Raw genomic sequence first — 58204 nt, forward strand, 5'->3', positions numbered from 1 at the left:
CTGAAGAATCACAGAAGAGGAAGACACCGTCACCACACCAACACCGGACCTCAGCAACTGCAAACAAAAAACAGTTAACCAATATAACAATCTTAAACCTGATTAAAAAAAAAAAAAAAAAGAATATCAGCCCGACTAAATAAAGAGCAAAAAGGGCTGTATACAAAATAAGAAATAGAAAAACATAGAAAATACAAGTTAACAGCAGGACCAGGCATGGCCCTCTTGCCACGCCACAGCAGGAGGTGAAATTGGCGCCCCAATGCCAACCCCCCGCTTCAGTGAAGGCGGAAAACGCCGCCGCAGTCCAACTTTAAAACGAATATGCAGAAATCAGGAGACCAATGCAGACAGAGCAGAGCAGCAATGGTCCAACTGTGGGGGACCTTGAAAATTAATTAATCATTTTAAATAAAACTGGAGCTTAGATGAGTGTTAGTTTCTTACCTGCCAATCCACAAACACGCACACACACACACACACACACACACACACACACACTCGCAGAACGAGGAAGAGGAGGAGCGCAGCGCAGTGGCGTTTTACCTAAGATCACACTTCAATTTAGATTTTCTGACCAAGATCAGCTAAAGTGCAGGGAGAGAGAACACCTACCACCAGGATATCAGCGCAACATGCACCAGCCGGCGATTTGTTGTCTTTCGCTGCCAGAGCAGGACGCGAACCGCACAGTGGGAGAACAAAGACCACATGCCTGAATGAACGCAGCAGCTCCTTATATATACCAAGCCCACTTTAAGAACCGGGACTTCTCACCTGGAAACTATTTGTGTAGAATTTTGTATGTTTCTATACCACTACATAACCAAATCACGTTATTTGTCAAGGTAATTTACACTATGGGGTTCTGGTCGGGTCCTGAAACTGGTTAACAAACCTGGGAGGTGCACAAAGATAAAAATGAATGAACTCCAACATGTGTACACCAACTACATCAGAAACATTCACACAATGGGAGTTGACACATTGTCAGATCTGTACTCTCCCATCTCCACCAAATACAGGTCAGTTAGTTTGCCTTAACTGAGCATGGGTAGAGTTACTAACTGGGCAAGACAGTTGAACATCACCAGGGGCAAACAAAGTCTGACATCAAGACAGTTGAACGTCAACTGTCCTGATGTCAGACTTTGTTTTGCTGGCAAACAAAGTCTGACAGACAAACAGTGAGACATTGTAGTGTGGCCTGGTTCATTGCAAACTCTACAAGCAGACTCCTTGGGACACCTGTGACACGGAGACTACTGAAATCTCCCTCTCCTCACAGGCTGTGTGGCATGTTGCTGGACCTTCTTCATCTTATTCTGAAACATATCAACCATGCGGCTGAGAAGTCTCTCTTCTGATTGTTGAATATTCTACAGGTGACTGTGATAAGATGGAGCTGTGGACTGCAGGCTGTGGTTGGATGGGTTGGAACCATTCTGTGGCTGCGAAGCAGTAGGCAGACTTTGGGCATGATATTCTCCAGACACTGAAAAGGCTGATGTGTGACCTGGTTGCTCTGTGGTGATGGCTGTATTATTAAATTTCAACTGAGCAGTACCACTGACTCCGTTTGCAGCCCTCAGCTCTCTCTGATACTCATCAATGATCAGAGAGATAATTAGCTGTAGGAAGTCGACTCATGGATGGGTTTGCACTTCAGGGCGTAAGACAACTCTGGATCAGGGCAATGCTTCACGTACATGACAGCAACTTTGTTATTTAATGTGTTATTTTTCCCTGTCTGTGCAACCCTTCAAGAGCTAACTCAGCTGCTCTATTAAGTCTGATCCAGTAATCAAAACTAAATGAAGTTATGGTGTGGTTTAGGAGAAGTCTGAACTAAATTCTAATTTAGATATTGTCTTAATAAATCACTTTTCAGGTTACCTGTCTGTCGTTCCGTTACTTGTACTCTTATCGCGCTTCTAAATAAAGTTTCTTTTAAAAAAACATATATCTGCAGTCACCTGACAGCCTCAGGACTACACAGGAAGAGGGTTCGCGACAATATGGCCGCCGCCTGCTAGTTTTCACCAGATATCCCAAGCGTTTAGATAGGTTGTTATTAAGCGAACCACCGGTTTAGTTTGTAAAAAAAAAAAAAAAAAAGTTGTTTGTTATTCTAGTACGACATGGCTCAGTGTGTTCTCTCCGTACACGAATTCATTCAGGATTCGTTTGTCCCCATGATAGCCGTGTTATGTAGCGGTGAAGCGGAAAGAGTCACTCGAAAGAACAACCTAAATTTTGTAGAGCTGTTGAGGCCATTCTGTCGATTGACATCCGAAGGTATGAGTCTTAAATCCTCTTCTTAGCTGTTACACAAGCTGCTTTAGTGGAAAATTGTTTCCAAAGCGTAACACGATGCTAGCAACGGTAGCTGTACGCTAACATTGCACTAGCTTACCTGATTAACGAAGCCCGAGTTAGACAGGCAGGAGGGGTCTGCTGTGTGCACTTTTTTGATCTGTAATGACACTAAATATGTTAGTAGGACTAACACCAACGCTGCACATGTGCTGTATAATTGTATAATAGCGTGTTCACTAAAAGGGAGTTCACAGCACTGTGTGTATGGAACTGATTTCATTAGATTCCACCTGATAAATGTGTTTATAACAAACCTTGTGGTTAAATTAGCAGTTAGTTCTGAGAATGACCTGAAATTCTATAGAAATGGGGTTTTATCAGTAAAACGTGAAAATCAATGCGAGTTACTTGCTGCTGTGGCCAGTTACCAGGTTAACCACTATGAAGAATACTAAGTATTTATCTGAATTCCTCAAGCTGCACTTTGCAATCAGTTTTCTCTGCAGGTACTGCATTGTGACATTAAATCAGCTGTCTGGTCAGTCTGATGGCATCAGACATTTAAAATAGTGTTCAGCAAATCAATGGGAGCGTCTGTTGAAAATATGTGCAAGCCATTAAATATCTTCTGGAAACATTTTGAATTTAAAATAATTCTGTGAGGCTTCAGTTATGCTTTGTCAGAATATTCTTCATCTGTTCTTTACAGCAGTGCTAACTTGTTTTCATCTAGTCATAAACCTGCAATTTTTGTAAATTTATTGTACTCTTTTGTGCTGGGATAGGCAGGTTATGTGTGTAAGTGCTGGAACCGTCTGTCAGGCTAATGTTGTATAGGCCTCCAGAACCCTGGGGCTCATCCCATGCCTAGTTCCAGTTTAGGCCACTGGGGGAGCAATGGGCTTCCACAGTGCAATATTGTTGAAGCTGTGTCAAGATAAGAGCTGTGAAAGAAAGAATGAACCAACCAACTGTGGATGAGTTTTAGCAGGAGCCTCAAGTCACTTAAAGAGGCCGAGGGAATCAGCAGCAGTGACTCATGATCTTGGCAGATCAGAATGAAAGTGTTCTCTTCTTCAGGTCACATCCGGGATCCAAACAACCAGCTCCAGACTGTGAAGAACTTACGGATCTGTGTCAGCAATGTGGTGACCAGTCCCAGTCCATCTGCTTCCCTTGGAGCCTCCCAGAACCGTCTTCTCAGTGAAGTGGTGTTTTCCTGTCAGCCACAGGAGGCTGCACAGACCACTGCTATGAGGACAGGAGACTATCATTTAAATTTAAATGGTAAGTTCAACATATACTGGTTAGTCTTTTTGGAGTTTCAGGTTACAGATACATGATTATTTAAATATTCTAAAAATACACAAACAAATCTTTCAGATGACCACAACAGTCTATATCTAAGCTCTTCCTCACCATCTACATCCAGGGGCCTCATGTATAAAGCAGCGTACACACAAAAAATGTGCGACGCCATATTTTACGAACAAATCAACATGTATAAAAATTAAATTTGCATCAGAGTTTGGATAAATATACCACACTTTTTCCCCTGGCATGAGAATAATGTGCGATAGCCAGGCAAACTTTTTCTTTGAACAATAAACTACAAAGCATCAAAACTCACCTAAATACACTGAAATCTGACTACATTCACTGTTATTTAGACCAAGAAGCATCAAACCCGATGTTTTTTTCATGATTTTAATATTTTATTGTTTAAACGTAAATGAGGAAACTGAACCATATTTGTCCTCGGACAGTGAGCTAACACACACACACAAAATAAAGAAATCGAAAATAGAAGGATGTGAAAACCTCACTTGAATGTAAATAACACTTTTACTCAGTTTTTGTCTCATAAAGATGTAACACATTGGTCTGTGAGCCGAAGACGCAATGACCCCATAGATTTCATGCATCTATGGGGTCATTTCATTCTCACTAGAAAAGAAAACAGGGTTGGATCAGCAGATTAACTCCAAACAGTTCAGGTTTGATTATTTTTAAGGTGATCAAGGTGTGTAGACAATCACACATATATAAGTAGCTGCACAAAGGTGAGCCGGGTAATTGAGGAGCGCTTTGGCTCTGATGGAGAACATCACCAATGGAAGGATTCAGATGGAGCAATTGATCAGAGATATTGATCTGCTGGGAAATGATGGTGATTGTTTACTACAGTTTAGATTAATCCAGACTCATCATCTTGGAGCTCTTGAGCAAAACTTAAGGAGCCGTGTGGTACCGGTACCAGTCCAGCTGCAGTCATCCTTCAGTCGAGCCAGGTCCGCTTTGTAAATGCGCCTGTATGGACAGAAAGCATCTCTACTCTGTAAATGTGCAACTTATGCACATGATTCCACTATTTAGAATAAACATCCACATTCCCACTCTAAGGACTTTCTGACATGCTGCCTGTCTTTAAATCCCGGCTGAACGCTCTACTGTTCAGACAGGCATTTGAACAATCTCTTTATTTATTTATTTATTTTTTAATTTGGATTTTTTTTTTCTTTTAAATGTATTTTTAATTTTGTAAGGTGACCTGAAAGCACCTTTTAAATAAAATATATAATTATTATTATTATAAATACTTATACTGCCACAAACAAGGACGTTGCCATGGTTATTGCTTCTTGTGGTGTCAGACTTCCGGGTATTTATACTAATTCACATATTTATTTATGGGTGGCGACAGATCGGACCAGCAGCTGCTCTATTCCCTGCAAATTTGGGATTTCTAAAGGAAAGGTGCACACGGCTTTATACATCTGGATTTTTTTGTGCAACGCACTTTTCTAAATTTGTCCATATGCCGAGTTTTAATGTGAAAACTGCTCACTCTTTTATACATAAGGCCCCTGATGTTACGGTAAATATAAAAAAATATTACACTGAAGTGTGGCTACTGGATGATTTGTGTTTTCTTTTTTTGTTTTTTCTGAAACTGTTTGTGGTTTAGTTACGACACCCTGGTTTGAAGCCTACAGGGAAAACTTCCTGCAGTCCATGCCTGCCTCTGACCATGAGTTCCTGAATCACTACCTGGCGTGTATCCTTTCTGCTTAACACTTTGTGCCTGTCTATGTCTGTGTTGTCATAGTTTTCCAGCTCTAATATTATTCACCAATTAGATCACTTTCTGATTTCCCATGTTTGTGCCACTAGTGTGGGCCACAGGGTGAAATCTTATTTATTCCTAATGATCTACAGATTCACAGTAGTTATTTGTTTTAAAAAAGCAATTATAAAGACATATTGATAATAGGGGAAAGTAAAAAGTAAGGTATAAATTTGTAAAGCAAACCAATGTTTTATGTCCTTGACAAACTCCAGGCTTGCTGGTGGTGTCATCCACTGAGGCTGTTCCGGTGGAGCAGTTCCTCAAGCTTTCCCAGGAGCAGCACAAGATTCAGCACAGTGGAGAATACACTAACCCAAAGTGGTTTATCCCCAACACACTCAAGTATTATGTGTTGCTGCATGACATGAACGAGGGAGATGAACAAAGGTACAATTTAATTACTGCTGACACAGAAAGAGTTTGGTATTGTGATGAAAACGCATTTATGTTTACAAACATGTATTATCTGAATGTTGCTACATGACATACTTCCCTCATGTCTTTTCCTCTCGTCCTTGCACTGTCTAGTTTATTTAATTACTTTTAGAAGTTATGGAGTACTCACTATTTAGACCAATATTATATTTTTTAGATTATTATGCAGAGAAACTCCTTCTAGAATATAAATTATGGAGTACTTATGGCAGTACTTGCAACCCAGAAAAGGAATTAAAACAAACTTAAAATCCAGAGAAACTAATCTAGAGAAACTACTCACTACCTTAGAGTAACAGTTAGGACCACCTACTTTATGAAATCAAACATGGAGAACCAAAACTTTTATCACTTTAGACCAGTGGTTTCCAAACATTTTCTGCGCCCCCACTATGGATTATAAATGGCTGTCTGGTTGAAACGACGCGTGTGACAGGGGGAGGGGGGGGGGCATCGACTATTTTGGGGGCAAAATGAATGTACGTAGCTGAAAATAGACACCAACATCGGTACCCCACAAGGTACTTGTTAAGCTTAAGGTTCTGTATTGATATCAGCTAGTCATCTTTTAGCTAACATTACCTGCATCCAACAGCAGATTTCTCAGTCGGTTAGTTTGGAGGGAAAAACTGTGAAAAGTTCTTTGTGTTTTGCTGGTTTGCTGCCATGATTCTAACACACCTGTAGCTCCGCCCAGCAGCAGGTGGAAACCCAGCGCGAGCGTCGTAGCGCTCATGTTGCGTTTAAAGGCGGCTCTGAAAAACAGGTTACCACATGTTAACAACGGATTAAACAGTTTTAACTGTTGATAAAAGTGACAGAGGACACAAATATGGGAAGTGTGGAAGCCTCTACTGTATCAAATTGACAGAGGAATAACAGAGAGTTGGCCGTTCTAAGGTAAAAACCCACCGCATACAGTGTTCATGTTCTTTTTTTTTTCATCCAGACGGCTTCCTGCGCCCCCCCTGCAATGACATGGCGCCCCCCCCCAGGGGGTGCGCCCCACAGTTTGGGAACCTCTGCTTTAGACCAATATTTAGCTTATTATTATCCAGAGAAACTCCTTCTGGCTTATAGATTATGGAGTATTTATAACAGGAGCTCAGGGGTCATCAACAGGGTGACCGCGGGCCCCCAGTCACCTGAGTGGACCTTGTCAGTCACCCGCGGAGCAAGTTCTAAAAATAGCCATTGTCATTGGGGAGCACTCCCCAAAAAAATTATTCAATTAAATGTGTTTACCTTGAAACAATAACATTTGTTTATTTTTAGAATAGTTTTTTTTTAAAAAGTGAATTATAAAATCGTTTAAAATAATTTGCTGCTTTTCTGGGGTTAAAGTTCAGAATTATGTGCAGACGCCTGTAGGATGTTGTCAGAGGGCAGCAGCGCCTGCAACTGGACGGCTGGACCCACAGCAAACAAACTAATTCCTAATGTTACTGGTCAGTTTACTTTTGTTTAATTGGCGGCTTGGCGCTTTTTCTGTAAGCTAAACATTAATGAGCGAAGTTTGATCCCACTTGTAGTTCTAACAACGATCGTTTGGATCCTGGCTGAGCTCCTACTGAGCATCTCAGACTGCGGCTTAAACAATTTAATCTAGTCGAAGCGTTTCCTAAAAGAGTAGAAATTAAGCAAAAAATGTTCCATCACCTTCTCCTCTGGAGATCTGACACCACCTGAACCTGGGAATCAACATCCCCGTCTTTCCGTGGATCACTTCGCTTTCATGTCTTTATTATTTAAAAAAACGGGAAAAAAAAGTCAGCTGCTTTTGTGGTTTAGTGATAGTTTTGTGCTACTCTCCGATCTAACTTTTTTTTTTGACAGGTGACCCGTCAGCTTTTCAGTTTGCGGAACCACCAAAAGGCTAATAAACTGGCGACCGCGTCAGAACCGCGCACGGTAAAAAGCTCTTAGAACAACGGAGGAGCTCATTCAGTTTTAGCTACAAAAAAAGCACCAAGCCTCCAAATTAACAAAAGTAAACTGACCAATAAGATTTAGCCTTTTGTGTGACCATCCCCACAGACTCACACTGATGTGCGCTACGTACAAGATGTTTTGACACAAAATCTTTTTTTGTGTCAAAACATCTTGACACAAAGAGGGTTATTATCTTTAGATATTGCTGCTGTAATAATCCATCTTGTCAGTCACTTGGGGGCAATTTAGAATCACAAAGAAAAGCTCCAAAAGGGAATCAAACTTAAACTCTGAACTAAGAACTTCTGATCACATAATAGCAATTAACCATATCTGCCATGGTAAAACATTACTGATAACTATTTGGAGTAGACTGCATGTAATCATATATACATATATGTATTATTGTTGTAAAGGCTGAGCCAAGAAAATGTATGTTTTTATCAAACAAGTAGCCCTTCGTGTTACTCTGTACCCGTGAAGTAGCTCCCACTCTCAAAAAGGTTGGTGACCCCTGATCTAGTTTATATATTCAAGAATATATAAACCCAGAGAAACTCCTACTAGCTGATAATGTTGATCTAAGGATCAACATTATCAGAATAATAATCTAGAGAAACCTCTACTAGCTTAGATATCATGGAGTACTTATTCTTAAACATGGGGTTATACTTTTTTGTTTTCCTTTTTTTTCTCTTTGGTTTGTTGTTTTGTTGTATTTCCTTCTAACTCATGTAAAGCACTTTGAATTCCCTTGTTGCTGAAAATGTGCTATATAAATAAAATGACCTTACATGATTAATGGAACAAATGATAATCCATGTTTGTATGGCACTTGCATCCAACAATGGAAAAGTTTCCTGCTGGAACATTTTTTCCATGTTGAAACTGATTTGGTAATTCTTAATTCTGAACATCACTTATGATATATAACTTAATTAGAGACTGGATATTTAGCTGTTTCATTTTATTTCAGGGCTGAAATGGTTTATGAAGATATGAAGCAAAGGTATGGACCTCAGGGATGTTATCTGTTAAAGATCAACTCTCGTGCCTCTTCACCGGAGGAGGAGGAGCAGATCCCAGACCCCTGGAGTCAGTACCTGCATAAGCAAAATCTGCGGAACCAGGTTAGCAGGCTGGTGCTTAATTTGCTTATTCTACTTCAACCCACAATGCAACACAAACCTGTCGAATGGAACGCGTTTGGCTCAGGTTTGCATTGTTCACCTAATAGCTGTGTTGGATTATGTTCCTCCTAAACTATCTAATTCAGCTTTTTCATCCGTAGAGTGTCTACTTAGGATGGGATGTGATTCATACCACAGAATGAGCCACAAACACAGAAAGAATTCTCACAAGTTAACATTTAAAAATATGGTAACAGTTATGCGGCCATAGAGGACAGCAGATGTAGAAATCCAGGTAGTAAAGACAGATCATATCATATCTTAATCTACAAGTTATTAAACTATGTACACACACACAAGGTTTTTTCTCAACATATGTGATCTTGGTCACAAATTCCTTGAAACATCACTCAGAAATAAATTTGTGTAGTGATGAGCACGTTATTGTTTCAAACCTAGGAGTTAAACTTGAACTAGCCTACTATCAAACTGAGATGTTTCAAATCTTCAAAATAAATTGTAATTTTTGACAGAAGAGTTTAGGGCTGTTGTAAACGAATATTTTAGTAATCGAGTAATCTATCGATTATTCTTACGATTAATCGAGTAATCGGATAAAAAAAAATTATAAAATGAAATATTGGTAAATCTGGCATAATACCGGTGTTACTATCAGATTTCAATATCAGTCCAATTTTTCATATTTGAGCATCCCTAACAGTTGCTTTTTTGTAGTTTAGAAAACTAACCTGTAACAATAATAGCTCACTTTCTAAGTTAACCAGAAGAAAAGTTATAGAAAAATCTGAAATTATATTGAATTTAATAACAAAGAGGCAGGCTCACAAATATGCTTATAAAAAATGTCTACAATCCAGCTTTTAGTTTATGTATTCATCTTCAGTGAGTTTAATAGATTAATTAAACTCACCTTGCCACCTAACCTGTCACGCTTTGGGTTTGAAAATACGGGAAATGCCGCCTGGAGTGGGAGGAGAGGGCGAATGAACGAACGTTAAGATGGGATGGAGGGGAGGAAATAGACCAGCGGACTGACGAACCGTTAGACCGGGGGACGAACACGGGGGGGAAGCAATACGGGATATTTACACACCTTCACTGGTCACACTCAGAAACTCATCTACCAGCCATGTACGATGCGCTCCGCCACCCGTTTCTTCAGACCGGGATATGAAATTTATTGTGCGGTTCGTCGGTAAAGCTACATTTACACGGTAAGCATCAGCTACTCAGCCGCCCGCCCTGTTCAGGCTATCCGCTCACCTCAGCGCTCTTCCCGCCGTTCGCTTTCAACCAGCAGCCCCGGAGGAGAAATGCTGCCGTACTCCAGGCATCCCCCAGTCATTTTAAGGATGCTTATTGGTTCCCCCAAAACGATAAAAAGTCGGGCATTATCATCAATCAATAAAATCCCCACGGGCCAATCTTGAAGATTGGACTTTTTGCCTCTGAGACTTAGCTTTTGTCAACAACTCAGAGGCGGAAGTGAGAGCTCCGCGCAACGCAAATGAAGTCCCGGCCGGAACACGGTGCGCTAACTAATAAAACATAAATTAACGAAGCTTCGAGGCAGGTAAATTTTCCTCGAGGAATTTTAGTAATCGAGGTACTCGAACCATTCGAGGAATCGTTTCAGCCCTAGAAGAGTTTAACATTTTTGCAGGTTTTTTACTAAAAGGTGCCCTGCTGGACTGCCAGTTAAAGAGGTTCTCCCCAGACAACCTCTCCCTGGATTTTCTGGGGAAAGGATTAATTTGTACCGGGTTGCCAAATATTTTGTGTAAATTCATCTTGTGATGCGTTTTACAGGAGGTGTTGCAACTTGCACCGGCTGCTAGTGTGGCTTCTGCTCAGGACGGTGTTGTTGCACCTGAGGCTGATTCAGGTGACTCAACAGAAAAAGGTCAGTTCAATCACACCTGGTTCTTTCACAGATGTTCTTCATTGCTTTCTTTGTTCTTTGTTTCAAAGGTTTTTGAAATTAGATTTGTTTTTTCAAATTTTTCCACTTTTTTCTGGCTTTCTGCTTTAAAACTCTGGAGTTTCTCCTTGTTTCCTTCTGACTGTGGTACACACTGAATTCCATTCAGTGACAAAAAATAATGCATTACCCTTATACATTTTCACTTTGTCGTGTTACACCAATAAACGTCAAAGTAATTTGGAAGCATTTTATATCAAATCAAGATAATGTAGCCCATAGTTTAAAAATATCAGACATTTTCAAAATGTTCTACAAATACAAACCAGAAAAATGTTAACTCCATAATTCAATGTGCATTTGCCATTTCAAGATATGAAGAAAAAAAAACTTAATTTGCTTTTAATGTTTATGTATTTTATTGTGAAGACAATAAACTTTAATAAGTCAGTCATTGTCAAACATTAGCTTTGTATTTTTCTTCCATTTTTCAGGAAAACAATATTTGAGTATATGTCAACTCTGCTATGGAAAGAATAGACAATGTGTGAAAAAAACTAATTCTAACAGGCTAAATAATTTTATTTAATTAAATAAAATGTCTTGATATACTAATATTTTATTTAAAAATACATAAGTGACAGAAAAGACTTAACTTAAAAGAAACATTTCTTCAGAAAACTAATTGAAAACTATTGTTTTAGGTATAAAGTGTGCCAATAAAATTATTACAATGCAAAGTAATTTAGTTAGTAAATACTTTAACATGTATGTGTTTGTTTATTCTTTATCAGTAAGAGGAAGTGACACCATCCCAGGTGTCGCATTGTATTTTAAATGTGCTTACTGCAATATTATTAGACTGACTACTTAGGCATGTTGAAAAAATAACGATGAGTCACCAAAGTAAAAGTAATGAAAAATATGTTTTTAAATTATAATCCATGCTGGGGGGAAAATCAGTAACCAACTCAGAATAAGTAATTTTTTGTCAACACCCCAAAATCAGATGGCAGAAGATGAACTGAAACTGGCTGGATCATGGGGTGTGTAAAACACACACATTCACTGAAATCATGAGGAAATCTGAAAGAAGGGACAGTTTTATAGTTAAGTCTGAATTTTGTCTAAATTTGTATTTCAATTGTACATTACAATACAGATTTATTTATATCATACTGGCAACACAGGCAGAGTTCAGTCTGTTGGTCAAACTGGGAGCAGGCTAAAGGCAAAACTTATATAATTATGGACAATACACTTATACATATGTTCTTTTTCATTCATACCTGTGAAAGGTAATGCCAGTTTGTACTATAAAATTTTATACTTTCCTAATCCCCAAAGGAGAGATGGATTTTGTTTGAGATTTAAAAATAATTATAATAAAGAATAATAATAAACATACAACAATAAATAACATTGAGTAATTATAGTTTTAAGGGCACACACATATCTCTCAGTATATTGTTAAATATATATTTAACATTTAAAACGCACAGCTCTAGAGACGATGTATGCATTATAAAGTTTGATAGCCTCGGGCAGAAAGGACTTGCTGTCGCGTTCTTTAGCACATCTGGACTGCAATAATCTTTGGTATGTCTGCTCCTCACACTGTTCACCAGGCTGTATAGAGGATGAAAGGCATTGTCCTTGATAGCTCAGATCTTCTTCAGCATCGTCCAGTGGAGCCAGCTTGATCCTCACAACTGACTCAGCCTTTCTTGTCAGTCTAAGACTTAGACTCCAAGTCTTTCACCTTCATTGCAGAACCCCAGCACACCACCGCATTGAAGATGGAACTAGCCACTGATAGAACATGAATAGCTTCCTTCTGCAGGTGTTAAACAACCTGAGCTTCTGTAGAAAATAGTCAGCTCATGGGCTTTTTGTAGAACACCTCAGTGTTTGTAGTCCACTGTAGCTTCCAGTCTAGTGTAACCCCAAGGTGCTTGCAGGATTAAACCTGCTCCGCATCTGGCTCTGAGATGGAGATTGGGAGCAAATGTGTTTTCTTGTTGCAAAAACTGACAACCATTTTCTTGGTCTTCTTTACATTAATCAGGAGTTGGTTCTTTTCGCACACATCACAAAATTGTCCACCGATTGGTGGACAATTTGTGTACGCCACAGAAATCAGGACATTTCCTGTACGCCACCTCCTGTCCCCCTTCCACACATCCCAGGATACCCATGTCATCAGCCTTTTGCAGATGGCACAGTTTGGAACAGTACTTAAAGTCTGCAGTGTAGTGATTAAAAAGGGAGACGGCACAGTTCCCTGGGGAGCTCCAATGTTACATATTCTTCTCAAGTAATTATCCTGGCTGGATGGTGTTGAAGGTTGATGAAAAGTCAAAGAAAAGGATGCTGACAATGGTGACAGGTCTGTCAAGGGAGGAATAGGCCCTCTGCAGCAGGTGTATAATTGCGTCATCCTCTCCTAAGTGGGGCTGGTATGCAAATCGCAGAGGGTCCTGGGTTACATCTGCCTGAGTCCTCAGATGTACCAGAACCAGCTTCTCCGTAAGCTTCATAATGTGTGAGGTCAGAGCAATGGGTAACAGTTGAAACAAGTTAATGCAGCACATGTATTAACAACCTCCGATCACTCCAAGCCCACATTCAAAATGGCGGCGATGTAACGTAGGACTCTGTGTTCAAAGGGGGGTATTCAAGTCTGTGTGGATGCCCACCAGGCTGGGTAAGCAGAGGTAACTCTACGGCACTGGAGCCGCTGTCACAGAAAGATCCAATATGACAACTGCTAATGTATGGCCTCTTTATAGCTGCATGATAAAGGCACTGGAGAACTTCTGGCAAGGTGGTGCAAAATAAGCAGATTAAAATGTGAGCCTGTATGTCTTTGTACCCATGAAGGAGCTGGAGGATCCGGTTGCTTGGATACCCACCCCCTTCAACTGGACACAGACAGCTGCACAGCCAGCCTCCTAACACTCAGCCCTGTCGACGCTGATGGGAAGAAGAACACAGGAGACACAGACAGCCTGGCTGCAGCTACAGGGAACCATGGCACCTGTCTCACCCTCAATGACCATGACCGCATCAGACAGTTTGTCCAAGAATTCACTTTCAGAGGCTTGCTGCCGCATATAGAAAAAAACATCAGACAACTGAATGACCAGGTAAACCTTTGGGGTTGGGTTAAGGAAAATGTTAGGAAATTTCACATTAGGAATATTTCACTCTGTGAAGGTTATACTTTTCATTATTGCTATAAATCTTGAATTTCTTAAATGAAAATTAGGTGTCAGTCCTCATCTGCAGTGTAAATTATAATCATTACAAATACTACATGTTTTTTATGTTATCTTTTTTCTGAATTCTCCATCATCATTGTAGCAGCTCTTACCCTCACTTTATGTTCTTAGCTGGTTTCTAGGAAAGGACTGAGCCGATCTTTGTTCACGGCCACCAAGAAGTTTTTTGGTGGAGGTAAAGTTCCAGAGAAGAGTATTAATGAACCAAAGAGCACTTATGGCCTTCAGTAAGCTCCCTTCCTCTACTTTATCACCATTCACCATGGGAGGCCAGCATTGTGTACTAAACTAGTCCTGATTCTTTCTTTCTGATTCCAGATACCCCCCTGAAGCTCCTGAGCTGCAGATCAGAAAGATGGCTGACCTCTGCTTCCTGGTTCAGCACTATGAACTGGCCTATAGTTGTTACCACACCGCCAAGAAGGATTTTCTGTCAGACCAGGCTATGTTGTACGCTGCAGGGGCTCTGGTAAGGTCACCTCTCCTGTCAGTCTGGACATGTTGCATATTGGAGCACAGTTCGTCATCCCAGATCAGTGTGACGCTTTCCATGTTGTTTCACTCTGTGCTCAATACTTTAAGCTAGTCGTGGGACTTGATTCAAATTTTTAAAAGTTAATTGCAGGGTCTATAATTAATTAATTGCAAAGAATTGCGTTTTAATTGCATTTAATTTCCCTTTGGGATTAATAAAGTATTTTTGAATTTGAATTAAAATTTAAACAAAAATGATACAGACAAAATAAGCAACAACTTTGATTTGAAATCTTTGTTTCTGAATGATAGAATAAATAGGCGTATGAGCTCAACAACAAAGATTTTTATTGTTTTAATCTTATTCAAGTTCTTCAACCATCAGATTGGAGCTAAGTGCTGTTCTACCCGTTCAGCTTTCCAGTGTTTCATTCATGGAACTTCTTTAAGAAAATCCTCCGTTATGGGCGTGACGGAGGTGCAGGGGGAAAGCTTTACCCTATAGAGGCCTTATTCCTCCACGTGGCTGTCACAGGTTCGAGTCCCGTGCCCTTGACCTTTAGCACGTCTTCACCCTCTCTCACAATCCTGTTTCCCGTCGATGCACTGTCAAATAAAAGGCCAGTAGGGTAAAAAAAGTCCTTTAAAAAGATAAAAGAAAATCCTTTAGAAATATGGACTGTAGACACTGACATTAAGCGATGGGGATGTCTCTGCTGCTGGAACATGCTTAGCATTGAGATCCTATTTCCAGGACTTAAAGTAAAAAAAAATCCTGAGCCTGAAACTTAGTTATAATAGAAATTAACTATAGCGTTGCTATTGCCACAGTTTAATAAAAACTGTCTTTGAATAGTGCAAACAATTGCTTCTAACAATACAATTAACAAGCTAAACACTCAAACTTAAATGAGACTTCAGTTCATTTCAACTCAAAACAAAATGTAAAATGTTTTTTACAGGCAAAACTCCCTCAACATTAAATAAGAGTCCTTTCAGTCGATGCTTTTGCAAGTAATTTAGAACATACAACATTACCAACGAAATCAGTTTCTCAACCTTTTATGGGCTAGCACCCCCCTAGCTTTTATCCAGGTCCCTCCCCCCCCAACAAAGAATTTGCAGGCTACTTTGCACTGACTATTATTTTAATATTAATATTACTATCACTATTGTAGATGTTTTGATTTTTATGCTTGTTTCTGTATTTATCATCAAAAATAATTTCCCAGAGAACAAAAAAGCCATGGGAATAGAAATTATTTTCACAGGTATCTAAGAAAAATGCAATGAACATTCAACTTAAAATTGGTAGGCCTAACAGCAGCCAGTCAGAGTGGAAAAATATTCTTCTTTGCCATTTTCTAGTTGTTAAATATTACACAAAATGAGCAGATAAAAGATGAACAACATGCCAGTTTAAACTTTGATCTATTTTCAAAACGACTGAGCTCTGCAGCATTAAAACATGGATAGAACTGTAACTACATTAATCATAGCTCTTCTTCTCTTCAGTGTTTCTGTCGGTTTCTGGTGGTGCAGCTCTGTGCTGCCTTCAGGAGAATGGGACATCAGAGCATCATCCATAAAACTTCACCCACATGGCATTTATTGTGCAAACCAGAGCTTTCAGTGGAAAAACTAAAGTTCCAGGTCCTTTTAATGCCATAGAAATATGAGACAGAAACATGTATTATATCTTTATATAGACCTGTCTATTGATTATATAGTTTTACTGGACAGAAATGACAAAGAACAAATCTGGTTCTTAATCAAATCCTAATGAATCAAATTGAAAGTGTCATGGAATCATCAGCCTCATGACATTAACACTGACATGAAAAATAATACTGAAGAAATAAATACGTCAAATCTAATTAAAAACATAAATAAGTGATCAGTTCTTTACTGTTATGGTCTGTAAGATATATTTATTCTCAGTATTAGATGTGGTCTCAACAAACCCATGGCACTTCAACAATATTATTTTACCTTTTATCTGGAAATAGTGTCCGTTTATTCTAGCCATACAATCTCTGTATTAATTATTGATTGAAAGGTCTTGCCATACCAGTTTATTCCTCCGTATTTACTTTAGTTTCTTAGTTTATTCTTGCATTTTATTATTCATTCATTTCCATTTAGTTTCCTTTTATTAGTATTATCCTCTCTTGGTTTATTGCTATGTCCACTTTAGTTTCTTTCCTGTTGCTAGATTTATTTTATCATTTATTGACCATCAGTAATCTTCACTCATCACCTGCTGCGCCTCCTAATCATCATGTGTTTCACATCATGTGTTGATTTTTCACTGTTCAGCATCAGATTCTCTGTTTTTTTTTCACATCTAGTTCGTCGCTCCGTTTTATGTCCCGCTTCTCCTGTTTCAGAGTTTTCTGCGATGTGCGCGTCTTTTTTTTTTTTTTTTTTTTACCCCATAGGTGCAGGGCGGTCGGGAAAAGGCAGACTGACATAAACCTTTTAAAACAACGGAAACAATTTCGGTATCCTGATTATTGAAATTTAAAAGTGCTGTGTTGTTCTGTCACACCCGTTTCATACCGGACCACTTACAGCTCCGGTGTTAACGCTATAAAATGAAAGCTCTCTATCGTGGTGTCACCATGAAGGTATTTCTTTATTTATATGGGTTCATTTTTCAGAGGGATACAAAGTCAGGTTATCATGACTTTAGTAATTACATGTTTATAAGAGTGATTTTCTGTTGTCATTCCATGGAAGCGGGCAGCATCCAGACAGACAATAAAACACTTTTTAATATAAGTTGCTGCTTTGACATGATCACAGAACTACCAAAACATATGTACAAAAATCCTCAATAAAACATAAAATATTAGAAAATCAGACACCAGACAAAATGAATCACAGCAACGTCATCAGCCGGTGTAACGCTGAACTGATGCGGTGAAGCTACTAGTAGCAGGAGCGGAGCTGTGCCAAGAAGCTAACAGAAGCTAACAAATACTTAAGAGAAGAAGAGCTGCCATCGATACAGTTGCAGCCAGGCATGATTTAATGTTGCACAATACAGTTTTAGGAAGTTGCTCAAAGTCTAAACTGGTATTGTTGGTGTAAAGTTTACCTTCGACCAAACGCCCCCCAAAGAAATCCCAGCGCCCCCCTTTTGTAAAAATGTCCGCCAACTTCCCGTTTTGACCCCTTTACTCTATGCCCAGAGCCACTTGTTTTTAATTCCTTTCTCAAGTAAACGTGTTTCTTTACCGGGTGAGACAAACTCCATCTTCTTTCATATCGCATTTGATTTAACCGCCTAACCGAACGCATCCACTTCTTTTCTACAAAACGTTTTACAGTCATTGGTCAAGAACACGGGAGCTAGAATTCTGATTGGCAGACATCTTTGTCTATTATCTACAGTTTAGTTGAGGTGGACCGTTTGGTCAAAAGCCGGAAATCCGGCCCCGGCCGGAGCTTTCAGGCTTGAGTAGCTTCACTGATAGGTTCCTTTTTGCTCAACTTGAACACAATAGCCTTTTCCAGCATCCCATCAGATTGGGTTTGAAGTAGAAATTAACCCCCATTGAGCTGAGGGAAGCGGCTTTGTCATTCATTGCTTGTGTGTCAGATTTGCAGTCGTGTCAGAAATGCCTTTGTATGTAGTTAAAAGAAGAGATTATTCAGCTTACAATTTTTAACATGTTAAAGTCTGTACAGTTAATTAATCAAAATTAACAAATTAAAGTTCTGGTTCTACTTTAAACAAGTAACTACTTCACTGCTGCATTTAGTTGTTTTCCCTGTACTTAATCAGCACAAGTCAATCTTTCAAAATTCTATATTAATGTTTCTCTTATTTTAATCTTTTAATGAAATAATGCCAAAGGTTTACTTTCTTCTCAGCTTGGTGATTAGTCATGCAAAAATATTTTAAATATTAACCAAATTAATTGATTTTTTTTTCTTCATAGTTGTGTAGCTTTAGGTCTAATAATTATGAGTTGTTTTCTAGGAAATGGCTGCAGTGTCCGCCTTTCTGCAGGGCGGAGCCTCGAGACCATATCCAAGCCACTATATGGACACAGCAATCCAGACGTACAGAGATGTTTGCAAGTATGATCCTCAGCCTCCTTACATCATCACATCATAAGCTGCTACATGGGAGCTTATCCTGATATATTAGTTGTTAAATATCAGATACCGGTAGTTTGACCATAAAACTTTTTGTCAAATAAAGAATAACTGACAGTAAATACTCCTTTATTACCTTTGTGGCTACATATTTTCTTCATCTCCTCCACAGAAACATGATGCTGGCTGAACGCTGCGCATTACTCAGCGCTGAAATACTGAAAAGTCAAGCAAAATACTCTGAGGCTGCAACTCTTCTTATTAAGATGACCAGTGAGGTGAAAAATCATTCCTTACTTGTATATCTGTGGTTCCAGTTGAAGTGCTTCAGTCCTGCAGCTCACTGAGCTCTTCTGTGAAGCTGCTGTGTTTGTGTTTGTAGGACTCTGACCTTCGCAGCGCTCTGCTGTTGGAGCAGGCAGCCCATTGCTTCATTAACATGCGTAACCCTATGGTGCGCAAGTTTGCTTTCCATATGATCCTGGCTGGTCATCGCTTCAGCAAAGCAGGACAGGTACCCCTAATGCACCTGACCTTGATTAACACTGGACATTAATATGTAGATGCTTATTAAAAAACTGTTCAGAAATCAAATCAGAAATTATTCTAAGCATTTTTTTCATAACTATCTGCATATTAAAGCATTCCTTTATAGTCTACAGTTAATGTCTCTCTCAGTACCAAGAGAAATAGTCAATATCAATTTGGTTACTGTAGCAACTTTATAAAGAAGAGAAAAATGTGACAATATTTCTACTGTACTCTTTTCGCTCCCTCACTTTATTTCTTCATGTAGAGGAGGCACGCACTGCGCTGTTACAGTCAAGCCATGCAGGTCTACAAGGACCGAGGCTGGTCTTTGGCAGAGGATCATATCAACTTTACAATTGGTCGTCAGTCCTTTACATTGGGGCAACCTGAGAACGCTTTACAGGCCTTCAGACAGATTCTGATTAATGATAGCCGACAGACAGCCACACAGCAGGCTGCCTTTCTCAGAGAATACCTCTACGTTGTCAAGGTAAGATTAAAAAGAATCTTCTGTTTTTCCGAACCTTATTCATAGATGTGAACAACACATTAAAAACATTTTTAAAGAGGTTTCTACAAATGCCTTCATTTTTGTAATTTGTTCTTGAATCAAATTGAAATTAAGAGTAGTAATTTTTTTAGCTAGCAAATTTATTCAGTGTCGGTGTGAAGATTAAATGTAAATTAAGGTAACGTAAAAGAAAAATGCACAATATACTCCATTAAACTGAATTTAAAGTCGGTGATTCTTGTTTAAACATTAGAATGATGTAATGAAAATTAAAAGTACAGTTGTCAGCTGGCAGCTGTTTTACAGCTCAGAAGACTCAGCTGATATCCTTGGAAAAAAATGTAGTACCTATTAAACTGAGATCCTAATGACCATACAACAGCAACCAATCAGAGTGAGGAAGAGGGTCTTAGCGCCATTTTCCTTTCTGCTGTGCTGCACCTCCTCCCTGCAGCAGGGCCTCTGTCAGAGATTGAGCAGCAAAAATCTTTCCTCTGCCTACATCCCCCAGAATGCTGTACGGTGCTGGATCAGGGAAATTATTGGATGTTCTGTCAGACACACATATTTTCTATTGCTACTGATCTTACTGTAGCATTTGAAGCTTACTGTAGCTTCAAATCTTATTGATTTTTTTCCCCAGCAATAACTAGAAGTTTTTATAATCGGATGTGTAGAAAGGCCCAGCCAGAATCTGTGGAAGGAGATAAAGATTATGTAGCATATTTAAAAATGTAATGTACTGCAACTTAAATGGTTTGGGAATAAATGGATCAAATGGGCTGGTTTCTCAGAAAAACATTGTTCGACTCATGGAGACACGGAGACTGAAGATTTGCAATTTGCGAGTGCCTTATATTCACAGTGAAAGAAGAAATAATTATACATATTTACAAATTCAGTGAAAAAAACAAACATCTAAATGGCCATGTAAAAATATGTGCAATAAGAGAAAAAATAAATAAACTAATTAATTCCACCATTAATTAACTATTAGACCCACACCCTTCAGTCCGTTCACCCCAAGCTGGGGTAGATGAATCCCAAGCAGGCTGGTCTTGGGTAAAGTGCTTGGTGCAGTATAGATCTGAGATGGGAAGTCAAGGATCAGAGTGGGACAAAAATTTCACAGGCTACAAGGAGCCTCCTACCATCCTGGCAGGAGAGCAGAAATCTTCACGCACACAGGTGCAATCCTTTTCTATGGCTCTAGGCCTGGACATTTAGCTCGCCATCACCTGGCCTGCATAATAAAACAGGACCAGTTTACAAACATTTAAATGCAAGTCAATTATTCTAATGTGTACACAAATTCAATCAGTGCACTCTGTACAATAAATTCTAAATCATGTTCAATAAATATCAGATTCAATATCAATTCAAACATCCATGAAGAAGTCAATTATTTACCATATAAACTACTGAACATGCAATGTAAGAAAATTAAACAAACAACATTTAATAAATATTTAAAACACTTCATTATTCAAACCAGTATGGGCGTCTGGGATTTCATTGCAATCCTACACAAACAAGGATATTTCTAAGCTAACCACTACATCAAAAAACAAACACTCACCTTTATTTTACACACAACCTGCCTGGCTGGTGGTAATCGACTCCTACAGTTTCATTATGGTTAGGTGAGTTTTGTACAGAAATAAAATGAAGAAAATAAGCATCTAATGATTTACTTTTTTTTTTTTTTTTTTTTTGCTTAGAGTGTTCTTGGAGAAAACGAAAGCTGCCTCCCCCAGCTGCCGCTGCCTCACATCCATAGCTCTGCTACCAGAGTTTACTTTGGACATGAACGCCGCCTTGCAGAAGGTAACCCTCTGGCAGCTCTTTAAAACATCAGCCAGCGATCTTGTGTTTTTTAGTCGGGTGTTCTATCAGTTCATTTATTGAATATTCAGGTATGTGTACCGTACTATAAAAGCTGCACATTTCTCTCCTGTACACCAGAATTTTGTGCACTAGTGCTCTACGAAGGAACTACACAGTAATTCATTACGTTTTATTGAAAATAATGTTCTAGAACATTTGTTTCACAAAGAAGCTAAGACTGATGGTCATCTTGTGTTTGTCTGTTAGAGATGTGAGTTGCAGCTGGTTTCAGACTTGTTTTTATGATTGTAAGATGCTGAAGGCTCTGACAGGTTTGTAAAGCTGAAGTGTCAGTGTGGTCCGTGATGTTCCAAAACCTTCTTTATTCTACAAGGAATATTTCCATGACATTCAGTCAGTTTGGAAATATAATTTTCTATGCTGGAATTGGAATGATCTCACAGCTTTAGCTTCCTTTTCACATGCATCAATAATTTAAGATTTAATCTTAATTATGAATTTTATTATTGTATTTAACACAACAAATGATTAATTCAAAGTATTTTTTTGAAGGGGATAAGCAGGCAGCTACTCACGTTTCCTTGGATCAGGAGTATGACCAGGATTTGTCAGTCCTGTGGTGCCAACTTGAGGAGCAGCTTGCAGCATCTGCAAATCGAGGGATTCTTCCAAGTAACTTCCAAGCTACTCAGTGCTGTCTGAACAGTCAGACGAACAACCTCCATCACCCGCTGGCTGTGATTGAGGGTAAGAGTTAACGTGACTAAGTCTAAATATTGCTATTGCATGTTTTCATTTTTTAACTGAATATAAAGCTTTATTTATTTTGTTAGGGGAAATAATATTGCTCCATTAAGAATAATTCTCCAGTGAAGTAAAAAACACCGCATCATTGTATTTGGTTATGTTGCAGCCCTTTCTTTAACACTGACAAATGTTTGTCATGTTGTGCAGAGGTTTAAGTCTTCTGTGTGTGGAACTCCATCCACCATCTTCAGTTCTCCGTTATCCATGATGAGATCAACCCAAAAATCTATTTCCCTAGTGGAGGTCTCCAGCTTATGTTCTCAAAGTATTCATAGACCAGAAGGAACACATGCTCTGGGTCTGCCCCAGACTCTTCTTTCAGTAGAACAAGCCAAGAACACCATGATTCTCAACCTCCCTGATTGACTCCTTTCACTGTGAAGGATCAGCAACTCTGCGTCAAGCAAAGAGCTCTCCCTGTTGCTAAGACTTGCCCCAGCCTCTTTTTGAAGGAAGCCCATACAGCCACTAGTATTTAGCATCTAATTCTTTAAGCCACGATCTCATGACCATAGGTGAGTCTGAACGTATAGGGGCCAGTAACTCAACTTTTATTTGGTTCAGCTCTTTCTTCACTGCAGTCCGCATTACAGCAGACAGGCTAGGGTGTTTATTCAACTCCTTCCCTAACCTACTACAACTTACAGAATATACACCAAGACACTTGAACTAGTCCATCTGTGGCATGGACTAACTCCTGACCTGAAGGGAGTCCACTTTTTTCTGAGGTAGAACTATGCCTTCAGACTTGGAGGAATCCACTCTCATCCCTCCTCACACAATGCCTCTTGAACACAATCGTAGACTTCTGCAAAACAAATTTGGACCGCACACCTAATCTTCCAGGACTCAATCAACTGCCTTGCAAAGGTAAAGTTCTGGTGTTTTGACCAATATCCTGGACAAATACTACACTGCTCCTACTCTAAGCAAGTCTCAGCCTTCTTTCCAACACCGTAGACCAGAGGTGCTTTGGAGCAGTCCTCAAGAGCAAGCATCCTGCAACTTTTAGATGCTTTACTTCTCCTACACCTCAGTCAAAAGGCTGAATTCCCTCAACAGCAGTAATTCAGCTCTGCAGAAGCCAGGTAATGTGTCATTCATTTAATTCAGGTGTGTTGGACAAGTTATCTAAAGGTTGCAGGTTGTCAACTCTCGAGGACTGAACCTGGGCACTCAAGTTCTTGAACATTCATTCATCATGCAGGCTTATCCCTGGTGGAGTTGTGAGGGGTGCTGCTCCCCATCTCCAGCAGTCAACAGGCGAGAAGCAGGATCATCCTGGACAGGTCACCAGTCCATCGCAAGCTGTTCTAGAACGACCCTGCCATTCTGCCCTGTATATTTTAGATATGTCTCTGTTCCAGAACACCTGATTCAAATGATTGCAGGACAACCCTTACTATAACTCTCAATGGTGTCTTTAGTTAGAGGCTTCTTCAAATTTGCTGTAATACAGACCACTACTGTAGATACTTTCTGCCCACAGCCATCACCACCTACAATAACTGGAATATTTTGAATTAATAAGAGTTGCAGCAACATTTAATTTCCCTTATGGTCTATGAAGGATTTTTGAATTGGATTGAGCTGAAAACCTACAGAACAGGGGTCCCTGATGACTGGAATTGAGAAACACTGTTCTAGAGTAAACTAGTTTGAGAACACCCTCAATAGATGGAACACATTAAAAATTGTTCATGGATTTGTCAAAATTTGAAAAAACTTCCTGAATTTCACAAAAATGTTTTCACGCTCTCTTGAGGTGGTTTTTGGCTTTTCTGAGAGACTTGGTGCTCGGAAAGGGAGTTGGAAAAACATTTGCAGAAAGAGTTCTGATGTAGTGGATGCTCCCATTCACACCTGTTCACTTTTTACCCACCTCAGTGGCCTATGCCAAGGTAATAAACTTGTTTTCAAACTGCTAAATTCATGCTGGACATGGAGAGCAGATAAAGATAATCCTCAAAGTGCTTCATTCCCTTCCAAAACCCTTCCAAGAACAAAAAATTGGTCTTTGATGATTAGACTGTCGGTGTCTCATGTAATATGAATTGTACCTGTACTCTGTCTTCCTCAACAGAACCAATAATTGTGGAGGTCACATTCAGAAACCCTTTGAAGGTTTCTTTGCTTTTGTCCAACCTCTCTCTCCTATGGAGGTTTTCTGCTGGCACACCCTTAGGGGGAAAGGAATCGAGTGAGCAGATAGCTGAAGAAATGATCACTAATGAAGACACTTCAGCAGGCGAGGTGAGCATTCTGACCAAACCCAGCTCAACTATCTACATTTTTCTAGACTGGTGTTTAGATCCATCATTGAAACTCTCTATTATCCCTTCAATATGTTTCATGTTGCTATTGTCACAGAAAGAAGAAATTGTCACAACAGAGATCATCAAAGAGTTCTACCTGGGATCAGAAGAGACCAAAACTGTGAGTAACTGTGGGATCAAACATTTAATCTTGAAGCAGTCCTGGTGCTGAGTTTATGATCTACCATCAACCTCTAGAAACAGTCATGTTAGGGTTGTACAATGCACCACTTCTGTATGTAGTTATCAAGAGTTTGTTCATAGTCTTATTAGACGTATTAAAATAGACATCATCAGATCTTTGACATTTCAAAATATCAACTCTCAAACTGGAACCCGGCTGTTTTGACACTGAGCATGTGCGAGTGTCTGACCTCTGGACAAAGGACAGGCTGAAGTGTTCTGCCATTTATATCACTGAACACAGTGTTGCCTGTAAATATTTTGTAGTTAGGTTATGATTGATGATAAGATTGATATGATTCAATTAGTAGCTCATTGCAGTGCACCAGTCTAACCTGCTCTGTTCAGAGGTGAGGACCAACTTCTATTGTTTATATCACACATTGTTTTGTTTTTTATTGTAAACAATTTGGTCCTGTCAGGCCCGACTGAAGCTGCTGCCGCACAGAACTGGTCAGCTGAACATTGTAGGAGTGATCTACAACTTGACTTCATCTCACCTTGGGGAAGCCTCTTCAAACACTGAAGGTATGTTTCCACGTATTTCCACCTGTTGGTTGATTTAATACACAGCAATGTATTCTGGAACAGACTAGACATGATAATGATCTGATGTTGAATAATTACATTATACTTCCAAAAATATGTTGTGTGTTTACTTTCTCCTGCATCAGGGCAGCAGATGTTAGACTCCATGATCATTCGTGGCAGACAGGACCTGAAGATCCAGGGCCCACGGCTTAACCTGACAAAGGAAGACAAGATGCAAGTTCGATATGGTACGGATCGACGTTTGGAGCCCATCATTACCCCACCTATGCCCCTAATGGAGGTAACTGACACTCTCATGTCTTCCTCTATGCCTAGCATGGTCAGGTGAACTTAAAGTCAAAATAGTTCATTGGTTTTACTTTTTGAATGAATTATCCTGAAAGATGAGCTGGTTTATGTGAAGCTTGTGACTGAACATCTTGCCTTTGGCTTATTATTGAGATTATAGATTCATTTTGGAACAAACACACACCAAACAGGCCTGCAAAGATAAAAATAACCTTGTCTGGTGGAGGTTGTCTAGGATTTAAATTAAACAGACTTGGGTTGAATGGATTCCTTTAATATGGTATTTTAGTCCATTGTTAGGGCTTTTCTATTCCTTTTTTTTCTTGTTGTAATTAAGTCACTTGTGTTTGTAATGCTCAACTTGAAAAATATTTTTTGCAGTACTTAATTTTTTATGAGTCTAGAATGATTGTTACTTCTGGCAGATTTAGATGTACAATCATTTTTCTTCAGCTGAGTTGGTTTCTGGAAGGTAATGAGACAGGTTTCTCTCAAAAGAAAAGAAAATGATGTAAGAATCAGTTTTAAACATACAGTATATCTCTGTGGATTTGTGTTTTGTCAAGTAGTTTGAATGTACTATAATTTATCTAATTGTTTAAAATCACTGCAAGCTGCTGAATTGTTTCGTACAAACAATTGTTTTGTACTAACAAAACAACCTTAATGTGTGTGTGTGTGTGTGTGTGTGTGTCCACAGGTTTTCTTCCTGCAGTTTCCCACTGCCCTGCTGTGCGGCGAGATCAGGAAAGCTTATGTGGAGTTCTGTAATGTCAGTGCAGTTGCTCTGTGTGGCCTTCGGGTGGCGTCCACGCACCCTGATTTCTTCACGTTTGGCAGCCAGAGCACAGCACCCTTCACACCTCCCAGCCCAGGCTCAGCAGAGAACTGCTCAGCCTATGTGACGTTTCCTACCCCCCTCCATCCAGGCTCCATGTCCTCTGAGACGCTGGTTTCTGCTCCTGCATGCAGTCAGCCCTCCAGGGTGACAGAGATCCCAATACATGGTGGCACACTGCAGCCAGGACAGTCGGTCCGGCTACCCCTCTGGCTCCGAGGACCAGACCAGGAAGGAGTTCACGAAATCAACTTCCTGTTCTACTATGAGAACACAGAGAAAGGACTCAAAATCAGGTGAAAGATGATTTCACCTGATTTTCACAAGGTGCAGCATTCTACAGTGATCTGTAGAATGCTGCATCTGGTCGTGCACTTATCTTAAAATCAGCTCTGCTGAAAGTGTTTTTGGCAAGTTTGGTGATTGGATAAAATATGTGGAATAGTAATTCTGAAAAATTGTCTATGTTCAACAAAAATAATGTGTACACCCAGAAACTCAAGTACTGATGGAAATATGGCCTGTCCCCACCTTACCTTATAAACTGATCAGAAAAGTTTTAGCTTCCCAAGATATTATGCAGATTAAATGCTTGGCATACAGTGGAAAGATGGATGTATTCAAACTGAGTTTAACGGTCTGTCATCTCCTCCTCATGAAGTCACCGGGTGTTGCGTCACACGGTGTTTATCTGCGCCAGTCGGTCTCTGAGTGTCCAGGCCTCCGCCTGCCGCAGCAGTGCTTCCCCACATCACTCTCTAGATGACAAAGGCAGCGGGGGAACTCTTGTTTTTATTGATGTGGAGAACGTAAATGCAGTAAGTTGAACCACACTTTGACTTATAAAGTTTCTTTGTTCTCACATCATGTTGAGAAACTTGGTTTAAATTTCTTTCAATTGTTCCAGAGTGAAAGTGGCGTTCGTGAGTTCCACATTGTCCAGGTGTCTAGCAGTAGTCAGCACTGGCGCCTCCACAAGTATATTAATCCATGCAACAATTATGGTAAGTCCATTTTAAAAGGGACAGTCTCCCTTTTAAAATGTTTTATTTTTTTTATCATTGTCATTTTTTTCTGCATACTTTTTAGTACTTAAAGGTTCTACCAAGGTTTTACAATTTAATTCAAATTATTATAAACACAATACTTCTTATTGCATGGATCATGGACTTTTTTTCAACCACAAACATAATAGTGAACACACCAGGAATGATGGAAGGTTGAATGGTCTCCTAGTTTTTGATCAGTCATCTCTGTTAAAAGAAAGTTGCTTCTAGGCCTGTCATGATAACACATTTTGCTGGGCAGTTAATTGTCCCAGAAAATATTGTGATAAACTGTAATATTGTCATTTTGAGACCATTATTAATTAATATTAAAAAAATGGCATAATAATGCAAGTACACCTTCTCCAAGAAGAACATTTAGCACTATAACTGAAAGACATTTTAAATAGACAAACCAAAAATGGACAATAAACTTTCTCTTCAAAATATATTAATCATTAGGCTCAGAAAGGGAAAACAGGCAATACTGCTAATTAAGAACTTTGTGAAAAATTAAGTATAAACATAGTACTGTGTACTGGGTTTTAATGTTTCCAGTATTTTTTTATTTATATATTTTTTTAAAATACTGGCTGTTCTATGAAATCATAGGGCAGCTAATCAGTTGCTACTATTTTTAATTTATCATTTATTGCCTTTTATGTCAGGCCTAGTTGTTTCATAAGATGAATGGAAAACTGTGAGCTTCCTCTTCATCAGACCACCATGCCACTGTCTTCAGTCAGAGGCGTCTTCAGAACCTCTGTAATACTTACCTCTACAGGAAACAATGTGTGCCTTTAAATCAAGGCCAAAAAGCCTCTTGTTTTGAGTTGCTTTTGAACCACAATAAATGGAACATTGACCAACATATATGATGTGTATTAATTTTTTTGATGATGGCACTCATCAAAATGTGTGATGTTTTTATGATGTAAAGCACTTTGAACTGCCTTGTTGATGAAACGTGCGACACAAATAAACTTGATCGATTGCTTTTGAGCCAGAAAAGGGTAGAGAGCCTTCTCCGGGTCGGGGGGCCGCCCTGCCCCAAGTGGAGGAGTTTTAAGTATCTGGGGATCTTGTTCACGAATGAGGGAAGAAGGAAGCGGGAAATCGACAGGCAGATTGGCGCAGCGTCTGCTGTAAAGCGGGCGCTGTACCAATCAGAGTAGAGCCGCTGCTCCTTCACGTCAAGAGGAGCCAGTTGAGGTGGCTCGTGCCTCTGGGATGCCTTCTTGGTGAGGTGTTCCGGGCACGTCCCACCAGGAGGAGGCCTCGGGGAAGACCCAGGACACGCTGGAGGGACTATGTCTCTCAGCTGGCCTGGGAACGCCTTGGGGTTCCCCGGAGGAGCTGGAAGAAGTGGCTGGGGAGAGGGAAGTCTGGGCCTCCCTTCTGAAGCTGTTGCCCCTGCTATCCGACCCCGGATGAAGCGGAAGAAGATGGATAGATGGATGGATGGATGGATGGATGGATGGATGGATGGACAGACAATTGCTTTTCACTGCTTTCAATTTCTCTCTCCAGATTGCAGACTCAGCAGTCGAGAAAGAGCTAAGCTTTGTTTTAAAGCCATGAGATGCAAACCCCATGAAGGTATTTTTCCTTCTCAATCACACATGCCATCTTGGATGTTCTGTTTTGAAAGCACAGATTTAACTTTGTTCTTAGGCTCTGATGGTGTAAAAGAATACACATTTGCAGACCTGAATCTTGGAAATGAACGGGTAAGATTAATTGACTGCTTTATTTTTGATGTAGACTCAGAATCTTGTATGCATGAACCCAGGACGGTAATGTGACAGTATAATGATACTATGTTACAAACTGAAAATATCAACTTAAGGTGAGGAAAATGTGGTAAACAAAGGCTCCTTATTTGGCTGGATAATTTGGTGGGAGAATAGCCACAGATCAGAAACTTTCATCCTTTAAGCACAACAGTTCAGATAAAGAAGAACACAAAAAAACTGGTCACATTAAATGGTCACATCATTTAATGTGACCAAAACTAACACAATTAAATAAGTATCTTTCATATTTTTGTTTCAAAGAATTGTTGGTAAAGCTGACATTGGAAGCTGTTTCTAGAAGGATTTTCTAACGTCTTGTCTTCCTCCTTTATTTTCGAAAACACCAAAAGTGGCTAATAATGATGAAGTTGGGAATACCCAGGACCACCAATGTGGGAACAACTGGGTCTGTTGTCGCCAGTCCTGTCAAGTTCCAGTCAAGAATATTGTTTTCCAAATAGATATGCTGGTGCAGGACAGGCCAAATTTTAAAGTTGCATACATTTTTTTCTTCTATTTTTCTTTCAAATTGTCCTTGCAGTATGGGTGAATGACTCCACACTCCCACCCCAATCACAGAATGATTTGGTCGCCAAAGCAACGAAGAGTTCACGAAGCTGTTTTAGAAGAGAGAGAAATGTACAGGCAGAGAGGAAGATATGGAGCCTCAAGCTATTTCTACACAAACTAGTCTTAAAATATTTAAAGGGACGTAAATAAATATTCTGACTGCTGTAATCTTAATTATTGTGCATAACTTTGCATTAGCTATCTGGTCTGCCCAGTAAACATGAACACATTTACAGTAATTATAACAGGAAATACTGTAACTGACCAGAGCTAACAGATTGGAACAAATTCATCTTTTAGGGTTTGTAACCTTACCTCCAGTTGGATTTCCAGTTTATTTTTATTTTTCACTGTGTGGTGCACAGCTACAGGGTTTTAATTTAAGCTATATGATGGTCCAGACTTGAATAGCAGATTTTGAATTTGAAATAATTTTTAATATGTTCCTCATTTCCTCATTCAATCAAACTTTTGAATGATCCTGCTGACAAAGTAACTAGCTTCCAGAAGATGATTATTTTCTGTTTTTATTTTTAAAATCATATGAATGAATATTCTAGATAACCAAAGAGATATTTCCCATGAAGCGTGCTTTATTGTTGTATTAAGCCAGTAGTGGCTAGGAGTGGCTGCACCTGGCAGTGACTCATAGTCGCTGGTGAATTGACCACCCATCACCAAACTCTTTAATGTAACAAGAACAGTTTGGTGCTCCTGCAGACAGATGTCTCTCCTACTCTGGACTTTCTGTGTGCAGATCATGAGTTCCTCTACACCATGTGGAGATTTCTTCTTCAGCTGCCGTCAGAGCTCGGTGTTGGAACAAGTGAATTCAGCTCCCAGGAACAGCAGAAGTCAGGGCTCTGGCCACAGTGACAACACAGCCTCTGACATTACAAATATCGCCAAGAAGTGTAATGAGCTAGACCTAAACATCATCGTTATCTGGAAGGTAAGTGTATTTGATGATCTTAATAAGTGTTTTATGATATTTTACTCTCATCATCAGCAGCCCTTTTTTAACGTCATATAAATAAATTCTAGATGTTTACTTCTTGGTTCCTGTATTGAATCTGTCACATTGTCCCACTTTACAGTGTTGTAAGATTTATTGTATTTGTAATCTTAATCAATAAAAGGTAGAGGTTGATGCTTTGTGCTTGAGTTGAATGTGTTTTATGTGACCAGGCTTACGTTGTTGAGGACAACAAACAGTTGATCTTAGAAGGCCAGCTTCATGTGGCCCTGCAGACATTCGGCAAAGAGGCCAGTTCTCTGATTCCCAAAGAGGTACGACCTCAATCCTCCTGCTTGTCCACAGCTCAGTGGATTCTACCAGACATCAGTGATATTCTGTTTCATTGACTTTGTGTGTGGTGTTTTACCTCACACCTTATGTTACACACTCACTCATTTACTGGATGCTGTTTTGCCAAGCATTTGTCCTTCTGTTTGTTTTTGTGTCTCCAGGAAACCCAGGAGATGATGCTCCTCAGGTTTAAGTCGGAGTTGCCTCCTCCAGTCATTCTGCCTTACCCAGAGCTGTCCCAGCTCATCAGAACAAACCTCTGCTACCCTGAAACCTTTACTCATCATTTTGTCAAAGAAAGGTAAGACAGCTGTAGTAACCAGGCATTACAATACCACAGTATTAGATTGCAGAAATTGAGAAAAACAGACCTCCTACAATTACTAGGGCCCATTATTTAATTTTCTGAGGTTTTTTTATATATATAAATGCATGTGGGCGAATATTTCTTGTTCTTTAGAGCATTTCAGGTTAATATTATAATTCCACACATAATAATATAATAATAATAATTCCACACTATAAGCATTGTTGCTATTTTGTGTGAACATAACCTTTCTATGTGTCTAGATGTAAAGGGATATTTAAGCATGTGCTTATGCCATAAGCACATGCTTAATTTAATTGTTTTACACTGCGATATGGGAATTCATATATACATGAGAATAAACAGAAAGATTACTGGACCCACAGCTTTTAGTTGTTAAACCAACAGCTTTATTTTAAACAGGTCATATATGGAGTTTTTACTCATCATGTTTTGGCCGCTCTTATTGGTGATTGGACAGAAAACAGCTAGATGGCAAACTGAGGCTTCAGTATGATGAGACGATCGAGAGACGTTTGAGTTGTTTAACCACACTCAGGTGTTAATCAGGTCAAAGCAGCACCACTTTCCAGATACAACTGTATTACTGTAGGGTTGTGTAAAAGTGTGTTTGTTTGTCTCTTTCTGCCCTTAGCCTTTGCTTAGTCCCAGTAACTCTGACTCTGTCCAACTGCTCCTTGGTTCAGATAGATGTCATCATTGACCTGCGACACAAAAGCAGCAGGTATGTTTCCAACACATAAAAGCCAGCTTGAATCAAGTTCAATGGAATATACAGTTGTGTTCAAAATAATGGCAAGATTTAAAAAAGTGAATAATGCTCACAATCTTTTAATAGTTTGTATTTCCGTTCACATGTTTTCACTCTACAGATAATGAGATTTACTATAGATCCAGGTTCTCAGTGATGGCACTAATGTGGTATTATGCATTTCAAGGATCTGCTTATAGAATATTCTATGGCATCATTGGCGCAGATAAAAGAAAAATCTGACCTTTTAAGTTATGATTTTTTTTCCGATATTTGTAAGTAAGGCATTTCTTTACTGCACAACTGCCTAAATTTACTGTCACCGCAGAGACTTAATGACGTAAATCCATATTTAAATATGGATTTAAATATTTTTAAATATTTAAAAATATTTAAATCCATTATTTTTAAATCCATTAAAAATAATGCATTTAAATAACATAAATCCATTATTTTTATGACCAGTAAAGAATTACCATTTTTTATTAGTCATTAAATGTGACCAATAAAGAATGGTCAAATTTCTGCATATTTCCTGTTAGGTCTTTAAAAACCCCTTGGTGGGTACATTTAAAATGACTTGGTTGGGAAGACATAGGCCGTCCTACTTCTGATGACTCCAGGATCCTGACTTTGAAACTGGTCATCTCATCCCATCTGATTTGCACCAAACTGGAAATAAATGAAACTGTAACATCTAACAATGGCAATATGATTATATTGGAATTTGACTTCAGTGTGCCCCTTACGTTATTGGAACAGTTATATCTCCAGGATAAATCATCCAATCTGCCCCAGACTTTTTGTGCATCAACAGGAAGCACTGGTGTGGACAACATTAATGATGACATCACTAAAACCCTGGCCACTGAGAGAAAACACTGAAGATTATGGGATCACTTGACCTTCTTCCTGTATATGATGTACAATTAAAACCAATAATGGTTTTAATTGTACATCAATTAAACCAACCATGATGTGTTCCCAAGACTATAGGAAGTCCTCACCAAACTTTCACCACAAAACAGGAAATGACAATAACTGTCTGGAAGGCCAGCCTTCAACAAAACTTTTAAGATGCCTTGTGGGACTTGTACTGAAATGAACTGAAGGCAATTTGGAAGATTTGCCAAATGCACCACATAGTGGTACTGATGCAGGAGCAATGCAAGAGTGTCGATGATGCTGACAGGGTGGCGGCTGGGCCAGAGTGGCGCTGATCTGCAAGGGCCACAAATGCTCCTTGCAGCCTCAATTATATAGTTGTATCTTATTGCTTTTCTTGTAGGACTTTATTATTTCTTTTTCATTCTCAGTTGATGGGCAAAAGTCAAAACTATATGTAAAGTTCCATAAAATATTTTGAATCAAATGAAGAATGTTTTAAACGGCACTTTGCATCCTCTTCATCAGACTGTCATACTACAATTTTCCGAAGGGATTGTAGTAAAAAGAAATTAATAGACAATTAAATGAGTTACACTACACCAGTGGTTTCCAAACATTTTCTGCGCCCCCCCCCCCCCCCCCTATGGATTACAAATGGCTGTCTGGTTGAAACGACGCATGTGAGGGAGGGCGGGGGGATCGACTTTTTTGGGGGCAAAATGAATGTATGTAGCTGAAAATAGACACCAACATCGGTAGCCTACAAGCTACTTGTTAAGCTAAAGGTTCTGTATTGATGTTAGCTAGTCATCTTTTAGCTAACATTACCTGCATCCAACAGCAGATTTCTCAGTTGGTTAGTTTGGAGGGAAAAACTACAAAAAGTTCTTTGCGTTTTGCTGGTTTGCTGCCGTGATTCTAACACAAACCTACGTAGCTCCGCCCAGCAGCAGCAGGTCTCCTTCACAGGTGGAAACCCAGCGCGAGCGTCGTAGCGCTCATGTTGCGTTTAAAGGCGGCTCGGAAAAACAGGTTACAACATGTTAACAACGGATTAAACAGTTTTAACTGCTGATAAAAGTGACAGAGGACACAGATATGGGAAGTGTGGAAGCCTCTACTGTATCACATTGACAAAGGAATAACAGAGAGTTGGTCATTCTAAGGTAAAAACCCAGCGCATACAGTGTTCATGTTTTGTTTTTTTTTTCATGTCATTGCAGCCCCCCCTGCAATGACAAGGCGCCCCCCCTAGGGGGCGCGCCCCACAGTTTGGGAACCTCTGCACTACACTATTGTATGCTAACTTTTAAAGACTGATGTGTGACTGTAAAGACGTCTACAGGACTAGGGAAGCTAGTTCATCATGGCTCATTTTCAGGGATCATAATGATTTCACTTCCTGTCATTCTGTGTGGTTTCCAGCTCCGAGTCTCTGGAGGTCCATACCTCGTTTGCTTGGGTGGGTCAGACACAGTACAAGCTGCAGCTGGGGTGCCAGGAGGTGGTGCGCCTCACTCTGCAGGCCTGCTTCTTTCGCGCAGGTGTCTACAACCTGAACACTCCACTGGTTTTTGCTAAGCCAGCTGAACACAGCACGCTGTGTGAATCAAGTCAGCAAACAGCCAGTCCTGCTCTCATCATCATCAACAACGCCTGTCCTCTCTTATCCTGAGGGGACAGTGGGATGCTACTGACTCACCACAAAGGCACAGCTTTGACTCTGACAGAAATACTGGTGACTGATGGTGAACGTATGATTTTTTGTTTCATCAATGGATGCTTCACTGGTTGACTTCCTGACACACACAAAGCCACCCCTTCCCTTCTGTACCCCAGACTCCTCATCCTCTCTCACTGTGTTTTGCCTGTTTGACCTGAGAGACTCTAACTTGCACTTTTCTTTGCTTGCTAACAGAAAGCCAGGGGTGGAAGTCATGTCGACTTGAACATAAAACTGCTTAAATATATTCTGATTTAGACTCAATAAAAAAATTGTCCGTTTTGATCGGTCCCGTCAGGCCAAAGTGACCGCTGCTCCCATGGCCTGTGGGCTGATGGTGCCTGTCTGAACTTGGAGTGAGTCCACTTCACACCTCTGCTTAATTTCTGAACAGAGTGAGACTCATTTTCTAGCTTTATGTTGGCAGTTTGTCTGAATACTGAAGAGCTGTCCTGTTGCCATTCTGGGATCTTCAAAAAAATTATCACTTCCTTGAATGTGCATCAGACTTTTTTCCTCACAGTGCAGATTGCCCTCCTATAGACTTAACATCTCATGTGGAAATTATTTATTTCTAATAGCAAATTGGTTGTTGAAATAAAGATAATGTTGTTGGCAAAAGGCTATTTTCTCTGGTATATTCAGAGTGAAGAATTATTTATCAAATAATTGTTTACTTTAAGACGTGAAGTAATGCTCCATGACATTTTTTGTAGTGTTTATTGGCCATATTTTCAATCAGTCTGACATATAATTAATTCATAAATCACTCATATTTCTCACAAATAAACAGTCCTATTAATCTGACACCAATTGTTGTCATTGAGCGATCAGTTCATCAACATTCCTTACCTACTGACATGTCACCTTATAGTAAATAACCAGTATCTGTTACTGACCGTGTTTGCTAGAATAAAGAACCAACGTCGATCTACGTTCCTACCCTCATCAATGGTCATGACCGAAAGAATGAGGTCATGGATAAAAGTGGCCGAAATGAGTTCACTCCATCTCTATTAGAGAGATAGGGTGAGGGACTCAGAGTAGAGCCACTGCTCCTTCACGTCGAGAGGAAGCCAGTTGAGGAGGCCCGGGCATCTGGCTAGGATGCGTCCTGGACGCCCCCTGGTTAGGTGTTCCAGGCACGACCCACCGGGAGGAGGCCCAGGACACGCTGGAGAGACTGTTTCTCATCTGGCCTGGGAACACCTTGGGGTTCCCCCAGAGGAGCTGGAACAAGTGGCTGGGGAGAGGGAAGTCTGGGCCTCCCTACTTAGGCTGCTTACCCCACGAACCAACCCAGGACAAGCAGAAGAAGATGGATGGATGTTTCACACCTTATTTAACTGTGTCAAGCACTTAGAGCTTTTCTGAAAACCCTGTGTGGAAAAGCCTCCACTTCCTATCTGAAAGCTGTCCAAGCTGTTGTCATACCAAAGATTTTTCCACTAACTGATTTAAATAATTTTTTGACACTTTTTTTAAATGAAGAAAGAAAGCTATTCTTCATTTTGAGAAGTTTGTGCATACCAGAAATATTTATACACTCACCAGAAGTTTTAAGTATAGCAGTTCGGCTGATTGTCACGACAGATTAGGAATCAGCCAATTGCTTGACAGCAACTCAATGCATTGTGGTTTCTAGAAAAGGTGAAGGTAATGTGAAGTTCTGAATGAGCACTACAGCAGCAGAAGACACCATCCTGGTGTCATTCCACTCAGAGCAGGAAACTGAGACTCTGTGTCACAAAGACTCACCAAAACTGGACAGAAACCTTGGGGAAATGTTGCCTGGTCCATGAATCATGATCAGAACTTAATGGCATAGATCCGTCCTGTGTTCTATCAGTATCCCAGGCTGCTGGTGATGTCATAGTGAGGAGAAAACATTCTTGGCACACTTTTTGCCTCAGTGTCAACTGAGTATTGTTTCAACAACACAAACTATTTGAGTAAAATTGCTGGCCGTTTCCATCCCATCTGAACATGGACACGCTGCTTCCATGTCACAAAGTTCAGTTCATCTCCAACATGGAGTTCATTGTGCTCTAATGACCTCCACAGTCACCAGAGCTCAATCCAGCAGAGCACCTCTGAGCTTGGGTAAAACAAATCAGCAGAAACTACAGATTCCACCTCAACAGAAGTGAGAAAGCATCTATCCATTATATTTGGATTCCTAAATTTTCCTTCAACTTTGATGTGTTTGCTTGACGGAATGTTTAAGGATCGTCATTGTGATTGTTTTAAAATTGATTTCAAAACTGTACTGGTACCTAGCTTCTCACTTATTACAAAATAACACATTTCACAATATCAAATAAGGAGGCACAATAACTATTCACTGCAACCAAAGAAGATAGCTGGCATGTTCAAAATGGAATGCAAAGCTTATCCCATTGTTCAGCTAAAATAAATACACATATTAATGCATATACATATAGTTATAAGCCCACATACCGTACTTTGTTGACCTCCTTGAAAAAATGTTTTTAATCTCAATGGATTTTTATCCTGGTAAAATAAGGGTTTAAAAATACGCATGTAAATTCATATACATGTCTACATATATATACATATAATTACACGCAGTGATACAAAAAGTGGGTATGCAGCACATGCAACGCATAGGGGCGCTGCACCAGAGGGAGGGCATCAAAAACCCCGTCTGGAGGGGGCGACGCGCCGATGATGCTTAAACTTCACCGCGCCCTTACGCTCCTTCACCCTTACGTACCTTCCTTTGGGGGCGATTTATGTTTTTGCATCCACCTGAATAATATGTAGTTGCGCCCCTGATTACACATACCCTGATATCTGCATGCACATGCTAGCATAAAAAGATATACAATTATGCCTCTACAAATATGTTGGCTTCTCTTTCCACCCTCCTTTAATTAGGCACTAGTGGCCATATCCATAATATGCTTCTAATCAACACATTTCTATACATTAAACTGTATATGTTTATAACCTAAAAAAGTCCAAATAACAGAGTATTCAAAGTGTTGGAGTACTCCATAGGCTAAATAGATACACAGAAATTTTCCAAGATTGTTTGAATGGTTGAGATGTTTTTTTGTATTCCCCTCTTTGGTTGTTGCCTCCTTTGTGGTTCTTAAATAAACGGAGAATGTTTTTTGGTAGTTATCTCTTACTTGCCTTGTATATGATGATTACTGTGTTAAAGATATGCACATTGTTTGTGCATACAGATGCTTTATCCACGAGGTCCTGGTGTTTTTCCAGAAGGGTCTCCATTCGATTATTAATGGATAGTGAGACGGGTCTATTGTTTGCAGAGCTGTGCTTGCTGTCAGTTTTGTGTATTAGGATGACTTTGGCCGTTTTAATCAGACTGAGAAATGTGCCAAGTTCCAATGACAAATAGCAAATATATGCTGGTGCCTTCTATAACTTTTTTAATCAACAAATATACAAACAAAAATATAAATGCCTCATGTCAAATATTGTTGCCATGTGTAGTTAACTGTAAATGAGCATTTGCTGACATTTTATTGTACAAAAGTAATATTTCTCCTGATTTGTGTGTAATTCTTAACCCAACTTGCTGTCAGTGAGCATTACTCAGTAAGTTGTTTTACTCAGAGCATAGTGGGGCATGTCCAGTGGATGATCAGACAAAATGAGCAACAGCTGGACAGTCCTTGGACTGGGGACAAAGAAGGCCACCCCAAAATGGCACATTTTGCCACAAGTTATAATGCCTCTGATGTTTGTGCATCTGAGGCACAAACATCAGCTCCCATGCCAATGGGAGTGTGCCACTGGCATGTTGGTTACAGGGATTTCCACCAGAGCAGTAGCTGCACGGCTCAATGTCCCGACAGACTGGCACTACTACAAATCAACCTCATCCTTGGGTGAGGTTGAGGATCGCCACATCTGACTCGTCCATCTGCGGGATCAGCTAAGACCAGTGACACACACAGCTGATGAGACTATTGGTCTGCACAACAGACGCATCACACCTCAGACTGTCCATAACCGCCTACGAGAAAAATCTAATTCCTCAACCTGACGTGTTCAAAGGACTGTATCTGCTACAAATGGTGACACAGTCCTTGTCTATCACCATTGTCGATGTTATCAATGCTGATATGAAGATCAGTAATTAGTAATTACTGAAAATATATTTAGAGTTTCTCTATATATGGCATAACCCAAATGTTAATAAAGCTCTTATATTTGACATGGGGCGTTTATACTTTTGTTCAGTGTATATTACATTACAGTTTGTAGATGTTTTTTTTTTCTGTTTTACAATATTTCATTTTTCTCAACAGCATTAGAAATATTGAGTGGGAATTCCTCTCCATCCGACTCTGGCTGTGGGATATTTGTCACCAACTCATTTGACATTAAAGTGCTCAAGTTTCTGTTACGTGGAGAACAACAGACTTTTGATGGATCTTCAAAAGTCTGAGGATCCAAACATTGAAAAAGATTTTCCATGTTTCCCATGGACTTGTGGTTTCTACTGTGAAAAGCAGTATGTACACACCTTTTCCCACTTCGTTTAATGAAAAAGCATGAGAAAATAAAACAGTCAAAGCATACTATTAATTACATATCCAAATTACAGACTTGAGGTGGAGTGTTAAATAAAAAGAACTATGTATATAGCATTATGCAGGTGTGCATATAAAAGCAGAGAGTTTCCTGAGGCTGTTCAGAGAGGTTCCATGGATCTCTGATGAGCCAAATCTGAGACGAGATAAACTGAACTTCCTGCTGGGAGCCTGAAGGCAACAACAGAACTAACATTTAGCTTAGATTGAATCCCTTTCTTTGTGGCTTCCCTTTGGTTGTAGCAAAGTGTTCGGATCAGTCGACCTGCTGCTCTGGAATGGCTTCATACTGTGCTGGCTGTCTGTAGAGACAATAGTGCTGAGTCATGAAGACGATGTCAAATGCCACAGAGAACAGACCCAGACCGAACTTGGTGGGATCACCAAACACCAGCTTCCACTCATCTGAGGAGAGATAAACACAACAGAAAGCATGACAATGTGCTGCTCCAGATGAAATTACAAACATTTAGAAAAAGGCGGCGCATAGAGCAGAACAACTGTAAAATAAAGTTCAGTGAGTAGGTAGCATGAAGTGCTTCTCATTATAAAGCTAGTTTATGAGAAGCTTCAACTATCCTGTTAGTCCTCAGTTCTACTGAGACCAATCACCAGTCAGATTCCTCTGAGGTGCTGCACATCCTGCTGCCTTCTGCTTCCATTCATCCTTTCAAAGTGCATTACCTTCACTTTTCCCAGGTTATGAGCAATCAGAATTTTTCACTCTTTGCAGTGCAAGAGAACAAATGGGATAAATCTGCTGGTTGTAAGTTTGATTTCATTTTCTCTTTGCAACATATCGATTAGGGTTGGACAATATGGCTGAAAAACATCTTACAATAGAAGGCTTTGATATCAGGCAATATCAATCATCATTAGTTTTTGTTTTAAATATCTGAAATACTGTCAAATTGGTGGCATGACCTTCCCTGTTTTATTCAGTTTCCTCCAGCTGGAAACTGGAGGAAACTCAAAATCCAGTTTTGGTGAAAACACTGCTGTTTTTTTTTTAATCATTTTATTTTATTTTTAAGGAGTTATGAGACACGATGGTGAAACCTGAAACTGCTGCATAAGTTACTCAACAGGTTGCTAGGTAACCAAAGAAAAGAAGGTAGTTGATGCTACCCACCTTGCCTGGCTAGCTGTGAGAGGAGCTAAAGCTTTTCCTCCGACTACATTCCCCAGAACGCTGTGAAGTTCTGGATCAGAGTTCAGTGAAATTATTGAACATTCTATCAGACAAATTTTCTACTTATAAGGTGTCTATTGCAATATATATCAAGATTCAAGACTCCTCTATCCGACGCCGCAGGGAAATTATTCACACATATTGTTATTGATTAATTGCACCTTTGTCCTCAACATACTACCTGGCAGGTTCATTTACTTCTCTAGACACTGTTTGAGTATCCATTCTTTTCTCCACTCTTCATACTTCATTCATGCCAATTTTTCCAATCAATTTTCCCTGTGCGACATTCTGTTTCATGTGTTTAGAATCTAACAGATTCTTCTCAAAGCCATGAAGGTACACAGGCTGAGCTGATGAAAACGTTCACCTGATATTCATAACCACTCATAGAAGAATAATTATAAGATGGAATCCAACAACAGAAGCAGATCTACCATTGTTGTAAGACTGAATGATCATCTGTAGGATACTGAAGACTCCACCAGTGAAGTCCAGCAGGACGTTGCCGATGCTCCAGCCCTCAGTGCTTTGTCTCCTGTAGTTCATATAGGCCTGGAAGCAGGCAGAAATAGAATATCAATTTACAAAGAAGTTGATAATAAGGCAAACTACAGAACACTTTGACTATATTCTGTTGTTGTCCTCCGTTAGCTTACCTGTGGTACATATTTGATCAGAGTGACTGCTAGTTTAATATAGGAGAAGTAGTAGAGGTACTCCAACCAGGTAATTTTGTGGGCCACAGCAACAAATAGGCTGATCAAAGCAAAGGTCCAACCAATCAGCAACAGAATCCTGGCAGTCCATGACACACTCTGACCCCCCCTCTGGAAAAGACAGAGTAAAGTCTTAAGGAGGACACGGTGTCTCAGAAATTTGTCCTTAACGTCTGTTTTATCATCGGCTGGACAGAACATCCCACATCCCACTCTGTAGTAGTGTACCTCATAGAGAGCAGCCTGGCTGACGTAGATCACACAGAACAGCAAAGCATGCAGACTGAAGAAGACGTCATTAGCATTGACAGGATTTATCCCATTGGGATTCTTCTGAAGGAACTCCTCCTACAGAGAAACACACAGCTGAACATTAAGCACCGACATGCTTTCCTGTTCTGTCCTATTCTATTCAGACGTCTGGCTTTCTGCTGGCTATGAGAGAGGTGACCTGGAATGGCTCAGTAATGATACAAATGCCTTCTGTGCAGCAACTGTTAATAACAACAACAACAACAATAATAATAGACCCAGAAAGTTCTGTGGACAACCTCAAGAAGTAGAGGGCTTAACAGGAACCAGGGAGGGAGGATTAATGGTCAGGTTGTTCACAGAAGGCCCCCAGACGGGCTTTAATGCAGCTGCATGCGTTATTTCCACCTCTTCCTCCTGCATCAGTGGTTCTAGTCACAATCACATGTCTGAACAATGAAGCTATCTTGGAAATCAAGTTACCTTTATGTAGGGTATCCAGAAGAGGCCGATGTTGAAGACACTGTAAGCAATGAAGCCCGTTAGATTGAGAGCCAGGAAGTCGAAGTTGAGACCTACAACACTGAAGAGAAACAGAAAGCAACTGAATCCATTTCACTTTGTCTAAATGGAGACGTCACAAGATGACTTCAGAAATGAGACCTGCTTGGACCATGTAAAGAATGCATCTTGACCTTATGGCCATAAGGCCATAAGGTCTTAAGGTCAAGATGAAAAAGAGGTCAAATAATTTTCTAGTATTAGAAAATTATTTGACCTCTTTTTCCAAGACAGTTTTGTTATTATTTAAAACAGAAATATTCCAGCTGCAGCCTCAAACCTTTTCATTCCAGATTGAACTCATATCTGCTGGACAGCAGCTTTGTAATCTTACCTGCTCTTGAATAAATTTCAGCTCTAAAATGAGATTATGATAAAGATCTTAGAAAAGACAGCCCGTATATTCTGTAGATTTCTTCCACATAAAAGGGAAATATTTGTGATGATGAGTCAGAGACATTAAACCTTTTTCAAATCCTTTAATCTTTGGAGCCATTTTTGTATTAGATCATAGGTTTCATTTGGTTGTCAGTATAAAGTCTGTACAATGTTCAGAGCAACTGACTTATATAAAATATATTTTTAATATGGCATTGTTCAAAACAGTCCATTGTTCTGAAGGAACAAGCTGTGGTCAGCAAAAAGCTGGGCGCTGCATCATGGGAGTCACATTACTAACACATTACTAACATATGACAGAATTGTTAGGTTGAGATAAAAAGAGCCCATGACCTAACAGTGTTTTCACTTAAAATATCTATACTAATACTGCTAGTGTAGAAATAATAGCTATAATAATAATCTCATAGGATAACAAACCCTGCTCAAACAGCAGAAATGTTTTAAAACATGGACTTTTAAGGCAATGCAAAGGAGGAAACCAATCACAGCTGAACAAGGCACAAAATTCTAACTAGAAATGCTGATGAGACCCAAGAACTACCTTTTCCTCCTCCAGTTTTCCCAGGCTTGTGGATAGAAAGACACTGACCAGGCCACGAAGTAAATCCATCCAATCACCTGAGCCACCACTGACAGCACACTGCTATGGATCACTATGAAGCGGATCCTGGACGACAGACTGGACAGAAGGAAACAAAGACAGATTACAGTCCAAAACGACACTCTGCTTTATTCTTTTTAATGCAATCATAATGAAAGGGAAGATGGTGATCAGAGATCACCACATTAAATAAAACAGCATATGATTACTTATCAAATGGAAACTAAATGATTAGTCTGTAATGTCTTTGAATCTCTCTGCAGGTCTAGCTAGCTGACATCATCCCCAGAGCAAATAAGTGGTGAGCTCGACGAGGAACTTCTGTTCACAGAAACATTCAAATGCAAGGTTAAAAACAAACATTCTCCCTTCAACACTCCATTACTAAGACACACTCAGACACTTCCCTAAAGTGGTCAAACCCAACTTAACCCACATTTCTTCAATTCAGCGTGGCATTTAGGATTTTAATGCTGTGTGATACGAAGCAAGACGAGGAGGAGTCATTACTGAGCAGGGTCAGGGTCATGATCTCCTAAACATTACAGCATGTTGGTTCTGTACCCACCTGTCCAGGTGTGTGTTGTTGCTGAACAGGTGTGCAGTCACCTGACCAACATCATGTGCTATGACAGTGAAATTGGCTGAGGTAGCTTTCTCTGGAAGCAACACCTGAAGGAATATGAGAAATAATGAGGATTGTTGGACAAAAAGCTCCAAACTCTTCAAATTCAGCCACAGACAGACAGACTCTTTGGAGAAAAGCAATGAGCAAGATCAGCTATTTGTAGAATTTGCAGGAGATAAATAAATAGAAAAATTCTGTTTTTGAAGAATGTTCTAATAAACTAGCAAATCCAACATTTTCTTTATGAAGAAAATCCTTGAAATGAGGATTCATGAAACAAGTCACTGTAAGAGGCGGTAAAACTGTCAGTGAGTTACTTGAACGGTTACTCACCGTTCAAGTAACTCACATCTTTCTTTCTGTTTGTTGATCTTAAAGTTCACAGTTTAGATCAAAATAAGAAAACCCCCAGCTGAGTGTAGGAACATCACATGGATGCAGTTTCTCCTCTAAGCTCCTGATTGGTTCCATTCAACATAACCTTGCATCATGTTTGCTTTTAATGTCACCTGTTCAGGCAGCGTGATTATTGATGAGTAGTTCTCCTGGGAGCTGAAGGTTACATTCAGGTGAATCACTGTAGACTGATTGACAGCAGAACTGAAGAAATATACAAAATGAATTAAACAGTCACACTTCAGCTATATAATGCAGAAATACAGAACAGTGAAAACGTATGTGCCCCCTCCCCAGATTATTGCTTGTTTTCCCTTTTCGTTCAATTTAAAGCTGCATTATCTATGGTAACTTTTATTTTAAAAATGTTTCTTGCATATTTGTTAAAACAGTCACCACATCATGACAGTATAATATACGACAGATTACCTGAGAAAGAAAACAAGCTCCTCTGCCTTCCTCTGTGGACCTGTTGTCATCTGCATAAAAACGCCGCTCTGTCAAAAACAACCAATCAGAGCCAGGAGGAGGGGCTTAGTACTGCTCACATGGTCCCTTTTTCACTGTGCTACTTTACAGCTGGTTTACCACAACAGAGTCAGCCATGAATGCTAAGGCTAGTTAGCATGGCCACCGATGATGGCGGACAAACTGTTGTCATGGAACAGTAAGTTGTTTCTCCTCCATCAACACATTCAGCATTGCGTACATGAGCATTAGTGGTAGCGCTAATATCCTCCTCCTGCCTGTGATTGGTTGTTTTTGATTGGGAGTGGTGCGTTTCTGCAGATGGCAAAAAATATCTCAGAGAGAAGGTGGAGGAACTCCATCTTTTCACAGATTATCTGTTTCATACAATACTATCAGTTTGAACAAATGCAGTTTTGTTCAAACTGTATGCAGCATGTAGTTTTTACAAATGTTTGTAAAAGTAACATACTTCTGCTTTAAATGTTTCAGATCATCAACCAAATGTTACTACGGACCAAAGATCCCCAGAGTAAATATAAAAACTTGTTTTTTTCATTCATTAAAAAGTTAAGACCAGCTCCAAGCCACCCCGTCCCTCTGGGAAAAAGTAATTACCCCCTAAACCTAAGAAGCAGCTATTTCACCCTCAGCAGTAACTACTGCCAGCAGCAGCCTGGACTAACTGCAAGTCAGAGCCATTGAGGAACTCTGACCCAATCTCTTTCTTTCACCTTGCTGAACGCCTTTCCAGTATAAACTGAGTGTTTCAGGCCAGACTACAGTATCTAAGTGGAATTATATCTCAACTTTGAATAGGCCACTCCAAAACCTCATTTAATCATTCAGAGGAGCTTTGGATCCTTGTCCTGCTGCAGAACCAAAGTGTGATTGGGCGTCAGGTCCGGTAACTGATGGCTGAACGTTCTCCTATACAATGTTCTGCTAAAGAGCAAACTTCAGGATTCCATCAGCTATCATGCCCAGAGCATGATACTGCCACCATCATGTTATTGTTGATGTTCTGTTTCTGAAACACTGTCAGTTTTAGCTCAGACGTAACATGACACATACACATAAAGGTCCGCTTTTATCCACACAATATTTACCTGACTCTTAAGGATCGTTAAGGATCATTAAGTCTCTGGGTTCTTTTGGGCCAGCAGCATTTCCCTCAATGTTTCTATCTAACGTTGGGGTGAAGGTGCTCTAGATCTTTCTCTCCTAGTAAAATCGTGGATCAGCTCTTGGAATAACTTTGGTGAAGTGGCTTCGCCGGGGAAGGTTCATGTTTCCTCCAGCTGTGGATAATGGTTCTCACTTTGGTTCACTTTGGTCCCAAACTCAGAGAAATGGCTTTGGAAGCCTTCCCAGACTCTCTTCTGCCCTTTCAGATTATGTGTTGCTTTGTTTTCCTTTATAAATCTGTCAGTAGCCAAAGGTTTTACTGAAATTATTTACTACATCTACAGATCAGGTAATAATCAGGCCCGTAAAGCTGAACTCATCTTTCTAAAAGTTCATTCATGATTTATCAAGGGAAAGGGCAATTACTTTATTCCCAATGGGAAGAAGTAATTATACAAACAAAAGTTCTGTACAAACTTTTGTCTCAACAAACGGTTGTTGAGACAAAAGTTTGTACAGAACTTTTGTTTGTTCGTTTCCCTGGATACGGATCCAGGGAAACGAACAGCCGATTACAGGCTGGTCCCATGGGCTCTGATAGCTTTTTCTCTTTAATGAATGAAATCATCACACAGCTATGTTCTTCTGTTGAATCAGCGCTTTGTTCACCTCAGTGTGTCTGCGATTACCTGGAAGAAATGGTGACAACAGCTGAAGAGCTTTGCTCAACTGTAACAGCATCTGGTGCATTCAGACACACAGCGGACTCTAGAGGAGAAAAAATATCCAGGAACAACAAATGAAAATTCTCCACAATCTGAAGAATTTTCTGCTATGTTTACAGCCTCAGTCAGTGATTTTCTGAAATTCTTAACAGGCTGACAATGTCAGCAAGGAATCAATGACACATGTTAATTTAACTAGCAGGAAATCAGGAATATTTGGAAAAATTTCCAGTCTGCAGTGCCAGTGAGGAGATGGCTGCAAACATGTTTGAATTGATTATTTCAACAGAACATGATCTTTCATTGTTTTCATAAGTGCTGTTCCACATCAACTTGAGCTGTAGTAACACTGTCTCTTTGCCAAGGCATGTCAATGTCACAACTTAAGACATGGATGGATTTCTTCATTGAGAAAAATGTTACATCTTTTTATCATGAAATATTTTATAAAAGGTTCATCCATCCATTTTCTTTACACCCTTGTCCCTTAGTGGGGAGCGGTGCTGGTGCCTACCTCCAGCTAACGTTCCAGGTGAGAGGCGGGGTCACCCTGGACAGGTCACCAGTATGTTGCAGGGCGACACAGAGACACACACACACAGTCATGTTTTTGGACTGTGGGAAGAAACTGGAGTACCCAGAGAAGCTCAGGGTACAGGGAGAACATGCAGACTCCATGCAGACCGGGGCCGGGAATCAAACCCAGAACCTTCCTACTGCAAGGCAACAGCTCTACCAACTGCGCCACTGTGCAGCCCTTATAAAAGGTCATCTTTATTATTTCATTTCACAGACATAATGTCCTCCAAACTTTGGAATAATTCAAAGCTTATGAAGGTCTGTTCTAAATTCTTGTGTCCAAGCATGATTTCTGCTCCACAGTGCCGTGAATACAGATTTCTTCCGGGAGGACATGTTTCATCTAGACATGAAAATGAAAGGAGACACCACTGCCATTAACCTTTTACTTTTCTCTAACACAGTACCACTGGTTCAGTTCTTCTGTTTGTTTGTGTCTCTCCTCGGTCTTCTCAGCTCCAGTCAGTCATGGAAGATGGCTTCTCACACTCAGCCATGTTCTGGTTCTGGTTCTGCTGGAGGTTTCTCTCTGTTAAAGGGGAGTTTTCCTCTCTGCTGTTACTGCATGCATGTTCAATATGAGGGATTGCTGCCATCATCAACACAATGTAAGTGACTGCCTACTGTCGCTACATGTTTGTCCACGAGGACTGAAAGCTGCAAAATCTGACTTTTCTCAGACCTTCACATCCAGAGGAGCCATTTTACAACCAGTCCAACTAAATAAAACTCCTTTAGAGATGAAAAGCTCACCTGACATTTTAAAAAATGACAACTTATAATTTTTATTAAATATTTCTAAAACCACTAAACTTTTGCATAAAAGAGGACAGATACATTTTATTCTTTAGGCTGTTGATATTTGAGGAAAATTGTGTAAAAAACAAAGAAAAGAAAAACCATAAGATTTCCAATTGATGGTAGTATATTCTGCCTCTTGCACCAGACTCCTTCCATCTGTTGTTGGTGGTAACCAGGGAAACCACCTGCATTTAGACCTTTAAACAGAGCTTTGGCTGGGTCTGGCAGGGAAATAACCCAAAGCTATCCTAAAGCAATCTGAGGCACTCCTCAATCTTTCTATTTTTATTGAGATGCAGTTTTTCTGCCCAATTGTGTTTCTTCTGTTTTTACTTTAAAGAAAAATAATTCATCTACAAGAAAAGCTAAAAAAATTAATCAAGTGGATTTCATTTTGTTGGTCAAAGTCAGTGAGCCCGTCTTTCTGAATGACTTCATGCTGGTGGTTATAGCCCAAATTTTCTTCTGGTGAATATTTGGTCAAAAATGACAGATGATGTCATAGGGTGCTCTCAGTACCAGACATGTGCATCACCACCAGTGCCTGTGATGGCAGACACTAAAAGCAGCCAAGACAACAGCACTCACCAGAGATGTTGATCAGCAACTCAACAAGTAACCACTTCTTCAACAGATGTAGAGCGGCCATTGCTGCCATGGAAACAGCAACCTGAAACTGACAGCAAACAGAGCAAGTTAGCAGAGACTGGAGGCAAACATGGTGGAGGAAGAAAGGACTTTAAAGGCTTTTCAGGTGAAATACACACAAAGTGGAACTACTTATCTCTAGTGGAGAAAGGTCTGAAGAATGGGGAATGGACTAAATGTTTATTGGGCTTCTACACAACAGCTACACACACACATTTATACACCACTACCCTGCACATAGGATACTTGGGCTCATTGATGTGTGGAAGTGGAGGACACAGCAACTGAACCATCAAATTTCTGACTGGAAGAAACAGATTCACAGATATCCCTCCTGTTACTGTCGCAGACTCTGACAGCAAGGCACACTGGGAAATGACTGCAGAATCTGATATGTGCTCAGACCGTTTTCTGAGTCAGCTTCATCTAAACCTTCAACTTACTGCATGTTAGACCCCAACCAACCAGATGGCATACGGATGTTTCCTCTTTGTTTGCCTCATTGGTTTTAGGGGGATTTAGTGAACAGACACAATGCAGCTGAGGGAATCAGGACTTCTGCTGCTTCTGATCACGTCTAACTGACACATCTCAGTTTGGTCATGATCAAATGTGGGGGACCAACTTTGGGCACCTCTGGCTTAGTCAGTCAGATTCTACTGTATAGTCTGTATTCTCTGTAATTGGCCGGTTTCTTTGTATTGGCACATTTTAATATGAGTTGGATTTCACAAGTAAGTATTAAATTAAAAAAAAATCTAATTCTTATTGAATAGTAATGAGACTGGAGCATGTGATCAGACCCAGTAGCGTGCTTCATAGAATTTCATGGAGATAACGTTTGCTGGTATAATTGTAATAAATCAATGATAAATAACATTATTCAACTGCAAAAACGGTTCCTGTATGTGGAGACATAATTAATGGGTCATTTAAATATTCCAACAGTCCACTTGCGGAAGCAGCCACGCAGAGGAACAGATCTACTGGGTTCTTTCCTCAAACGCCCAGCAGGCGATCTTCGCTGCGTTGCAGCAACAAAACATTCTCTCCATAAAGAGGAAGTTCGTCTTCCATTTGTGTTTTTCGATTATCAGAGCAGCTTGATTCATAAATCCCTGCGAAAGCTGTGAACAACCATCAGCTCACATGATTGTCAGCCTGTCATTTTAGTTTTCAGATTGTTTCTGTCTGTAAAAGGATCTAAACTGAGAGAGAACGAACAGGAAAGAGAATGGCAGAGCTGTTTAAAACAAAGACACAGAATAAGGTTAGAGAGCAGGAAAGCAGCAGCTTTACCTTGTCTATCTGTCACCTCCACATCAGCTGACTGCTTCTTCTTCTTCTTCTTCTTTCTGATTTTTACTGGCGGGTGACATCTAACGTTAAGATGTATTATCGCCATCTACTGTGCTGGAGTGTGGACCAGAGTGCCTCCCTTTAATCTACATTCTTATATATAATCCTGTTTCCTTCAAAAATTTAATAACTGCTTTATTTACTTTATGTTTAATTAATATCTTATTAAATTTTAATGTCTCTATATCATATTTTCAAATTTCTTTTTTAACTTCTCTCTACTTAATGTATATTTTTCACAATGAATTATTACATGTTCTACTGTTTCCATATCCCTACCACACTTACAACTACCTGTTGGATGTTTACCTATCAAATGTAAAGTTTTATTTAATCCAGTATGTCCAAGCGGCAATCTTTTTATTATTACTTGCTCTTTTTGATTTTCTCCAATTATTTCCACATTCCCTACTTTCTTTTATGAAATAAATGACTATCTTTAGTTCCTTCCTCCCACAATTGTTGCCATTCAGATTTAATTTGCTCTTAATAATTGATTTTAGTGCAGATTTACCATACGCTATTTCCATAATTCTACTTTGTTTTAAAGACACCTTGGCTAAATGATCTGCCATATCATTCATTCCCTTCTATATTTTATGAGCAAGTATCCATATAAACCTAATCTTTATTTGAGCTTGTATCATTCTAAATATAATTTCATAAATTTCATATACCAACTCCATATGACTTTCAGATGAGACATTTAAAATAGACATTAGTGATGATAATGAATCTGAACATATTAGAACTTCTACCCACTGTAAGCTCATCAGTATTGCTAACATTTCCACTGTATATACAGCTAATGGTCAGATGTTCTTTGTTTCTTAAATATACCTAGTTCTGGAATAACATAAGCAAATCCTATTTTATTTGAGACTAAATCTTTTGAACCATCTGTTTATATAATTGTAAAAGTTTTATACATATTAATTCTGTCATTTACAAAATTTACCCAATAATCATCTTTATTGACCTGTATTTCCTTATTAACTTCTAAGTCAACATTCACATATGGAAGCAACCAAAGTGGTGTAATTGGATAAGGCAGCGCAGCACAGGCTCTGTTTCCCTGTATACCCATTTCCCTAGCAGATTTATCTGCTGCCCATGCTAAACAGTCTATTTTAGCTTTTCCACTCTCCCAGCAAGGTCTCAATATTCTTATTACTGGATTGTTCTCCTCCTTATGTCCCTGAAAACTCACCCAATAATTCAACATAATTTGCTTTTGTCTTAAATATAAAGGAATCTCCCCCATTTCCACCTGCACTGCCAAAGATGGAGATGTCTTCAAAGCTCCACAGCATAATCTCAAAGCTTCATTCTGAATTACTTCTAATTTACTAATCAATGTTTTCGCAGCCTGCCTATAAACTACACATCCATAATCTAACACTGATCTGATCAAGGCAATATAAATCTTTTTAAAATAAATTTTATTTGTGGCCCAATCTAATCCTTTTAAACACATGTATTTATAACTTTTTTACATTTCCCTTCAATGTACTTTATATGATCACCCCATAAGAGCTTGGAATCAAATGCGATTCCTAAAAAATGAAATTTACTTACTTTTTCTATTTTTTCCCCATACATTTTTAAATCAGTTTTCTTCCTACTGAATACAACAGTCTTTGTTTTACTTACTGAGAATTTAACTCCCCTGTTATAGGCCCGATTTTCAACAGATTTAATAGCATTTTGCATTTTCTAAACTTACATTTTTCTCTTTCCTCCACAAGGCTCCATCATCAGCAAATAATGACTGCATGACATCCTGATCTACATCTATAAATACACCATTAATCATGATTGAAAATAATAAAGGACTGATAATACTTCCCTGTGGAGTTCCATTATCAATTTTATCTTGTTGCTCCCATCTGTACCTGTATAACTCTATTAAACAAAAAATATTTAATCCAACTATAAGCCCTTCCTGTAATCCCCATTTTATATAATTTTATAAGCAACCCATCCTTCCATACCATGGTATATGCTTTCTCAATATCAAAAAATATTGCTACCACTATTTCCCTATTAATTTGAGCTCTTCTAATATGTGATTCCAAACACACAACTGGATCCATTGAACTCCTTCCTTTTCTGAATCCACTTTGACATAAAGACAAAAGTCTTTTACTTTCTACAAAATATGTAATCTTGTCAGTGATCATTCTTTCCATAATCTTTCCTAAACATGAAGTAAGTGTAATTGCTCTACAGGTGCTGGTCATAAAATTAGAATATTGTGATAAAGTTCATTATTTTCCATAATGTCATGATAAAAATTAAATTGTCATATATTTTAGATTCATTGCACACCAACTGAAATATTTCAGGTCTTTTATTGTTTTAATTTTGATGATTTTGGCAAACAGCTCATGAAAACCCAAAATCCCTGTCTCAAAAAATTAGAATATTATGAAAAGGTTCTCTGAACGAGCAATAAAAATAATCATCTGAATCAACAAAGTAACTCTAAACACCTGAAAAAGATTCCTGAGGCCTTTAAAAACTCCCAGCCTGGTTCATTACTCAAAACCGCAATCATGGGTCAGACTGCTGACCTGACTGCTGTCCAGAAGGCCATCACTGACATCCTCAAGCAAGAGGGTGAGAAACGGAAAGAAATTTCTGAACGAATCGGCTGTTTGCAGAGTGTTATATCAAGGCACCTCAGTGGGAAGTCAGTAGGAAGGAAAAAGTGTGGCAGAAAACGCTGCACAACGAGAAGAGGTGACCGGACCCTGAGGAAGATTGTGGAGAAGGGCCGATTCCAGACCAAATTAAATTTTCATCTCCATAAAACTTTTCAGCAGATGGAAGCATGAAGTGCTCCAAAATCTTCTAATAGCTGCTGCATTGATCCTGCCCTTGATAAAACCCAGTGGACCAACACCAGCAGCTGACATGGCACCCAGACCATCACTGACTGTGGGTACTTGACACTGGACTTCTGGCATTTTGGCATTTCCTTCTCCCCAGTCTTCCTCCAGAGTCTGGCACTTTGATTTCCGAATGACATGCAAAGTTTGCTTTCATCCGAAAAAAAGTACTTTGGACCACTGAACAACAGTGGTCCAAAGTGCTGCTTCTCTGTAGCCCAGGTCAGGCGCTTCTGCCGCTGTTTCTGGTTCAAAAGTGGCTTGACCTTTGACCTGGGGAATGCAGCACCTGTAGCCCATTTCCTGCACACGCCTGTGCACAGTGGCTCTGGATGTTTCTACTCCAGACTCAGTCCACTGCTTCCCCCAAGGTCTGGAATCGGCCCTTCTCCACAATCTTCCTCAGGGTCCGGTCACCTCTTCTCGTTGTGCAGCGTTTTCTGCCACACTTTTTCCTTCCTACTGACTTCCCACTGAGGTGCCTTGATATAACACTCTGCAAACAGCCGATTCGTTCAGAAATTTCTTTCTGTTTCTCACCCTCTTGCTTGAGGATGTCAGTGATGGCCTTCTGGACAGCAGTCAGGTCAGCAGTCTGACCCATGATTGCGGTTTTGAGTAATGAACCAGGCTGGGAGTTTTTAAAGGCCTCAGGAATCTTTTTCAGGTGTTTAGAGTTACTTTGTTGATTCAGATGATTATTTTTATTGCTCGTTCAGAGAACCTTTTCATAATATTCTAATTTTTTGAGACAGGGATTTTGGGTTTTCATGAGCTGTTTGCCAAAATCATCAAAATTAAAACAATAAAAGACCTGAAATATTTCAGTTGACGTGCAATGAATCTAAAATATATGACAATTTAATTTTTATCATGACATTATGGAAAATAATGAACTTTATCACAATATTCTAATTTTATGACCAGCACCTGTACTAATTGATTATCTTCCAACAGTTGTTCTATTACATCTCCATTTGTATCTGTTCCCTGCCCTCCCATAAACTGTTATGGGCATTAAAATCTGCACACCAAATAACTTTATTTCTATTTTGTCCCTGAATTTCTTTTAATTTATCCAGCTCTAATCTTTCACATGGATTGTAATAATTTATTATAATAAATGAATCTCCATTTATCCAAATCTCCACAATTAAAAACTCATTGTCTTTTCCTCTCTTAACTACTCTAAATGACAACCCCTCCCTAATGAAAAAGGCACATCCCCCACCATTACCTTCAATCTGATCAAATCTAATAGCAGAATAATTTAAGATTCTAAAATCTAATTGGCGTTTTAACCAAGTTTCTTGTATACAAATAACCTCTGGAGCTTCTTCTAATTTATCAATAAAATGCTTTAATTCCTGTCCATTTGATATTAAACTTATTGCATTCCACTGAAGAATCAAGACCACAGCATGACTATCTGATCCATTCTGCCTCCTGACTGGCCTGAATGCTGAGGTCATCTCTCATTTCCTCCCATGTTGATTCATCAATGTTATGATTTGCTGCCGCTTTCACTATTACTTGAATTCTGTCTGATTTTGACTTAATTTCCATTGTTGCATTTATAACCCCTGCAATGAACATCACTGGCGTTTCTAAATCCACATACACTTTATTTTCTTTTGTTTGGTTTAACTCTGTACTCATCCTGTTTTCCCCCCACCATCTGTTCTTTGCTTTACCATTTTAACAGCTTCTGGATACTATAGTTTATTGTGTATTCTGACTTGTTGAACCTGCACCTCCTTCTTCATAACTTCACAACCCCCATACGCCACACTGTGGCTGCCACCACAATTACAGCATTTTGGCTGCTTGCTCTTATTGCACTGTTCATATTCATGAACACACGATGTGGTAAGTTTTCAACTTACATGAAGGAAAGATAGATAGAGATCAGAAGGGAGCTCTGAGTGAGGCCTATTGTGTTATGAGAAAGGACAGGAGGCCATAAAATTAGCAGCTGCAGGAAGGCAGTATCACTTGGATGAGCGTGGGAGAGAGAAGTTTGCTCTGTTCATGGAAGATCATCAAAAGTCTTTCAAACTAGCATCTGGGATGGTGTGAAGAAAATACTGAATACAACATAGAATATCTAAAACCACTATCATCTAATTTGTAAGACATTTTTCTTAGTTATTAACACCATGCTCTGATTGAAAATAGTCTAATTATCGTTTTAGAATTAATAATTTTAATTAGTGTCTAATTCATTCTGAAATTGTAATATCTGTTAGTATATCAGAATCAAATAGAAAATGTGTGAAAGAAAATCTTTTGTATAGTATTTGAAAATTGCTCAAGTTTATGGTGAAAAGTTCTTGGAAAATTATTGTGTTAATTCTTATACTCAGGATTGAGTCTTTCATTTGATAGGTTAGAAAAAGGAATTTCACCCCATTCTGCCCCACTGATTTTTGTGTTACTTTTGGTTTACAGCAAGAGTCAATCTTTTGAAGTGCTGAATGACAGGAAAACAAATGAGGTCTGTGTAGATAACTTTTACTTCAACTTCCTACAGGATTTTAAGTTTCTCTTTGAGGTATCTGAGTACGGAGAAGACAGGAGAGATTCTAGGTTTCACACTTATCTGTGAAATGCCTATCTCTGTTTTTCTCTGCTCAGAAAGCCATAAAACAGCAGGAGTTCAGGACAGTTAATGAGAAACTCTGTTCTTGGTTGTTTAGAAAGGGACAGTTGCTCTCTCAGAATTTAACAGATGTCGAGGGAGGATACAACTTAAAAGAAAGTTTGAGACAGCTTCCAGTTGGACAAGTAGAGATACACCTTATTTGAATCTATTAAAGAGAAAATCATGCCTTTACTATAAAAGTTTGTACACAGGAGTAACAAATCAGATTTGCTTTTGCAACTCTCCAAAGAGGTCTTTGCTTTTCTTTCTGTCTTCTTCTTTTCTATTTGTCTCAGCTAAATGAATGTCTGTTTTAGTCTGTATGAAGTGTCTGTGTTGTTGATGTCATGTTATACTTTAAATGTTTGAATAAACTGAAAATGTATGACGTGGAGCGTTGACTGTCATCTCTATGTGGCTTTTGTTTCCACGTATTCATTGAATCCGGGAGCACAAGAGAATATAACGAGCCAGAAGTTAATGATTTTGTTCTCTATACTACCCAGTCACATACAGATGTCCTCGGTACTGACAGTCTCATTAAACATCCTCATCATTTCAATCATCATTTTCAGGGAGTTGTCAGTCAGTTTCTCGACATCAAATGCTGAGAACTGGGTCTTTGCATTTTCAAAGTGCATCCAAAAATCCTTGTACACACCGATACAAAAACTTACATATCCTCTATTGAAAGGCAGGATGAGCATACAAATTAGGTCATCTGGCTTGAACTTGAGTGTTTGCTGAATCAATTTTCTTGAAAAATCCAACATCAACATTCCCATAGACTTACCTTCTTCTCTTTCTTTAAATAAAAAGCGAACACTGTGGTGCCTCTGCATGCCAGCATGTTTAGCTGCCATGGTGAAGGCAACACCAATTAAAGGCCAAAACCTTTAGTAAAAACAATAAATAACTAAAACCAAACACATAAATATATATACAAAACTAAAAGGAAGAGATTTTTTCCATTTAGAGGTCAATATTTCAATTTGATATATTTATTCAATATTTATTGAAACTCTAAAACAGGGTAACAGCCAAGTTACAAAGACTTCTACTATCACCACCCAATGGAGGCAACTTTTTCACCTTAAACATTTTAAAACTAATTTTTGTGACAAATAAAAAAGTGGTTTAATTAGTTACTGCTGGTGGTGGTGACACAATGCATTGTGGGATACCTTGCTGTCACATACAGGTGCTGGTCATAAAATTAGAATATTGTGATAAAGTTCATTATTTTCCATAATGTCATGATAAAAATTAAATTGTCATATATTTTAGATTCATTGCACACCAACTGAAATATTTCAGGTCTTTTATTGTTTTAATTTTGATGATTTTGGCAAACAGCTCATGAAAACCCAAAATCCCTGTCTCAAAAAATTAGAATATTATGAAAAGGTTCTCTGAACGAGCAATAAAAATAATCATCTGAATCAACAAAGTAACTCTAAACACCTGAAAAAGATTCCTGAGGCCTTTAAAAACTCCCAGCCTGGTTCATTACTCAAAACCGCAATCATGGGTCAGACTGCTGACCTGACTGCTGTCCAGAAGGCCATCACTGACATCCTCAAGCAAGAGGGTGAGAAACGGAAAGAAATTTCTGAACGAATCGGCTGTTTGCAGAGTGTTATATCAAGGCACCTCAGTGGGAAGTCAGTAGGAAGGAAAAAGTGTGGCAGAAAACGCTACACAACGAGAAGAGGTGACCGGACCCTGAGGAAGATTGTGGAGAAGGGCCAATTCCAGACCAAATTAAATTTTCATCTCCATAAAACTTTTCAGCAGATGGAAGCATGAAGTGCTCCAAAATCTTCTAATAGCTGCTGCATTGATCCTGCCCTTGATAAAACCCAGTGGACCAACACCAGCAGCTGACATGGCACCCAGACCATCACTGACTGTGGGTACTTGACACTGGACTTCTGGCATTTTGGCATTTCCTTCTCCCCAGTCTTCCTCCAGAGTCTGGCACTTTGATTTCCGAATGACATGCAAAGTTTGCTTTCATCCGAAAAAAGTACTTTGGACCACTGAACAACAGTGGTCCAAAGTGCTGCTTCTCTGTAGCCCAGGTCAGGCGCTTCTGCCGCTGTTTCTGGTTCAAAAGTGGCTTGACCTTTGACCTGGGGAATGCGGCACCTGTAGCCCATTTCCTGCACACGCCTGTGCACAGTGGCTCTGGATGTTTCTACTCTAGACTCAGTCCACTGCTTCCCCCAAGGTCTGGAATCGGCCCTTCTCCACAATCTTCCTCAGGGTCCGGTCACCTCTTCTCGTTGTGCAGCGTTTTCTGCCACACTTTTTCCTTCCTACTGACTTCCCACTGAGGTGCCTTGATATAACACTCTGCAAACAGCCGATTCGTTCAGAAATTTCTTTCTGTTTCTCACCCTCTTGCTTGAGGATGTCAGTGATGGCCTTCTGGACAGCAGTCAGGTCAGCAGTCTGACCCATGATTGCGGTTTTGAGTAACGAACCAGGCTGGGAGTTTTTAAAGGCCTCAGGAATCTTTTTCAGGTGTTTAGAGTTACTTTGTTGATTCAGATGATTATTTTTATTGCTC

General features: G+C 39.5%; 2 protein-coding genes across 2 annotated transcripts; one reads left to right on the top strand and one right to left on the bottom strand.

The window, feature by feature from the left end:
* Positions 1–1945: 1945 nt before the first annotated feature.
* Positions 1946–35847, top strand: trappc8 (trafficking protein particle complex subunit 8). Its single transcript, XM_014973424.2, has 29 exons — positions 1946–2298; positions 3400–3606; positions 5288–5377; positions 5662–5836; positions 8793–8946; positions 10777–10870; positions 13772–14037; positions 14284–14399; positions 14491–14641; positions 18638–18738; positions 18929–19034; positions 19139–19270; positions 19553–19777; positions 21520–21625; positions 22199–22393; positions 24537–24706; positions 24824–24889; positions 25374–25479; positions 25626–25783; positions 26492–26925; positions 27291–27447; positions 27537–27633; positions 29206–29274; positions 29350–29405; positions 30799–30993; positions 31230–31331; positions 31512–31651; positions 32313–32402; positions 34743–35847. Exons 1-29 carry the CDS (start codon positions 2142–2144, stop codon positions 34990–34992), a joined length of 4365 nt encoding a protein of 1454 aa, XP_014828910.2. The 5' UTR covers positions 1946–2141; the 3' UTR covers positions 34993–35847.
* A 3715-nt stretch (positions 35848–39562) lies between these two features.
* ctns (cystinosin, lysosomal cystine transporter) lies at positions 39563–50088 on the bottom strand. The gene is made up of 11 exons (XM_014973425.2): positions 50032–50088; positions 48673–48760; positions 46669–46747; positions 44497–44587; positions 43928–44031; positions 43300–43437; positions 42279–42378; positions 41772–41891; positions 41484–41654; positions 41262–41379; positions 39563–40037 (listed from the first exon to the last, which is right to left on the bottom strand). Exons 2-11 carry the CDS (start codon positions 48740–48742, stop codon positions 39889–39891), a joined length of 1140 nt encoding a protein of 379 aa, XP_014828911.1. The 5' UTR covers positions 48743–48760; positions 50032–50088; the 3' UTR covers positions 39563–39888.
* Positions 50089–58204: the final 8116 nt, after the last annotated feature.

The sequence above is a fragment of the Poecilia mexicana genome, unplaced genomic scaffold (assembly GCF_051168715.1).
Source record: "Poecilia mexicana isolate PSO_F unplaced genomic scaffold, ASM5116871v1 scaffold_4, whole genome shotgun sequence".
NCBI lineage: Eukaryota > Metazoa > Chordata > Actinopteri > Cyprinodontiformes > Poeciliidae > Poecilia > Poecilia mexicana.

Excerpts from the sequence above, each read along its gene's own strand:
- trappc8 (XM_014973424.2), top strand. The coding sequence starts at position 2,142 with ATGGCTCAGTGTGTTCTCTCCGTACACGAATTCATTCAGGATTCGTTT. Across the intron at positions 14,038-14,283 it reads TCAGACAACTGAATGACCAG|CTGGTTTCTAGGAAAGGACT; the intron begins GTAAACCTTTGG and ends TTATGTTCTTAG. Across the intron at positions 25,480-25,625 it reads AGCCTCTTCAAACACTGAAG|GGCAGCAGATGTTAGACTCC; the intron begins GTATGTTTCCAC and ends CTCCTGCATCAG.
- ctns (XM_014973425.2), bottom strand. The coding sequence starts at position 48,742 with ATGGCAGCAATGGCCGCTCTACATCTGTTGAAGAAGTGGTTACTTGTT. Across the intron at positions 41,892-42,278 it reads TCTGGATACCCTACATAAAG|GAGGAGTTCCTTCAGAAGAA; the intron begins GTAACTTGATTT and ends GTTTCTCTGTAG. Across the intron at positions 41,655-41,771 it reads GCCAGGCTGCTCTCTATGAG|AGGGGGGGTCAGAGTGTGTC; the intron begins GTACACTACTAC and ends TGTCTTTTCCAG.